We start from the raw sequence: 65,268 nt of genomic DNA on the forward strand, positions 1-65,268 counted from the left end.
CAAACACACTGCTAAAGCAACACTTGAGTGGTATAAGGGGAAACGTAAATGTGTTAGAATGGCCTTGTCAAAAGCCCAGACAATCCAATAGAAAATATGTGGTCAGACTTAAAGATTGCTGTTCACAAGCGCAAATAATGCAACTTGAAGGCGCTGGAGCAGTTTTGCAAGAAAGGATGGATAAAAATCCCAGTGGCAAGATGTGATAAGCTCATAGAAACTTATCCAAAGTGACTTGGAGCTGTGATAGCCGCAAACGGTGGTTCTACAAAGTATTGACTTTAGGGAGGTGAATAGTTATGCACATTGACTTTTTCTGTTATTTTGTCCTATTTGTTATTTGCTTCACAATGAAAAAAAAAAAATCTTCAAAGTTGTGGGCATGTTCTCTAAATTTAATGATGCAAATCCTCAAACAATCCATGTTAATTCCAGGTTGTGAGGCAACAAAACACAAAAAAATGCCATGGGGGTGAATACTTTTGCAAGACACTGTATGACCTTTGGATGAGGAGTTGTTCAAGCTCTAACAATGAGTCCTTCCACAACTTCCACTCCATTTCTTTCTCTCTAGGTAGAGAGGTGTCCCATTCACTGTGTTCATGTTCCATGGCAATTTCTCTCATAAGAGCCTTACCTTGCATGGCGATGGGGGCTATGAACTCTAGGGAGTCATAAAGGCTGTTGCCTTTGGACAAGACACCGTTTCTCGTGAACGGCTTCTCTTCTCTGGCTACCCTAAATGTAAAGCTGTCAGTTTTCAGATCCCAACTGAGCCAAGGGGTATTGAATCTGTTCCTAGATCATGGTCCTTGAGGTGTTTTGCATGGTCCTCTGAGGGGAAATGCTTCCATGACTTTGCTGCTGTTGGAAGTTATCTTAAGAAACCTTACATTTGATTCTGCTAACATCTCTCTTGTTCTTTTCAGAATGTCGATAGCCTCTTCGTTGCTGGAGAAAGAAGCAGGTCCATCATCTACATAAAAAATTCTCAAGTGGGTACCAAGAATTACCCATGCAGATGTCTCATTCAGTTATCTTACTTTACTGTCATTATCTGTATCTGCATTGTTGTCGATTTGATTGTGTATTTGTTGTGGCCTGGTCGGTCCTTTTTTCCAGTTATAAATAAAAAAAAAAAAACTCTCATAACGGGGGGCGTGTCCGGATGTGAGCGGCGGCGGACATCTTCTCTAAAAGTTCAGAAAATCCTGAGCTGAATCCATCACCATCCTGCCTATTCTGACCTCACAGGAGCTGGCCACTTCTCCCAGCTGCTCACACAGGGGCTCTGCAGTGCTCGGAGCTGTTATTTGTGCCACATTCTTCTCCTGCCAGCCCGAGGGAAGGTTTGCGCCAGAGGCTCGCGGCCACCATCTTGCCGATTCTGGGCCTGGAATCATCTGCCGCCATTGAGGCGCATAGAGAGGTAGGGGACCCTCATCCATCCTCCTATCCCTCTGGGCAGTCCCTCCTGAGTCCCCTGGTGGTTCGGCTGACCCTCGGAGAAGGAAATAAAGGCCGTGGTCCGTTCCGGCCTAGTGCGGCCTAGGGAGGCCTACACATCCCTGGACTTTCCTACGGCAGCCCCGCCCGCGGAGGACCATCGCGGCCGGCCCATTCCTCAAATGGAGGTGTGTGCCCTCCATCAACCTACCCACCGCATCCTGATCTGGCCTGGGGGCCCTGTAGGGTATTAGTGCCGGGTCTGGGGAGCCTGTGTACTGAGACTTCCTAGCTGACTCCATTTCTCCTCTGTGCCCTGATTTAGTTCCTGCCACGGCCTGGACGCTGCTGCCCTTACATTAATCACTACTGCACCTGTTACCCTCTCCATTTACTTTCACATACCCACTCTGCAGCTGCAATTATTGGAGGGGGGTAACTGCTTCTGCCACTGAGTATCTGCACGCCTGGCTACCCTGGTTGTATTGGTGCCCTCATAGCCCCTGTGAGTACGGGCCTGATATTCCTCCATATTGGATTTACCTGCATTGATCCTCATTCTCCATCCATGCCGGCAAAGAATAAATCCGCTACCCCACACTCCAGCAAGAAGCAACCGCTGGCGCAAGCTGAACGATCTGACACCTTACTAGCAGACAAGCTTCACGCTTTTCTGGCTGACATGAACGTGGAGGCGAAGCAGGGAGGCCCATCTGCCCCGGAGGCCTCAACCTCTGGAGACACGGCAGTGATCCTACTTGCCATTGAAAACAGTAGATCCTCACTACTGACCCGTATTGACAAGCTAACGGAGGAATGTAATTGCATATGGGCTGACCTGGACAAGTTCAGAGGCCGCCTCACAGAATCTGAATCACGCATTTCGGCTGCGGAGGACCTAACTGCCAACCACGACCATCGCATCGTGGCTTTGGAGAGCATGGTTAAAATGTTGGTGGCTAAGTCAGATGATGCTGAGAACCGCCTAAGGAGAAATAATGTGAGGGTGCTTGGTCTGCCGGAGGGGTCTGAGGGCGATCGGCCTGCAGAGTTTGCCGAAGCTTTCTTCAGGGGTATCCTGGATCTAGTACCTGTCTCGCCGACCTACGTGGTGGAACAGGCACATAGAGTACCAACTGGCCGCCGACCACCTGGAGCGCCACCTAGACCTTTTCTGGTACGGTTTCTTAATTATCGAGACCGAGACCGCATCCTGAGTGAAGCCAGAAAGCATCCCCATCTCAAGTATGAAAATGCCGAAATCCACCTCTATCCTGACTTTTCGGCAGATCTACAGAAGAAGAGGAAAACCTTTCAAGACATCCGATGGCGCCTCAGAGAAAAGGGCCTGCCCTACAGTATGTTATACCCAGCCGGCTACGAGTGGTACACGCTGGCACCACAAAGTTCTTTGACTCTCCGGAGCAGGCGGACTCCTGGTTCTCTACACTGCGGTAAACTGTTCCCCTTGGATGTGGCTCATAGTGCCCGCCTAGTGCAGCATTTTGTCCTGAGAGGTCTTTCCTTTTTACCATAGGTATAAATGTGCTCCTGCCTACTACTGTCATTATTTTTTACATCCTGGAGTAAACGGAGCAATGAAGATTAGAAGAAGGTTTACACCTGTGGAACATTGTCCCCCCTCCGCCTTTTTTTTGTTCTCTTTTTCTCCCCGAGTCTGTCCCCAGCTCAAATACTGTAAGTCGCACTTCCCAGGTAATTGGGAGGTTGAACTACCTAGTTCTTCTTGCCCTGCACTAAGTTTTGGGCATGGACTGTTCCGGTTTTTTGTTTAGGGATGAAGCTGACCCATTCCATTAGTTCTGGTGGGTTGGCAGGGGTTGTTTGCTTGCTGCTGAATTATCATACACTGATACTACTTACTTATATATATGAAGGTAATATTGTCTATGTGTGGGTGTTGGTTGTCATATCCTATAGGGGGAGTGGTGGGCTGGGGGGTAGAGCGGATTGCTCTCCCCCTTCCTCTGGTGGGCTACCCTGTTATGTATATATCTGCTAGATGGAGCTTAGATTGGTGTCATGGAATGTGCGCGGTCTTAATAGTCATTTTAAGAGAGCACTAATGTTTAAGTATCTGCAAGCGCACAAGCCGCACATTCTTTTCCTCCAGGAGACCCATCTGACGGGCAGCAGACACTTGGCCCTCCACAGGAGATGGGTGAGACAGTCCTTTCACGCCACATATTCTAATTATGCTAGGGGGGGTGTCCATTCTTTTGAACAGATCCCTTAATTGCCAGGTTGAACATGTTATCTCGGATCCGGGGGGACGATTTGTCATACTACTATTGACTGTGGAGGCCCAGATGTTTGCGTTTGTGAACGTATATGTTCCACCCCCTTTTTCAACATCTGTGCTTCATGCGGTGTGTGACAAGTTGGCGGGTGATTTCAATGGCATACTGGATCAGACTCTAGACACCTCAAACCCAAACAGACCGCCGGATCCAGATCTGGGACACTGGGCCACGGCCTTGCAGCTCACGGAGGTCGAAAAATCCACAGGTGCAGCGCTTCTCCCATCTGTCTGCAGTCCATCGCTCGGGCTCCAGAATTGACCTGGCCTTTTGCTCCCCGGCTATGCTTCCATATGTAGCCTCGGCAACGTACTTGCCTGCGGGGATATCAGACCATTCCCCTCTAGAGGTCATTCTGCAGCTTGGAGAGAGGGGGAGCGGAGGGGGTTGGAGACTTGCGACACTCTGAGAGGGTGGAGGAGAGTATGCGGGTAAGATTGATCAGTATTGGGTCTGTAATGACGATTTGTCCACTGCACAGGTGACGTGGGACGCCTTCAAGGCGACTATAAGAGGGGATTACATATCTGCAATAAAGGCTGCCAGGGTGGACTATGCCTCTGAGACTAGGAACCTAGAATCTCAGGTGCATACGGCTGAAGAGAAGTTTGCATCGGATCCTTCTCCTGGGGCATACTCCTCCCTGGCACAGGCTCAAAGGGCGCTCTCTATACACTTATCTAATGTGACAAACTCCTCGGAAAGGTCATTTAGAGCCAGAATATTTGAATTGGGGGACAAGAACGGGAGGCTTCTGGCCGGCCTGGTGTCTGACCCCAAATTTCAAATGGTTGTACCCATTATACACACTGAGACAGGGTGTGTGACTTCTGACCCATCTGCCATCCTTAACCACTTAACAACCGGCCCATAGCCGAATGACGGCTACAGGGCGGTTGTTTAACCCTGGGAGGCCGTCATATGACGTCCTCCCAGAATTCCGCTCTCGCGCGCCCCCTGGGGCACGCACTCGAGAGCATCCATGACCACTGGGTCCACAGGACCCGGCGCATCACGGATCACGGATCACGGTAAACGGCTGCTCATCGCGGTCGTTTACCAGGTGATCGCTCCGTCAAATGACGGAGTGAACACTTGTAAACAAACCGGCGTCATGTTATGATGCCAGTTCCTCCCTCCCCCTCTCTGTACCGATCGGTACAGCGGAGGGGGAAGAGATCGGTGTCAGCAGCGCTGTGGGCTGCATCTGCCGTGCCCACATCGCTGCTCACCGAAATTTAACCCCTCAATTCCCTGCCATTACTCTGCAGTACCAGCAAATACTCTGCAATACCCCCCAATACTCTGCAATACCCCCCAATACTCTGCAGTACCAGCAAATACTCTGCAATACCCCCCAATACTCTGAAGTACCAGCAAATACTCTGCAATATCCACAAATACTCTGCAATATCCACAAATACTCTGCAATAACCACAAATACTCTGCAACACCAGCCAATACACTGCAACACCAGCCAATACTCTGCAACACCAGCCAATACTCTGCAACACCAGCCAATACACTGCAACACCCGCAAATACTCTGCAACACCAACCAATACTCTGCAACACCCGCAAATACTCTGCAACACTAGCCAATACTCTGCAACACCCGCAAATACTCTGCAACACTAGCCAATACTCTGCAACACCCGCAAATACTCTGCAACACCCGCCAATACTCTGCAACACCCGCCAATACTCTGCAGTACCCACCAATACTCTGCGGTACAATTCCAGACAATACTCTGCAATACCCTGCCATAAATTGCCATACCCGGAGATACCCATCCATACTCTGAGATACCCAGCCATACTCGGAGATACCCAGCCATACTTGGAGATACCCTGCAATACCCAGCCATAGTCGGTGATACCCTGCAATACCCAGCCATAGACATCCCCCCCTCCCGCCACCCTCCGGTGCTTCTACCGACTCACCAATATGATCAAAGCCAGAATCTTTTTTTTTTTTATTTCAGGCTTCCCAGCTTAGAGGTGAGATGCGGGGTCTTATTGACCCCATATCTCACTGTAAAGAGGACCTGTCATGCCATATTCCTATTACAAGGGATGTTTACATTCCTTGTAATAGGAATAAAAGTGATAAAAAAAAATTTTTTGGGGGAAAAAAATGTCAAACTATAATAAATAAAGTAAAATGAACAATAAAAAAAAAAAATTATTTTTTAAAGCGCCCCTGTCCCCATGTGCTCGCATGCAGAAGCGAACACATACGTAAGTCCCGCCCACATATGAAAACGGTGTTCAAACCCCACCGAGGTATCGCTGCCAACGTTAGAGCGAGAGAAATAATTCTAGCCCTAGACCTCCTCTGTAACTCAAAACATATAACTAGTAAAAAAAAATTCAAGCGTCGCCTATGGGGATTTTTAAGTAGAGACGTTTGGCGCCATTCCACGAGCGTGTGCAATTTTGAAGAGTGACATGTTAGGTATCTATTTACTCAGCTTAACTTCATCTTTCACATTATGCAAAAATTGGGCTAACTTTACTGTGGTTTTTTTTTAAGCACAAAACTGTTTTTTTTTTCAAAAAAAAAAAGCATTCAAAAGATTACTGCGCAAATACCGTGTGAGATAAAAAGTTGCAACGACCACCATTGTATTCTCCAGGGTGTTTGCTAAAAAAAAAATATATATAATGTTTTGGGATTCTATGTAATTTTCTAGCAAATAAATGATGATTTTTACATGTAGGAGAGAAATGTCAGAATTGTCCTGGGTGCTCCAGAACGCCTGATGGTGCTCCCTGCATTTTGGGCCTCTGTATGTGGCCACACTGTGTAAAAGTCTCACACATGTGGTATCGCCATACTCGGGAGTAATAGCAGAATGTGTTTTGGGGTGTAATTTGTGGTATGCATATGCTTTGTGTGAGAAATAAACTGATAATATGACAATTTTGTGAAAAAAATCAATAAAAAAAAGTAAAAAAAATCTTGATTTTGCAAAGAATTGTGGGAAAAAATGACAACTTCAAAAAACTCATCATGCCTCTTACTAAATACCTTGGAATGTCTTCTTTCCAAAAAGGGGTCATTTGGGGGGTATTTGTACTTTTCTGGCATGTTAGGGTCTCAAGAATTGAAATAGGCCGTCAGTACTGCAGGTGTGATAAATTTTCAGATATTAGCACCATAGCTTGTGGACTCTATAACTTTCACAAAGACCAAATAATATCCACCAATTTGTACTTATTTTTACCAAAGATATGTAGTAGTATAAATTTTGGCCAAAATTTATGAAGAAAAAATTACTAATCTGCTAAATTTTATAACAGAAACAAAGAAAAATTCATTTTTTTACAGAATTTTCGGTATTTTTTCTTTTATAGCACAAAAAATTAAAAAACGAGCGGTGATTAAATACCACCAAAAGAAAGCTCCATTTGTGTGAAAAAAAGGACAAAAATTTCATATAGGTCCAGTGTTGCATGACTGAGTAATTGTCATTAAAAATGTGAGAGCACCGAAAGCTGAAAATTGATCTGGTTATTAAGGGTGTTTAAGTGCCCAGTGGTCAATGAATTTCTTAAATTTTACTCCTCTCTATATAAATCCACTGCTACGCAGCTATCCTCTGAGCACCTCTCCTTTCTCCGCGGACTGTCCCTGACTGGCCTGACGGGGGAGGATGTTGCCCTATTGGAAGCTGACATCTCGATTGCCGAAATAGAAACGGCAATTCGCTCATTACCACCTAATAAGACGCCGGGTCCTGACAGACTCCCAGGAGACTGGTACAAAATGTACATTGCCGACTTGGCCCCACGGATTCATAAGCTGTATGCCCTTAGTTTAGAGACAGGATCTCTACCCGATTCGATGTCGCAGGCCCACATAGTCCTTGTCCAAAAGTCGGGAAAAGATTCCTCCTATTGTTCAGCATACCACCCTATATCCCTCCTTAATTATGATTTAAAAATACTGACGAAAGTGCTAGCCACCAGGCTGATGGGGATCCTCCCGTTTCTGGTTGACATAGATCAAACTGGTTTTATGCTGGGGAAATCGACTGATATCAATATCCGTAGAGTCTTCACTCATCTGCAAATCCCTTCTACGGACCAGGACACCAGGGTTCTGGTGGCCCTGGATCTTGAAAAGGCATTTGACTCGGTGTCCTGGACCCACATGGAGGAAGTACTCAAGTTATATGGTTTTGGCCCCATTTTTAGAAAATGGATCCGACTATTATACCAGAAACCGACAGCACAGATTAAACTGGGAGGTAGGCTGTCTTCCTCATTCCCGGTGGAGCGGGGCACCCGACATGGTTGTCCTCTATCCCCAGCCCTTTTCTCCTTGATGGTTGAGCCCTTGGCGGTCACGCTGAGATCCTCGGGCGCCGTTCGGGGGGTGCGGGTGGGGTCCTTGGAGGAAAATATTGCACTCTATGCTGACGATATTATCCTCTTCCTCCGAGATCCTGAACCGTCCCTTCGGGCGGCGCTGGAGCTTCTATCGAGCTTTGCTGCTGTGTCGGGCCTTAAGGTCAACTGAGACAAGTCCCAGATCCTACCGGTGGACCCGGGGGCTAGGAGGCTGGCGGACTCCTCGCTCCCGCTACAGTGGGCAGAAAAAATTAAATACCTTGGTATTATCATTTCTCCCAGGATACAAGACTTCTGTAAATTAAATCTTCCTATCCTGCAAACTACGCACAATAGGCTGAAAGTATGGGCCAGTCTTCCCCTTACGCCGATAGGTCGAATTCATTTAATTAAAATGAAACTGCTCCCCCCTCTCCTGTATGTAATGCGCCATTCTCCAATGTGGACACCCAAGATCCATTTTCGAGGGGGGCCTGGCATGTCCTGATTTTTTCCTTTACTTTATCGCGGCGATGCTGGCACATGCCCACGGCTGGTTTGCCTCGGACGCCACCAATGCAGCAGTTGCCTTGGAGGCCTCCATTGTGGGATCATTTGAAGCACTGCAGAACGTTTTGTTCAGGGGTCCTAGAGCTCCGCACCCTCTCATTACCTCGATGAGGACAGTGCTGAGGGCGTGGTCTGTGGTGGTCGGCCTAGTCCCGGACTTACTCTCCTAATACTCCATTGTGGCTTAATCCCTCCCTACCTGAATTTTACTCTATACCAGACCCGATCGTGTGGGCGTCCGGTATATCCATCATATTTGTGAGAATGGTGCGTTATTGACATTCGACCAGCTGAAATCCAGATTTGACTTAACCAATACACATATTTTCCGGTTCCTGCAGCTTCGTCATGCATACAAGACTCAGTTCGGTGACTCTCCTATAACCCTATATCAGTCTAACATGGAACTGCTCCTGCATCAGGAGATATTGCCCAAACCTTTATTCACGATCTACAAGGCTCTGCAGCCCTCTGTTCATAGTGGATTCGAAAAACTCAGAGACTTTTGGGTGGCGGAGCTTCCGGAGCTGGATGGGGAGGATGTTTGGGACTCCCCCTTCAGATAATTGGTCTCCTCTAGAGACCGGCTGATCCAATTGAAAATATTGCATAAATTTTACTATACTCCATATAGGCTTCATAAAATATACCCTGACTCCACGCCACAGTTCTGGCGTTGTCGGGCGGACTCGGCGGGGTACATCCGAATGATCTGGTCCTGCCCCGAAGTGCAACACTACTGGTCACTAGTCGTCTCCTTTATTACTAAACTAACCACGATTCCTATACCTCAGACGATTGAGATCTGCCTGCATGGTTTGGTAGACGAGGTGGTCCCCTTGAGGGCAGTTCGCACATTACTGAGTTTGTTACTTTTTTTATGCCAGGAAACTGATTGTGCTCCGGTGGAGGGCCCCCTCTGCGGCCCTCATCCTGAGTGCGTGGAAGTCATTAGTTAACCTTGCAATAGCCTTGTATAGGGAAGTATATTCTAACTGGGGATGCCCTCAAAAGTTTCAAAGGGTTTGGAATGTTTGGTTGGAGTCTGAGACATCAACTGTGGAACAGGAGAACCCTGTGGGATTGTCAGCCCAATCTAGCTCATAGACGATTCCCTTAATGGTTCATCTGAGATGGCACCAGAGTCACCCAACTGCCAGTAGACACCCGCTGATGGACTTTTGTTTTGGTAGACTGCCTACAGTGAATTAATAAACTTATGTCGAACACTGTAAAAGGTATTTCTCCTGTCAACTTTAGCAGCAAGCTATATGGTTTGTTTTTCCCTCTGTTCTTAGGGTTATGCCTTACCTACTGTTTTATGTTAAGCGAGCCCGGGAATGCCCAAAGGGCTCTGTTTTGTAAACTTTTATTTTGAAAATAATAAAAAAAATTAAAAATTCTCATAACGAACTATTGGGCATCTGTGCCATGCTCTTCTTTACCTTCCTCAGCTGATCATCTGAGGTTGTAGATTGGGAACAACTCCTCTCCAGCTGTAGCCAACACATGTATCTTCATAAGGGTGTTTCATTTTCTAATGGAAAAAAATAAACTGTAAAATGTTTGCAGACTTTGCTTACGCCCCAAGTCTAAGTGATGTAAAAGATATATATGCTAAAATTTCAAGAAGACTGGATAATATTTAGAGGTTGCACACTTTGAGCTGTTTTGTAAAAGTAGGCAAAAAAAATATGATTTTCCAATGTTAATGACTTTTATTGGGAAAACTAGATATCATAAACTTAAAATACTATTAAAACTATACACTAAGATTAATAGGTAATATGATTGGCAAAAAATTTGTTATATTAACCACTTAACAACCAGCCCATAGCCGCTTAACGGCTAGAGGGAGGCTGTTTAACTCTGAGAGGCCGTTAATTAATGGCATCCCAGAATTCCACTCTCGCGCGCCCCTTGGGGCACGTACTCGAGAGCATCCGTGACCGCCGGGTCCACAAGACCTGGCGTTTTGCGGCCATTTACCACGTGATCGCTCCATCAAATGACGGAGCGATCAATTCTAAACAAACCGGCGTCATACTCCCTCCCCTCTCTGTACAGCGGAGGGGGAAGAGATTGGTGTCAGCAGCGCTGTGGGCTGCATCAGCAATGCCCACATAGCTGCTCACCGAAATGTAACCCCTCAATTCCCAGCCAACACTCTGCAATACCCTGCCATTCCCTGCCAATACTCTGCAATACCCTGCCAATATTCTGCAATACCCAATACCCTGCCAATACCCGATACCCTGCAATACACTGCCATTTTTTTTTTTTTATTTATTTGAGGCTTCCCAGTCTAGAGATGAGATGTGGGGTCTTATTGACCCCACATCTCGCTGTAAAGAGGATCTGTCATGCCATATTCCTATTACAAGGCATGTTTCCTTGTAATAGCAATAAAAGTGATCAAAAAATTTATTTTTGGGGAAAAAAATGTCAAACTAAAATAAAGTAAAGTAAAATGAACAATAAAAAAAAAAACATTTAAGCGCCCCTGGTCCCCATGTGCTCGCATGCAGAAGCGAACGCATACGCAAGTCCCGCCCACATATGAAACCGGTGTTCTAACCACACGTGAGGTATCGATGCGAACGTTAGAGCGAGAGCAATAATTTTGGCCCTAGACCTCCTCTGTAACTCAAAACATGTAACCAGTAAAAAAAATGAAAGTGTCGCCTATGGGGATTTTTAAGTAGCCACGTTTGGCGCCATTCCACGAGCGTGTGCAATTTTAAAGGGTGACATGTTAGGTATCTATTTACTCAGCGTAACTTCATCTTTCACATTATGCAAAAACATTGGGCTAACTTTACTGTTTTTTTTTTTTTTTTTACATATATAATGATTTTGGGTTCCATGTAATTTTCTAGCAAATAAATGATGATTTTTACATGTAGGGGAGAAATGTCAGAATTTACCTGGGTGCTCCAGAAAGCCTGATGGTTCTCCCTTCATGTTGGGCCTCTGTATGTGGCCACGCTGTTTAAAAGTCTCACACATGTGGTATCGCCATACTCGGGAGTAATAGCAGTATGTGTTTTGGGGTGTAATTTGTGGTATGCATATGCTTTGTGTGAGAAATAACCTGATAATATGACAATTTTGTGAAAAAATAAATAAATAAATAAATAAATAAAAAAGGAAAAAAAAAAATCTTGATTTTGCAAAGAATTGTAGGAAAAAAAATGACAACTTCAAAAACCTCACCATGCCTCTTACTAAATACCTTGGAATGTCTTCTTTCCAAAAATTGGTCATTTGGGGGGTATTTGTACTTTTCTGGCATGTTAGGGTCTCAAGAAATTAGATGGGCCGTCAGTCCTTCGGGTGTGATCAATTTTCAGATATTGGCACCATAGCTTGTGGACTCTATAACTTTCACAAAAACCAAATAATATCCTCCAATTTGTACTTATTTTTACCAAAGATATGTAGTAGTATAAATTTTGGCCAAAATTTATGAAGAAAAATTTCTAATCTGCTAAATTTTATAACAGAAACAAAGAAAAAATTTTTTTTTTTTTTACAGAATTTTCGGTCTTTTTTCTTTTATAGCGCAAAAAATAAAAAATAAACAGCAGTGATTAAATACAACTAAAAGGAAGCTCTATTTGTGTGAAAAAAGGACAAAAATTTCATATGGGTACAGTGTTGCATGACTGAGTAATTGTCATTCAAAATGTGAGAGCACCGAAAGCTGAAAATTGGTCTGGTTATTAAGGGAGTTTAAGTGCCCAGTGGTCAAGTGGTTAATCAAATTTAAAACAATGCAATCCCTTGTATTCTGTCACATCCTGGATCCCAAACAATTCAAAGAACGTCTTTGTTTTATTAGTAATGAAATGGCTCGGGTCTTTTCCTTTAAAAAAAAAAAAAAAAAAACGTTTTTACCCTCTAATCGTTTCACTTCCTTTTTCTTTTCAGGTTTGGTTTTTACATTTTTAGTCATATTTTCTTTAACAGCCCGAGTAATACCTTCGTCAAAAAAAGCCAATCCTACATTTGTTTCTGACAGATACCAAAGGGGTCTCTTAGCAACTGCGAGAGCACATTTTCTGACGTCTGCTCAAAAGCTGTAGCATATCCAAATCATTCTTTGGAGCCCATCGACTTATAATTGCCTCATGCCAAAAGCGAACATATATGAGGCTGACAAAATGTGCAACCCATTTTTCATTCCTTCCAATTGTTGTTGAGGAATATTCAACTGTTTAGCGAAGAGGACAATTTTAAGTGCATATATTGCCTTTGCCATCCACCTTGCTTGATTCAGTGCCCCTGGGATCCTGAAACTGTAGTTTTTAGACCAATCTCCTAGGTACAGGAGTGAGAGTTGTAATAACTCTTTGTAGTCTTCTCTTGGATGACTTCCATCTTTTAGGATATTTTGAATGTAGTTAACCATTTTCACACATTCTTCTAGAAAGCCTTGAACGGGACTTTCTTCATCCAGCATTGTTGTATATGACTTCTGATCACGTGAAGCCCACAGACTTTGCTTTGATAAAAGTGATCAATGTGTGCAACCCCTAAATTTTATCCAATCTTCTTGAAAATTGGCACATATATATATATATATATATATATATATATACACACACACACACACACACGTTTTACATCACTGAGACTTGGGAAGTAAGCAAAGTCATGAAAATCACATCGTTGGAAAAACGAAACGCCTTAACCTTCATCCTGTATTCTGTGACATCTGTTAAAGTCTCTATCTTCATACCTGTCAGGGCTGGGCTTAGCCCTTCTTTCTCTGAGCTGGCCTCACAGCTCATATAAGTCTGCATACATTCTGATTGCCCTCTCTCTGAGGCCTGCAGCATACACCTTGACTAAACATATCTTGAATTGTAATCTAGAGCTAAATGTCTCTGTACAGATCTCAGTGCACTTTGAGGTTATTGCTGGTGTTGCACTCTTTTTGCTCCCCACCATTAGCTTCTTGGGTAACTGGATTCTCAGTTTTCCACGGGGCTGGTCCTAGGTGCAACGCAGACAGATGCTTGTCAATATTGCATTCTTTGTACCGTATTGCTTTCACACAGTCTTTTGCAAGATGTTGAGTTGAACCATAGCGCACCATTCTCAAGATCACTGAAACCGCACGAGCTGAGATCTTGCATGGAGCCCCACACCGAGGGAGAATGACAGTTATTTTGTGTTTCTTCCATTTGCGAATAATTGCCCCAACTGTTGTCATCCTTTCACCAAACTGCTTGACGATGGTCTTGTAGCCCATCCCAGCCTTCTGTAGGTCTACAATCTTGTCCCTGACCTCCTTAGACAGCTCTTTGGTCTTGGCCAGGGTGGAGCGATTGGAATCTGATTGATTGCTTCTGTGGACAGGTGTATTTTTATACAGGTAACAAGCGGAGATTAGGAGCACTCTTTAAATGGGAGTGTTCCTAATCTCAGCTAGTTACCTACATAGGCGACGCCTGGGAGTTGGACATCCTGCTGAGATCAAATACTTATTTCACTCATTAAAATGCAAATCAATTTGTAACTTTCTTGAAATGCGTTTTTCTGGATATTTTTGTTGTTATTCTGTCTCACTGTTAAATTAAACCTACAATTAAAAGTATAGACTGATAATTTGTCAGTGGGAAAACACAAAATCAGCAGGGTATGAAATACTTTCCCCCCCTCACTGTAAAAACCTGACAGAGGCTCTAACCTTTCTCCCCTATCTCCAAGACTGAGGGAAACACGTTTTAACTAGAAATACACTTCAATATTAAAGCTGAAGTCAAGAGCATCTTGAACCTGAGAAATAGATTCCACCTGCAAGGAGACTGCTCCTTTAATATGTGCTCTGACATCAGATCACATGTTTTAACATCCTTTCTTTCCACTCCAAAAAGGAAGAGTTGCTACATAGTCGCACGACAATATGAGATGTGCTTTGACAGAATAGGAATGAGAAGTTAGGGCACCTCTAGTTTACTCTGAGCTGTGGTGGTAGAGGAAGTCATAGAATCACTGCTCTTTTACCTCCACTACATCCCATTAGGAACCAATACTCTGATTGGGCCCAAGAGTTTATCAAAAATCCTGCCTGCAGAGCACTGGATGTAAACAGAAGCCCTGGGGCCTTGAGGCATTATTCCTGCCACAGACACCAACAAGGTGGCAGTATACTTTTGACTGACACAAACTATGGGTCATAATCCCTTCTACTGACAACATAAATGGGGCATTATTCCTACGTGGACGCCAATTAAGTCTCCTTCTAATACCAAAGATCTTGATCGCCCTAGATGCTAACCCCATCCCAGCCAGTGTCAATGGTGATGCCAGTGTTAGATTGCCCGCTACAGGATAGCAGTCCCATTATAATTTGCTGATCACCATTAGTGTATATTTAAAAAAAAAAAAAGTCCAATATATACCATAGTTTGTAGACGCTATAAGCTTCAGGCAAACCAATCAATATACAATTAATGTTAACTTATTACAAAATATTTTCTGTTCACCAAACCACTGCAACACTACTCTAGTCATTTGAATATACAGCAGTGATGTTAAAAAAAAAAATTGTATTTAAAAAACAAAATAAAATAATAAAACCCACCTACAAACAACCCCAAGCCCCCCCCCGTTTTAATTTATTTTTTAATACGTGATCACATTCCCTCCACTTCATAAGAGCTGGAGAAAGCAGCATTACACAAAGCTTCCCAGTGAAGGGCTACACACCAGAGGTCAGGCAAGTCTGATCATTGGAGGAAAGTAGGCAGAGTTCCCAACATAGCTAGAGAACTGACCACCATAAGTTCTCCTCAGCTTAGGATGGTCCATTTTTAATTGGAAATCAAGGGGACTAGCAGGAACACCAGAGATTTCACATAAACTGAAGCAATACAAAGAACAGGATACTTTCTCATACTCATACATATTAATCGTTGGGATAACAAACGCTTGCCTTAAGTTTTGTACCTGTTGTACTGAGGATCCCCCTCTTATACTAACCAAGCGTGATCTCAATTCAGTGCTGTGCCTGAGAGCTGTGGCTTTCTCCACTCTGTCCCGTCTCACAGAGCAGGTTGGATAACTGAGGGAGCCTTTGGCTCCTGCTGCTGTTAATCAAATCCCAGGCCTGTCAATAAATGTAACCAGCAGGTTTCGAAAGTGAGTCAGCTGAATGGATACTTGGGGGGTGGGGGTGCAGAAGGGAGCCTAGGAGTGCAGGCAGGGGACTCCAGAAAAGGAGGATCGGGGCGCCCCTGTGCAAAGCCATTACACAAGTATAACATGTTTTTTTTTTCTTTAATATAACAAACACACACACACCCCAAAAAGCTCAAAGGATTAATATCACTTTAATGGTTTCCTCTTTGGGTGCATTTTTAAACTCATTCTCCTTGTTGCTGTACCAGACAACTGAACACTTTCCATATTAGCCTGATAGTTGTGCCTAATGTTTAGTGTTTTTTTATTTTAACACCTAAAAGATCTTAATCAACTAACTTCAGGTTTCCTATGCAAGTTGTTGAGAACAGTTGAAGACACGCGGGCCAATTTAGCAGAATAAAAATGATTTTACTGCACCACAGCAGCTAGAATAACTATTTAAAAAAAAGCTTGGATCCTATTATTGTGGGTCAAAGCAGATCGTTGATAAGCTATGCTGAAATAAAGTAGTTGTAACGTTAACCAATGATTTAAATATCTCTTGAAGCAGACTGGCACAATTTTACATACAATCTCCATTCATCAGAAGGCACTAAAAGATCCTCAGACAATGCCAGTGGTAAAAAGAAAGCCACCCAAGTGTCCCCTTTATCATCCACTTCATCAGAATACAAATTTTATTCATAGTTCCAAGCCGTTGACAGGGCCATCACAAAGATATACCAGCAAATCTGAGCAAACATTAAAATAGTATTTATAACCTCATCACATCATGACTGTTCCAAGCTAAGCTTTTACTTTAATTAATCGGAGTAGTAAAGCATTTGGTCTATTGAAATTAATTCAGCTGACATTCATTCACTGATGAAATAAGTCCTGAGGTCTGGGCCGAATCCGAGAGTAAAGAACATAGCGTTTTACTTTGTAACAAAGCATATAATTTGATTCGACACAAGGCAGAAGAGGTCTCTGGACAGTGTCAATGTTCATTTTGTGCTGAGAATCTGCTCAATTATAAATTAGAACCTGGGACCATGAAATCTGCTTCTGTGGTAGGGAGACCGATATAATCCATCTGGGGTAGTACTTCACTTTATAGGTATTTGGCAGATCTTTTTTCTTCTTTTTCTAAAAACTTTTTATTTTATTTTATTTTTAGCAGCGATGTGGGATCTTGAATTCTATTTAGTCGTCATCAACAGTTGGCTTTATAGTCACGCCTCTTCTTATTTGACCCCATCCAATCAAACTGAAAAGAGAACAATTGAACAGACTTGAGACAAAGGAAAAATAAAATGTAACCAGAATTGTAAGGCTTACCAACTTAGTAGCAGTAGTGGATGGTCTTGGAATGTGTTCACCAACCACATCTCAAAATATTACTACCATCCACTTCCCTCCTCCCAAATCCTCTTGCTCCCTCCATCTCTCTCACCAACTCCTCCCATAGTCCCCACCCCACCGGAGCCTCTCCAATCCTCTGGAACGCTCTACCCCATTTTCTCTGGCTATTTACAAAAACCTCTAGTAAATGTGCAGCGCCAGATAAAAATGATACAATATTAAAAGCAGGATAGTAGGCAGTAATCACAATTAAAAAAAAGCAAATAATATATTATATATATATATATATATATATATATATTCCATTCAGAGCATAGTTGACAATTATACCATCAGCTCACCAAAAAATATAGCTACTAGGCACAGTCCGACATCCACCAGATATCACCAAGGTGCACAAGGAAAGCCCCACAAGTGAGCCTTCACCCAAAGCACTCACTAGATGAAGGATTTATGCAAGCATCAATCAGCAATATTCAGTACATGTCATAGGTGACATGTGGAGCAATTTCCAGAACACAGCACTAAATATAAAAAAGCTCACCAGCCAGGAGATCAGAGAAAGCTTATACAGTGTAGTATTTATTGAAAGTCTTAAAAATTACATAAAAGTATTGCAGCATAGTAAAACATAAGCAAGTGCACTTACAATGGGAGTCACCGCTCCAAACACGTGGACGTGGCAGCGTAACACGTTTTGTGCGCACGTTATCAAGGGAATGCCTCCAGCTGGGAGGCAAGAAAAACACATCAGGGAGGGGTCTACATGCTGACTTCATGCCATCACGTCTACGTGTTTGGAGCAGCCTCCGCTATTTAAAGTGCACTTGCTTTTGTTTTACTATGCTGCAGGAATTTTGTGGATTTTAAAGACTTTCAATAAACACTACACTATATACGCTTTCTCTGGGCTCCTGGCTGGTGAGCTTTATTATATTTAGTGCTGTGTTCTGGAAACAACTCCCCATGTCACCTATGGCATGTACAGAAGTTGACCGAGTACTGATTACTGAATAATTCTTACATAAATTGTTCATCTGGTGAATGCATTGTTTAGGTGAAGGCTCACTTGCGGAGATTTCTTTATGCACCGTGGATGATACCAGGTGGATGTCAGATTGTGCCTAGCTGATAGTAGAAAACTGTTAACTATGCACTGAATGGACTATTTTATGATTGGTGCGCTCACTATATACATATTTGAGGTTTGATATGCTCTGTTAACCTTTAGCCAATCCTTGAAATCTCATCTCTTCAGTGAAGACTAACCCAGCTACCTGAAAACTGTATTTTACTTGCTCCAACAACTCATCCCCACACATGTATTACCTTTTGTATTATTTGTCCCTACCTTTTAGATTGTAAGCTCTCATGATTAGGGTCCTCCAAATCCCTGTATTGAGTGGTATTGCAACTGTACCATACCCCTTTATTTTGTAAAGTGTTGCAAAAACCATATAAAAATAATGTGATATGGCTGCCTTCCATGAGAAAAACCATTTCACAAACATAAAAATAAGACAAACATCTATAAAACACCCCATACACAGTCAAGAGTACATGTGATGTGGCCAAAGTGGTACCCTTGTAACCAAAAATGTAACAGTAATGGAAACAAGAACTAGTAAACTTTACTGTCTTAACCACTTGCTGCCCGCCCTATAGGTAAACGACGGCTGCAAAGTGGTTTCAAAATCCTGACATCCTCAGGATTTTGAGCCGCTGCGCACCCCCGGGGGTGCGCATCGCGGCGATCGTTGTTGCAGGGTGTTAGTCTGACACCCAGCAACTACGAGCTTGGTAAAGAGTCTCTAAGGGAGACTCTTTACCACGTGATCAGCCATGTCCAATCATGGCTGATCACAGTGTAAATAGGAAGAGCCGTTGATCGGCTTTTCCTCGCTCGCGTCCGTCAGACGCGAGTAGAGAGCCGATCGGCTGCTCCTCTGACAGGGGGGGGTCTGCGCTGATCGATTATCAGCGCAGCACCCCCGACGATGCCCACACTGGACCACCAGGGACGCCACCAGACCACCAGGGATGCCCAGCACCAGGGAGATGCCACCAGACCACCAGGGATGCCAGTGCCCACAATGGGCATCACTGATTGGCATGCATTATTGTTTGGCACTGATTAGCATCCATCAGTACAATGCAATGCCGCCTATCAGTGCCCATCCGTGCCGCCTATCCGTGCCGCCCATCAGTGCCCATAAATGCCACTTCATTGGTGCCACCTCAGTGCCGCCTTATCAGTGCCTGTCAGTGCAGCCCCATCAGTGGAGAAAACATACTTATTTACAAAGTTTTGAAACTGAAACCAAAAAAAAACTTTTTTTTCTCAAAATTGTAAATTGTATTTTTTTATTTGTTTAGCAAAAAAAAAAAAAAAAATAGAGGTGATCAAATACCACCAAACAGAAAGCTCTATTTGTGGGGAAAAAAAATGATAAAAATTTCATTTGGGTACAGTGTAGCACGACAGCGCTGAAAGATCAAAATTGGTCTGGGCAGGAAGGTGTTTAAGTGCCTGGTATTGAGGTGGTTAAACAACTGCACTTTGAAAGTTAAAAATGAGTTCCACTTTGACAGATTATTTCTATATGAAAGAATGAATGGCAAAATAACTTTACCGCCAATGTTTTTCCACTCTTCTGCTGAGAGCTATTTTCTCTCCTACTTCTGTGCACACAGGGTTTGTGAGCACAATCTTTCCTAAATCGGCTTTTACAGCACTAACACGGCCTCCGGTGGACAGGGAACCAATGTTGACCATCAGAACCTCGTTCTTGGACAGTTTTTGCACCTAAAAACACAACAAAACAAAATCCATTTTAGAGCATAATTTTATTTGTTCTATAATGCAGTAAAAATAACTGAAAAAATATAGAACATTTTTGTTAAGTGCTTAAATGGTAAACCCTGATATTTTGTCTGAATTTCTACCATGTTTAATAGAACAAAAATACTTAAAATCTTCACCTTTGCTGCCTTTTTGTCTCCTTCTGTGCGAACTCCAAGGAGGCGTCGCAAAAGAAAGTAGGAAATTTCCAGCTCTGTAAAAATTTCAGGCAGTGCACCAACTGCACCAAGAACCTGTCCGACCATACGATCAGCACGACACAAAGTTGGGTCAATCTTCGTGCCAACACCTTAAAGAAGAAGAGGAAGAATTAGATCTGTGTACATCTGCAAACTTCAACAAAATGGCGCCGGAAAGCTGGGCAGGCGGGGGGGCTCCAGCTGATGGGAGAGCTGAGGGGGAGATTTCCTGTCCAGGCCAGCCCTCCCACAGTGGCAGAGCCCAGTTGCGGGGGTAACTGTTGTGACCCTGATAGTTTTGCCACTGGCCTGATCAGTGCCCATTAAATGCAGCCTCACCACTGCCCATGAAATGCAGCCCGATCACACAGAGCTCTGAAACAGATTTAAATATTCCGGCAGCAACTGTAACAATTTCCCGCCTCCCATGATACACGTTACACTGATTCAATACATCATTGGATCAGTGTTCTGTCTGTAGGAGGCGGGACTTTGTTACAGTCCTCCACCTCGCACAGACGAGGACATCATCACATCCGCCTGTCACTCAGCCACAGACAGAGCAGCCGTACGCCATCTATCCTGTCTTCTGCCTGTGGCTGAGTGACAGGCCCACCTGGGAGAGAGCCCAGCGCTCGCGGGTGTCCGTGAGCCCGCAGCCAAATATGGGCAACTTGGGATGTCTGCAACATGATCTTATTCTATTGTAGTTTAGAGCTCCATGGAGGGCCAAGACCAAGTTTCAACATGTAATGAGTGCCAGATAGATGCAGTTCATGTCTTGACAAGTTTACATGTGTCAAGTGCGTCTGGCTGCTTACATTCATTTCTATAATAAAAGGGTAAAGTTACAGTGGATGAATGCTGCTGCATGCTGAAGCCTAATAAAGTATTAAGTGTCCGGATGCTTTTCTGTGTGCATGTTTTTTTTACACTTTTTTGGTGCATTTTTTCCACCTCTTATCTTCACCTTAAGGACATTTGTGTTCCAGTGCATTTTTCATGCGTTTTACCACATTGCAGTACAGTTCAGTGCAGAGAACAAAAAAAAAAAAAAGCAGGCTTTTTTTCCTGGAACCGTAATGCACTGGAACTGACCATACTGATGTGAACTATGCCACTGAAAACCATATAACCTACTATCCATGGGTTTTTGATGCAAAAAAAAACAAACACTGGACTGGATGCGGTGTGAACTGGCCCTTAAAAATATGTCCAGCTATATATATATATATATATATATATATTTTTTTTTTTTTTTTTTGAGTGGGCAAAGATTAGAACCAGTCAGCCGCAAAGAACCTTTATGGGGTTTTGTTAGAGAAATTTCCATGAAAATCTTAACCAGAAACAAAATTAAAAATGTGTTATCTTAGTAAAGTATCAAAGGGTTATCAGCTTTATATTGCTGTCTGTTACAGATTTTCCATGGCTTCCTGTCTGCCATCATTGTTGGAGATAGAGAGATTTCCCCTCATGCACTATCCTAAGAACCTTGGAGAACAGGGAAAACGTCCAGGTGTTCCAATCATTTCCACCTCTATCCAAAACTAGAGGAAAAAAAAAAAAAGACTGGACTTATACTTCAAGTCAGGAAGTAGGATTAAACAACTTACCAATAAGGCCCCCAGGAGCAGCATATTGTAAGTCATTGTGCTCAGCAAACAGAGACACAATTTTTGAAAAAATTGGCTTGCACATAAGTTTTCCTTCACTATCCTTGGACACAATTCCAGGCCGAACTTCAATTTCTTGTCCCACCTAGAATATTAAGAAAAACAAATGAATTCTCATTTCTAGGCAAGTGTTCAGTTACACTGCACGTTAAAGTATTCCACATACAGCCAAAAGCCAATACAAATGTATATACACCTGTGCTATGTCAACAATCTTTGTAATTAAGACCCATTTCACACTGGAGGAGCTTTTCAGGCATTATAGTGCTAAAAATGGTACACGTCATGCCTCCCCAGTGTGAAAGCCTGAGTGCTTTCACACTGGGGGGGCTGTTCGCCTGCGGGATGTAAAAAAAAAAAAAAAAAAAGTCCTGCAAGCAGCATCTTTGGGGTGGTTTGGGAGCGGTGTTATACACTGCCCCAAAACACCCTGCCCACTAAAATGAATGGAAAGCGCTTTGGCAGAGAAGCAACACAGGTGCTTTTAACCCTTTCTTGGGCTGCTAACTTGGTGCTTTACCGCTAACGCATCCCTGCCCCAGTGTGAAAGTAGCCTTAAAATGTTGGCATCAAACAGCCGCATATTTCCATGCAATATTGCAATACCAGCTGTGCCGAGTGTGCGCCCTGCATGCTCCCGACACAGTTACTAGTAGCCAACGATTCCTGTCCGAGTTTGCAGATCGCACTGCGATATGCGAACTGATCTGGGGGTGTCATTAACATTTCACTGACACTCCCAGCAGTTCGCATAGGGCAGTGTGATGCAGGAACACGCCGCAGATTTGTGGCGTTCCCGCATCGCTCCAGTGTGAACCCAGCCTAATAAGCGATCGTTTTTCTGATCGCTGTATTAGTGTCACAGGTGACGCTAGTTAGGCAGGTAGGTATTTAGGTTCGCCGCAGCTTTTTATAGCGCCAGGGACCCCCATATACTACCGCATAAAGCCCCCCGATTGCCCCCTAGTTAACCCTTTCACCAGTGATCACCATATAACTGTTACAGGTGACGCTGGTTGGTTAGTTATTTTTTTATAGTTTCAGGGCACCCGCCATTATTACCTAATAAAGGTTTAACCCCCTGATCACCCGGCGGGTGATATAAGTTTGAGGGTCAGATAAGGTCTGCGTCGCCCCAGGCAGCGTCAGGTTAGTGCCAGTACCGCTAACACCCACGCGCAAAGCATACACCTCCCTTAGTAATATAGTATCTGATCAGATCTATATTAGCGTCGCCAGCAGTTTAGGTTTCCCAAAACGCATTGTTAGCGGGATCAGCCAAGATACCTGCTAGCACCTGCGTTTAGCCCCTCCGCCAAGCCCAGCCCACCCAAGTGCAGTATCGATCGATCACTGTCACTTACAAAACACAACACACATAACTGCAGCGTTCGCAGAGTCAGGCCTGATCCCTGCAATCGCTAACAGTTTTTTTTGTAGCGTTTTGATACAGTCGCTGACAGCCTAGGTGCTTTTTTACCTGTGAGTCTCACTAGTGTACCCCTAAATTTAGGGGTGTCTACTTTCCAAAATGGGGTCATATGGGGGGGGGGGGGTTTGTGCCATCTTGCCATCTTGGCATTTTATGGCCTTCAAAACTGCGATAGGTAGTGAGGAGTAAAATCAAAAATTTACACCCTTAGAAATCCTGAAGGCAGTGCTTGGTTTTCGGGGCCCTGTACGCGGCTAGGCTCCCAAAAAATCCCACACATGTGGTATCCCCGTACTCAGGAGAAGCAGCAGAATTTTGGGGTGTCATTTCACATATGCCCATGGCATGTGTGAGCAATATATCATTTAGTGACAACTTTGTGAAAAAAAAAAAAAAAAAAAAAAAAAAAGTTTGTAATATTCCCGCAACTTGTGGCAAAATATAAAATATTCCATGGACTCAACATGCCTCTCAGCAAATAGCTTGGGGTGTCTACTTTCTAAAATTGGGTCATTTGTGGGGGTTTTGTGCCATCTTGGCATTTTATGGCCTTCAAAACTGTAATAGGTAGTGAGGAGTGAAGTCAAAAATTTACGCCCTTAGAAAGCCTGAAGGCGGTGCTTGGTTTTCGGGGCCCCGTACGCGGCTAGGCTCCCAAAAAGTCCCACATATGTGGTATCCCCGTACTCAGGAGAAGCAGCAGAATGTATTTTGGGGTACAATTCCACACATAACCATGGCATGTGTGAGCAATATATCATTTAGTGACAACTTTGTGTAAAAAAAAAAAAAAAAAAAAAAAAAAAAAATTTTTTTTTGTCATTATTCAATCGCTTGAGGCAAAAAAATAAAATATTCAATGGGCTCAACATGCCTCTTATCAATTTCCTTAGGGTGTCTACTTTCCAAAATGGGGTCATTTGGGGGGGTTTTGTACTGCCCTGCCATTTTAGCACCTCAAGAAATGAGATAGGCAGTCAAACTAAAAGCTGCGTAAATTCCAGAAAACGTACCTTAGTTTGTAGATGTGACAACTTTTGCGCAAACCAATAAATATACAGTTATTGACTTTTTTTATTACCAAAGACATGTGGCTGAATACATTTTGGCCTAAGTGTATGACTAAAATTGAGTTTATTGGATTTTTCTAATAACAAAAAGTAGAAAATATCATTTTTTCAAAATTTGCGGTCTTTTTACGTTTATATCGCAAAAAATAAAAATCGCAGAGTCAGTCAAATACCTTTAAAAGAAAGCTCTATTTGTGGGAAAAAAAGGACGCAAATTTTGTTTGGGTACAACATTGCATGACCGCGCAATTACCAGTTAAAGCAGCGCAGTGCCAAATTGTAAAAAGACCTCTGGTCATTGACCAGCAAAATGGTCCGGTCTGAAAGTAGTTAAATGAAAACCTGTTACCACTTTTGGTAGGAATTCAGGATGAGGACATAAAACCACCTCATCCTTATGTATGATCAAGTATGGCTCTTTACAAGACAGAACCGCTAGTTCCGATACTCTTCTAGCAGAAGAAATGGCAACCAGAAAGATTATCTGTCAAAAAGAGCCAAGGGAATATCTCATAAAAGGCTCAAACGGCTGATTCTGCAAAGTCGATAAAACCAAATTTTAAATCCCAAGGATTTAAAAAAGGTGCCTTGATTGAGGGATTAATCCGTGTTAACCCCTGAATAAGCTACGCACCAAGAGTGGGAAGCAAGAGGCCATTGAAAAAAAAAAAAAAGAAGGAAGACTGACCAGGCCGGGATCTGGCTTTTGATAGAAGTCAAGGCCAGCTTCATTTCAAATCCCATATGCAGGAAATCAAGGATCCTGCCTATGGCATACTTCCTGGAGTGCCAACCCCTGGATACACACCAAGAAACATATGTCTTCCAGACTCTATAGTAAGATTTTGGAAGCTGGCTCCCTGGCATTAATCAAAGTAGACACTACCAAAGGAGATTGCCCACAATCTTTTATAAAGTGGGATTCAACAGTCAAACCTGTTAAATTTTTCATCCGTAAGGTAGGATGAAATACCGGACCATGTGCGAGAAAGTCTGGCTATAATGGCAGAGTCCCAAAGACTCCAGAAACACCTCCTTTCGTTCCTGCTTAATCCTGCGGAGAAGGCGCGGAAGTAGCAGAACTGGTGGAAATGCATAGATCAGTGAAAACTGATCCCATGGGAAGACGAATGCGTCTGTTCCACCTGCTAGTGGATCCCTTGTTCTCTACACAAAGTTGTCGACTTTGTTGTTGAATCTGGACATGAATAGGTCCATGTCCGGAATACCCCATCTCTGACATATCGTTAGGAAGATGTCGGGGTGAAGAGATCATTCTCCCATAAATAATTGTTGGCAACTCAAGTAGTCCGCCTGTCAATTCTCTATTCCTGAAATTAAAAATTGCCGATAAGTAAGGAATGTTGTGTTCTGTCCAAGCTAGAATATTCTTCATCCCTCTTTGGGCTGCAGAACTTCTCGTGCCCCCCTGGTGATTGATATAAGCCACCGCCATGGCCTTGTCGGACGGAAACCTGACAGGACAGTCCCGTAGTCTGACCGTCCCAGATTCTAGGGACAGATGTACTGCCCCAAACTTCCAAAATGTTGATAGGCAAGGTTCTCTAACCTAGACAGAATCTTCTTGCAGGGCAGCTCCCCAGTCTAGATGGCTGGCATCTGTTAACACTTTCCAGGATACAGGTAGAAAAGATTTTTCCTTTTGCTGGATAACCACCAATTTCTGCTCTGACTTGCGTCGGGAGCCAAGCATATTGGAAACAACCAAGGCCTGAATCTTTTTATTCCAGACCAACAGGATGGTGTTTTGAAGCAGTTAGAGTGAAAACTGCGTGTAAGGGACGGCCTCGAAGGAGGCCACCATTTCCCCTAAAAAGCTCATGCACAGCCGAATAGAAGAAGGATTTGTCTTTGTTTTGATAAGTTGAATTAGTCCTACAATGGAACAGATTCTTGGCTGGGGTAGGAATACCTTCTTCTGTATGGTATCTATAACCAGCCCCCAGTACTGTAATCTCCTTGATGGTTTTAAGGAGGAACTTCCTAGGTTGAGTATCCAACCCAGAGATTCCAGGTAGTTACAGCTGTGATCAGACTCTGGTTTAGACCTGAGATGAATGATCTATTAAAAGTAGATCTTCTTACTAGGCTAGGACCATTATGCCTTGAGCCCTTAATCTGGCTAAAGGTGGTGCCAGAATCTTTCAGAACACCTGTGGTGCTGTGGCTAAACCGAATGGCAGGGCCACAACCGAAATGATGATTTTATACTTCAAAGCTCAGAAATTTCTGGTGAGCGGGCAAATTTGGCACATGGAGATATGCATTATTGATATTGATTAAAGCCCAAAACTCCCCTCCTTGCAGGATGGACACAACCGTTCTCATTGTGCGAAAGGATCGGATGTTTAAGTGCCAATTCAGATCTTTAAGATCTAGAATGGGTCTTACCTCTCCGTTTGGTTCTGGAATCTTAAATGGTTTGAACCAAACCCCGTGCCCTGTTCCACTAAGGGAACCTCCGATATCGCCAACTGGGATAAAAGGTGATCCAGAGTAGGGCTGCAACTAACGATTATTTTCATAATCGATTAGTTGGCCGATTATTGTTTCGATTAATCGGTTAAAAACCTTTTTTAAAAAAAGGGGAAAAAAGTAATTGTGCTGCGATTTGTATTTTTACATTTTTTTTGGCCAATTTGTTGTTGGGCAGATTCAATAACACAAATTGCTGCAAAAACGTATTATTACATGCTTTTCTGCAGCTTCTCCATTGAAGTATATTGAACCAAAAAAACAAAATAGCACTGTTTTGTGTTTAAAAAAAAAAAAAAAAAAGTACTTGTCTTTTCCAAGCAGCTGAAAAAAATCATGGATATGAACGTGTCCCATAGGAAACAATGTAAATGAACTGTAGTGTGTTTCTGCAAATAGCACCAAAAACACATAGACGTGACCCAGGCCTGAAATGTTTAGTAACATAATGGGGCTAAAAAAAAACTAAAAATTAGTACAAAAAGAGCATTTTTTAATATGAGACAGTGAAAGTAATATTTACAGTAGCAATTTGCTCTTTTTGTACTATAAAGGGCTAATTTTAGTTTTTTTAACCCCATTATGTTACTGGCCGATTAATCGATTATGAAAATAATAATCGATTAATTTCATAATCGATTAGTTGTTTCAGCCCTAATCCAGAGGCCAGAAAGAGACTTCTTTTTCTCTGGATCCTTGGGAACATTTTCCCTTAGAAAAAACTAGGAGATGGAAACTCTCAGAACTCTAGTCGTAGCCTAGAGGAAAAAAGAAAAAAGAAAAGAAAAGAAAAGAAAAACTGTAGAAGCCACCCATCTGTCTTGACAATGTTCCTGCCAGATCTTGAAAATTGCAGGAGCCTTCCTCCCCACCTGAACTAGTGGGGGTGCCCCTTTATGAGGAGGCTTTAGCATTCTGCTTTGTGGGCTTTCTGCTAAGATCTCTTCTGACCCTGGTGCTGCCCTTAGGGACTTCCCATTGAACCCAACGGTTGAGGCCGTCGAGACTGCCTAGAGGCTGATGCCCCTGGCACAGGAGAGGCAGCACGATTAAAAAGGGCAAATATTTGAACTTCTTTACTGGTAAAAGAGAGCTTTTGCCATTAGAGGTCCTTTGGATGTACTTATCCAGATCGTCTCTAAATAGCTGTACACCATGAGAAAGGGAAAGGGAAAACTGGCTAAGAACTTTTTACACAGTGCTTCGGCTGACCAATTTTTCAGCCATAGAACTCTGCGAGAATGCACTAGTCCAAGCATAAGCCATGAGGCTTAAATGATGGAGTCCATCATAGCATCTACTCTGAGACATAGTGCGGCTGATAGACCAGACCATTGCTGGGCCTGCTGATCAGGCAGAATTTCAGGCATCTCCACAAACTGTTCCTTAATGGACTGAGATACACCAATTGCAGCAAGAGACAGCTGTGCTACTGAACTTGCTAAAGACATAGTTTTTAGAAAAAAAGTTCCAACTTTTTATCTGTTGGATCCTTTAACATCAGTGCATTATCCACCAACGGACATGCAAGATTCTTGCTCACTGAGGCGATTGCAATTGCGATTACCCACAATCCTGGACCTGCGACAGCACCCTGCCAGTAAAAAAACGTTATGGCCTTACTACCAAAAAGTACTGGATCCCAGGGTCCAGCTCGCTAAAAAGAAGCGTTCGCAAGCAAAACCTTGTTTCTTCGGACACGAGGCCCGATACCATCCATTTAGCCCATGAAAGGACATCAGAACAGATCCGGTCAGCATGGCTAGCACCAGCAAGGAAGCTTCCAGTGGAGCTCAGCACATCTTTACTCGTGACCAACACCTTAGACACTGGTGAAAAAAAACTGAGGACTCCCAGTAGTGGGCGGGGTTATATAGGGAGTACACTTGCCTTAAGGCGTCAGTGGCCCTATAACCCACATAATACGTACTATGGCTCTGTGTCCCCTGATGTAAGAAAATAAATAGGGGATAGTTTTATGGCATTTTTATTAATTTTTTTTTTTTAAATGGCGTCGATCAGCGATTTTTTTTTTTTTTTTTTTTTAATTGTGACTGCGAAAATATGGCGGACACATCGGACATTTTTGGGACCATTGTCATTTATACAGCAATCCGTGCTATACAAATGCACCGATTCCTGTGTAAATGACACTGGCAGTGGAGGGGTTACACTAGGTGGCAGTGTAGTGGTTGTGTCCAAGGAGAGTGTTTCCAACTGTGGGGGGGGGGGGGGGGGGGGGGGGGGCGTGGCTGTGTGTGACATCACGGATCTCTGCTCCAATCACAGGGAGCAGAGATCAGTGACACTGTCACTAAGTAGAACAGGGAGATGCTTGTTTACATATTAGCATCTCCCCATTCTTCCTCCCCGTGAGGCGATAGACTGTGGGACCCAAGACCCAACTCACAGAGCTTGCTGCAGACGAACGCCTCTTAAAAGGGCAACGTACAGAATACGTGATTCTGCCTGTACGAGCCCTTCTGCCGGCGTATATCGATGTGAGGCAGTCGGCAAGCGGTTAAGTCATGATGATTTTGCATCAAATCCATGCATTCTCATTTATTTGATAATCTTGACACCAACTCAGATCATTCAGCAATGCCGCTTACCTTTAATACCCCTTTCAAAATACTGCCTCCTGCTACTCCTCCTTTTAGATCATCAACTTCACATCCGGGCTTGTTGACATCAAAAGATCTGATAACTGGACACCAGCAAAATTTTAGTCATAACTTGCAACTGAATTATTCTAAAGTACAAGCAAAATACATGGTTTATAATCACAAAAAAAATACATTTTGCAACAAAAATCTGTTTCGCCTCATAATTTAAGCCATTCCACATGATAAACATGGGTTTACTTTACTAGTACCTTGTGGAGGACAGCTGATGGGTCCTATACCATCACCCTTTCTCTATATAATATAGCGTAGCTTTGGGTACCTTGGTTGCTCTGGATGAATTAGCACAGTTAGCCCTGTACATGCTCTTATCCAGCCTACTCCCCTCCGAGGGAGTGGTTTGGTTAGGTAAAGCCTTTCCAGCTCTCAGTTGGTGACTCAGTCCAAGTAAAATATATTATGCTTCACAATGCTTGATGAAGTGGGCACAGCAACCCATAAAACAAGTTGGAATTTGCCCAGGCCTAACCACACGATCAGCTTGCAAGATTTCAGATATATAGGCTGCTTTCACACTGGGGCGGTATTCAGGCGTTACAGCGCTAAAAATAGCGCCTGTGTAGCGCCTGAAAAAAACCGGCCCCTTTCCCTCCAGTGTGAAAGCCGGAGGGCTTTCACACTGGAGCGATGCGCTGGCAGGACGGTGAAAAAAGTCCTGCTAGCCGCATCTTTGGAGCGGTGTATTCACCGCTCCTATCCATTGAAATCAATGGGACACCGCGGCAATACCGCCGGCAAAGCGCCGATGCAGCGGCGCTTTGCGGGCGGGTTTAACCCTTTTTCGGCCGCTAGCGGGGGTTAAAACCACCCCGCTAGCGCCCGCAGACCGCCGCTAAAACGACGGTAAAGCGCCGCTAAAAATAGCGGCGCTTTACCGCCGACGCCGCTCCCGCCCCAGTGTGAAAGCAGCCTAAGTCTTTTTAGAGATATACAGAATTACCTAGGGTGTAGGTAATGAGGGTGTTATGTTAAGGACTGTATATATTGTCTAAATAAAAGTGATATTTGTTGTAAAATATATGTTGGTCTAAATGCAAAGATTAAAAAAGGTGAGCCAAACACATAAAAAAGGTCCCAAAGCCCAAAAAATATATAAAATAATTTGTAGAGGCTATGAAATAGGGATAGCAGCAGTGTTCTGGTGCTTGAGTGCGATTTCAATTGTTACTGATGCCAGGACATTTTCTACTCGCAGCAGCAACAGTCCAGACCCTAAAGTCTTAAGGATAGAAAACTGGCCCTTTGTTTAGAAAGTTTGGAGACCTCTGATCTAAACATACAAACACAGCAAACCTTACCAATTAGTCTGGGCTCTGAGGTGAAGTCTCGTAGAGGCACTGGGATTTTCTTTACAATATATTCGCAAACTACTTCAATATTGTATTTTAGCTGAGCCGATATTGGAATGATAGGAGCCCCCTCTGCAACTGTACCTGTAAAAGCAGCAAACATTAATAATCAGCAGAGTAAAAGTTCACCACAATGCAATCAATACCTTGGTGCACCATGAAACAGTATAAACAAACTAAAAGTCAAATAGGGCAGGGAGACAAAACTATTCACTGTTGTGATCTGCATTAATAGTCCACAAATACCCCCAGCTGTTTTTAAAATAAGGGTGCTCATCTCCAGTGCACACCTGCTGCTGGAGAGGAGCACTGTCACTTAGAACTCATTTGAAAATATGGGAGGAACTTGTTCCAAAAGGTTAACTTAGCTGTTAAAGAAAACATTTTCCATTAGGGCAGTGATGGCGAACCTTGGCACCCCAGATGTTTTGGAACTAAATTTCCCATGATGCTCAACTACACTACAGAGTGCATGAGCATCATGGGAAATGTAGTTCCGAAACATCTGGGGTGCCAAGGTTCACGTCACTGCACTAGGGTTTCTTTACAAAACACTTCTGTGTAAAAACGTTACACTGTAGCTAACTGAAGTGTCAGCAAAAACGAGTTATAATGTATCTCTGATAGTTAGTTATGCACAGAGCAGCCTGGATCCTCCTATTCCCGGGTTCCTCTTCGCTGCTCCTGGTCCCTCCCTCCAGTCGAGTGCCCCCACAGCATGCAGCTTGCTATGGGGGCACCCAAGCAGAGTTAAAGCTTCCCGTGTTCATTCAGACACAAAGCTGCCGTTCAGCCCCACCCCCTCTCCCTTGATTGGCTAACCGATTTTGATTGACAGCTGAGTGAGCTATTGCACCGCTGCTGTGTCTCAGCCAATCAGGAGGGAGAGTCCTGGACAGCCAAGGGACATCGCTGGACAGAGAGGGCGCTCAAGTATTAGGGAGTGCTGGGAAGGCTGCCACACACAGAAGGCTTTTTATCTTAATACATAAAATGCATTAAACCTTGTGCCTTTATAACTCCTTTAACCAGTTGCCGACCGGCTCACGCCGATATATGTCGGCAAAGTGGCACGTTCTCACAAAACAACGTATGGGTAGGTCTTCCCCTTTTAACCACTTGCTTACTGGGCACTTAAACCCCCCCTCATGCCCAGACCAATTTTCAGCTTTCAGCGCTGTCGCACTTTGAATGACAATTACGCGGCCATACAACACTGTACCCAAAATGAAATTATCATCATTTTTTTCCCACAAATAGAGCTTTCTTTTGGTGGTATTTAATTACAGCTGGGAGTTTTATTTTTTGCTAAACAAAAAAAGATGCAAAAAAAAAAAAAAAAAAATATCATGTTTAATAGTTTGTTATAAAATTTTGCAAACAGGTAATTTTTCTCCTTCATTGAAGTGCGCTGATGAGGCGGCACTAATAGGCATAGTTAAGGCGGCACAGATGGGGGGGCACTGATGGGCACGGATATGTGGCACTGGGGTGCAGCACCTTTGTTGAGGCAGATTGTGGGCACTGCTGGGTGGCACTTATATTTTATTGAGGTGGCACTGGCAGGTGGGCACTGGCAGGGGGCAGGTGGGCACTGGCAGGGCTGGCCGTGATCGGGACTGATGTCCCGATCACGGCTGCCGGTGATCGGCTCTTTTTTTTCTCCTCGCGCTGTCAGCGCGAGGAGGAATAATAGCCGATTACCGGCTCCGTTGTATCACATGATCAGCTGTCATTGGCTGACAGCTGATCACGTGATAAGGGGTCGGGATCGACCCCTTGCTCGGATCGGTGATCAGGTGAGTCTCATAGACTCGCCGATCACAGAGCGCGCGCCCCTCAGGGGGCGCGCAGGCCGCTCGTGCACGGGACGTCAATAGACGTAGTCCCAGCAAAGGAGGTCCGCGCTGTAGCCGTCATTCAGCTATAGCGCGGGTCTCAAGTGGTTAAAGCTAGCAGAGGTGTGCGCGCGGCCGCTGCACAGTGGGGAACCTGATGCACATGGACGGCGGCGTGAACGTGGGCCCGAGAGCCAGAATGGGGATTTGTGTGTGTAAATGCACAAATCCCTGTTCTGTCAGGGGAGAGGAGACAGATTGGTTGTTCCTAGCAAGTAGGAACAGCGATATGTCTCTTCCCCCAAGTCAATCTCATCCCCCTACAGTAATGCATGCTCACTCCCAAGCCTGCTCTGTGTTTCCATGGAATGCATTCAGGTAGAAAACCTTGTACCTTTTAGAACCAATTTAGGATTACATTTTTCTAAAAAGAAGACCAGTTTATTCAAAGTCAAATCACAGTTACCTTCTTGAAGCTAAACCTTTATGGATGTTTGCAAAAATAACCTCTAATGATGAGTGCCCTATGTGTAAAAAGCGCTACAGTGGTAAAAGATTTATTACAGACACTACTGTAAGCGCCAAACTTTAAAGCGGTGGCCAGCTGAAAAATACATTTATTTTTAAAAAAGTCAGCAGCTACAAAAAAAAAAAAAATAATAAAATAAAAAAAATAAATAAAACAAAAACAAACCAACACTGTAGCTGCTGACTTTTAAGAAGCACACTTACCTGTCCAGGGTGCCCGTGATGTCGGCCGCCCGAGGCCAACCCGTCCCTCGGCACCACCATTCCAACTAAGGGAAACTGGCCTTGTGGCATCAATGCCCGTTTCCTACTGCGCATGTGCGAGTCGCACATCGCTTTGTGAATGGCCGGCTGTGTCCTGGGACACACACAGTTCTCAAAACACAGCGCGCCCCATTGCCCAGAAGACAAAGCAAGGAGGAGAAAACTGAAGATCACTGCAGTGTAGGAAGTGGCAGATTAGGATGATCTGCCTAGCAACAGCCATTTTTTTTCCCAGATTTTTAGGAACAATTGTATGTTTTATTTTTTTTAGGGTGGCCCTCCGCTTTAAGCATTGAAGCTTATAGTTTGTGAATAAAGTTTTAGCCAACACACAGCACATTAGAGGCAGCCTAGTTTTACACAGAAAATGTCCAAATGCCCCCCTCCCCACCCCTGGAGGAAAGATCTAGTGACCTTACCTTGTACAAATGCAAGGATCTGCTCATACTGTTCCTTGGCTTGACTCTCTTTTACCAGGTCGATCTTATTTTGTAAAATAAGAATGTGCTTTAGTTTCATAATTTCAATAGCTGCCAAATGCTCAGATGTCTGGGGTTGTGGACAGGATTCATTGCCAGCTGGAAATTCAAAAAATTTAAAAGAACAGTTAACATCTGTAATACATATACAGCTACACAAAAAGGAATGGTATATGAAAGGTTTATTGTAAAGGACTCCTGCACAAAAATCAATGGAATGCCATTGCTTAACCCCTTTTGAAAATGCTAGTTGCCTAGATGTTGTTTACGGCTTCAATAGCCGAGAACAAGAACATGGTCTGTAAAGTCACAACTGATCTCCATCCTTATTCTGGCTCATCAGTTTAAAGCATTTATCCCAGAGACTTGTAATACTGCCTGTAAACTAGCATTTTAAGACTAGGCCAGCAATGGACAGTCCAATGACCCAGGTAGGAGATTCTTGAGAAAGGGGGTTCTTGCATCCTCAAAACGATTTTTTTCCCCCTCTTTCACCAGGATCTAACTGTAGCTCACTGTACCTATATGCATTTGTTAGTGTAAGCCAACAGTGCAGTGAATATCTGTTGTATTATGCTTGATGTTATATGGCCCATTTGGATATTTGTATGTACAGTTGTGCTCATACGTTTACATACCCTGACAGAATTTATGATTTCTTGCCCATTTTTCAGAGAATATGAATGATAAACTTTCACTCATTGTTAGTGTCTGGCTGAAGCCATTATCAACTGTGTTTACCCTTTTCAAATCATAATCACAACAGAAACTACCCAAATAACCCTGATCAAAAGTTTACATACCCCAGTTCTTAATACTGTGTATTGCCCCCTTTAAAAACATTAATGACAAGTCTTTTGTGGTATTTGTGGATGAGGCTCTTTATCTTCTCAGGTGGTAAAGCTACCCATTCCTCTTGGCAAAAAGCCTCCAGTTCCTGGAAATTCTTGGGCTGTCTTGCATGAACTGCATGTTTGAGATCTCTCCAGAGTGGCTCAATGATATTGAGGTCAGGAGACTGAAATGGCCACTCCAGAACCTTTACTTTATTCTGCTGTAGCCAATGACAGGTCGATATGGCCTTGTGCTTGGATTATTGTCACGTTGGAATGACCACGTACGTCCCATGCGCAGCTTCCTGACTGATAAATGCACATGTTCCTCCAGTAGGATTTGATAACAAACATCTTGCCATCAAATTTCCTGTGCCTTTGTAGCTCATACATCCCCAAAACATCAGTGATCCACCTCTGTGTTTCACAGTAGGAATGGTGTAGCTTTCATCATAGGCCTTCACGATTCCTCTGTAGGGCTGTCCCGATACCAATACTAGTATCAGTACAGATATCGAGCAGTTGTGCGAGTACTTGTACTCGCACAAATGCTCCCGATGCCAGATCCGATACCTGAGAGAGATTAGGCGACCCAGCACAACCGGAAGTCAGTGGGCGGAACACCGGAAGTGACCCTCCGTGTTGACATCAGTGGTTGGACATCCCGACGCCCATTTCTGTACACCCTGAACTCAGCCACAGTAAGGCAGCAGCAGACATCTTGTTACACCCAGCCCATGTAGTTCGGCCGCTGCTGCTTTCATGCGGCCAAGTGCAAGGAGCACCAAGATGCAGGCAGTCTTTCCTCATGGCATTTCAGTGCCTACCCATCAGTGCCACCTATCCGTGCCCAATGCCCATAAGTGCCGCTTATCAGTGCCACCTAATCCTATCAATGCTGCTTAATCAGTGCCAATTCATCTGTATTGTGCTTTGAAAATGGTCACACGACAAAAAAAATATAGCATCAGTAAATCGGTATTGGCGAGTACTTGAAAAGTATCGTAATTGTACTCGGTCTTAAAAAAGTGGTTGTCTCTGTGCTGTTTGGGGTATTGTAAGAGGGATACTTTGTGGCATTTGTGTAGTAATGGCTTTCTTCTGGCGACTCGACCATGCAGCCCATCTTTCGTCAAGTGCCTCCTTATGCATCTTGGAACAGCCACACCACATGTTTTCAGAGAGTGCTGTATTTCCACTGAAGTTATTTGGGGGAGTTTTCTTTGCATTCCAAACTATTTTCCTGGTCTACCTGACCATGGTTTGGTTTCAACAGAACCCCTCATTTTCCACTTCTTGATTAGAGTTTGAACACTGCTGTTTGGCATTCTCGATTCCTTAGATATCTTTTTATATCCCTTTCCTGTTTTATACGGTTCAACTACCTTTTCCCTCAGATCCTTTGACAATTCTTTTGCTTTCCCCAAGATTTACAATCCAGAAACCTCAGTACAGCACTGGATGAAAGATGCAAGGGTCTGTCAGGAGTCTAGACACCCTCCCAAGCAAACAGATCACAGGTGAGGATTGGTTGCCTTTAAAGAGGAAGTAAACCCTAATGGGTTTACTTCCTCTTTCATTCCCTGAAAAGGCAAAGCATAATGGACTACTAGGCATCGCATAGTAGCCCATTAAGTGTCACTTACCTGACACAGGAGCCAGCGATGTCACCGCTGTCCCCTGTAGTCCGGCGCATCCATCTTTTCAGTGGGGTCTCGCAGCTCTGCCGCTGTCATTCGGTTCAGTTGTTGGAAATGCCGCGCACAGTGTGCCGCTGTCTTCGGCGCATGCGCCGTAGACAGCGGTGCCTGTCTTCGGGCAAATATCTCCTAAACCGTATAGGTTTAGGAGATATTTCTTGGACCTACAGGTAAGCCTTAATCTAGGCTTACCTGTAGGTCAAGGTGGTTTGTAAGGGTTTACAACCACTAATAGCCATTGAAAACCCTTTGTGTTAACTTGTGTGCATGTTATCAGGCCAAAATCACCAGGGAATGTAAACTTTTGATCAGGGTCATTTGGATAGTTTCTGTTGCGATTATGATTTAAAAAGGGTAAACACAGTTGATTCATAAATGGCTTCAGCCAAGCACTAACCGTAAGTGAAAAAAAGTTTGTTATCATGCATATTCTCTGAATCAAATTCTGCCAGGGTATGTAAACTTATGAGCACAACTGTACATTTAAATTTTCTTCTCCCCAATACCTGAAACTGCAGTATTTGGGACTCCAGCAGCCAACAGAGTAGCACAAGCACCAGTGATGCCCGATTTCCTGTGAACTTGTGCTTTTGCAAACCATACATACTCAAAGTAACAGCAATTACATTTTCTGTTTAGGACATTGCCTAGCTAGAAAACACACATACAGAGCAGTGGTTACTAGTCACAGAGCACAAAAATGACAACTCTAAAAGAATGCACACTCACCTATTAACAACAATGCTGCATCCATTACAGCTGCACCGTTCAGCATAGTGGCCATCAAAATGTCGTGGCCTGGGCAATCTACAAAGGATACATGTCTGCCAAACAAAGTCATACAATGTTAACTTGCAACAAAAACCAAACCATCCACTTCAAAACATTTTCTCTTTTTGACTCATATTTAGTACACCACCCACAGCTTGCTTAACCATGCATAATTAAAAACCACCCATTACCTGACTAATTTAAAATGTCCCTTTGTGTTGGGTAGATCTGTTGGAAATTCATCAGGGGTGCTGCTGCCACAGGAGCGATAGCACTCAGGCCTAGGACAGCTTGGGTCATCAAGTTTGAAAATCTGCAAAGACAAAATTAATTAGCTGCAAAACACTAGGGAAATACAATACTGACTTTCATCATCAAAAAGTCTCCCTTAAAGAGGAAGTAAACCCTGATGAGTTTACTTCCTCTTTCATTCTGCAAAGGTAAAGCATAATGGACTACTATGCATTGCATAGTAGTCCATTATGTGTCACTTACCTGACACAGGAGCCAGCGATGTCACCGATGTCCCCTGTAGTCCGGTGCATCCATCTTCTCTGTGGGTCTCACCGCTCCGCCGCTGTAATTCGGCGAAGCCGTGATGACGTCAAACCGCGCATGCGCACGGGAGCCGCCACATGCGGCATATTGCTGCTGACGGCGGCACGCTCAGTGCGCCTGCGCCCTTCATCAATTTAGCCCAAGATGTATTCTGATACATATTTTTAGTGGAAAAAAAATCCCAATAAGCATACATTGATTGGTTTGTGCAAAAGTTATAGCGTCTACAAACTATGGGATATTTTTATGGAATTTTTATTTATTTACTAGCAATGGTGGCCATCAGTGACTTATAGTGGGACTGCAATATTGCAGCAGTTAGGGCACTGACACTTTTAATGGACCAGTGACAAAAATAAACTGCACTGTCACTGTACTAACAACACTGGCTGGGAAGGGGTTAACATCAGGGGTGATCAAAGAGTTTAATGTGTATCTGCGCCGTAGACAGCTGTGCCTGTCTTTCGGTAAATATCTCCTAAACCGTGTAGGTTTAGGAGATATTTCTTGGACCTACAGGTAAGCCTTAATCTAGGCTTACCTGTAGGTCAAACTGTGTTGTAAGGGTTTACAACCACTTTAAAGCAACAATATGTACTCGGCAACAATTGTCCTTATGTCACAAAAATCAAAACTCTAATGGAGGTCATCAGATCCAGCCGATTGTCTTGAAAATGATCAAATGAATCAGATCTGGGAAGTTAGGTATGGACATCCTAAGGACACTGAAAGCAGTTAGATGAAAACCCCATATACTATCAAGGGTAGTAATTGTATGCCTTGCACTTTATATTAAGGTTAAAACAATCAGTATGGACAGCCACTTTAGGTACAAGTGGCTCAAGTAGGTCAAACATTGCTAATAACCAGCACATACAGGAACACCTAAAGGGAGCCTCACAGGAAAGTTGTAAGTAGAGCTGCACGATTCTAGCTAAAATGAGAATCAATTTTTTTTGCTTAGAATAAAGATCACAATTCGCTCACGATTTTCACACCGTAACATCTTTTGTATTATATTTTTTTTAAATTCATTAAAAGTGTTTTTCACAAAAAAAATTGCATTTGAAAGACCACTGTGCAAATACAGTGTTACATACAATATTGAGCCACAATAGTAGTGAAACTAATATTAATAAGAAGCAAATGAATATCAAATCCAAAATGCATAACATTAAAAATTATAAAAACATCTGCAGTTCATAAAAAATAAAAATAAAAAAATAAAAAACGCAGAGAATGGGAAAATGCTATATGCACATAAAAAAAAAAAAAAAAAAAAAAAATCATGAGAGGTCAAGGCACTACAACATCAATGAATCAGTCCTTTATGTAACCCCATCCAATTGTTATACGGGGGACTTCTAATATATACAGTAGTGTGGAAATGTGATATTTGATGTTCAAGTTCCACCAATAGCAAACTTCTAAGAAGATGGCAGGTGCACTTATCATAGAACAATAATGGGTACTCTTACCCTAAGGTGTGGACCCACACACCGTAATGGTGGGTCAATCATGCATCAAAGTGAATCCACCACAAATGGTCCTCCAAAAGGAACAATCGAACTCCCGGCTCTCGATCATGATATCCAATGCAGGTTGTCTGCACTTTTGGGGAGTTCGAGAAACAGACAACCTGCATTGGATATCACGATCGAGAGCCGGGAGTTCGATTGTTCCTTTTGGAGGACCATTTGCAGTGGATTCACTTTGATGCACGATTGACCCACCATTACGGTGTGTGGGTCCACACCTTAGGGTAAGAGTACCCATTATTGTTCTATGATAAGTGCACCTGCCATCTTCTTAGAAGTTTGCTATTGGTGGAATTTGGACGCCTGACCTCTCCAGGATTTTTTTTTTATGTGCATAGCATTTTCCCCATTCTCTGCGATTTTCTATGAACTGCACAGATTATTTGTTATAATTTAATGTTATGCATTTTGGATTTGATATTCATTTGCTTTTTATTAATATTTATTAGTTTCACTACCATTATTGTGGCTCACTGTTTTCAGCGAGTTAACTCTCACAGATTTTATCACAATTTTTTTTTTTGATATTTGTCTGGTGTGCATTGTCACTAGTATCTCACATTATTTAGCGCTGCAATTTCTGTTTTTTATGTTTTCACAATTCATCATCGTTGTTGCTGGCAGCGCAATTATATTTAAATTTTTTGACATAAAATATTGCAACAACCGCCATTTTGTTCTCGAGAGATAGAGGAGATAGAGAGATAATTTGTTTGGGGGTTCCAAATAATTTTCTAGCAAAAAAAATACAGATTTTAACTTGTAAGCAACAAGCGTCAGAAAAAGATTTGGTCTTTAAGTGGTTAAAGTGGTTGTAAACCCTTACAAACCACTTTGACCTACAGGTAAGCCTCCATGAAATATCTCCTAAACCTACACAGTTTAGGAGATATTTGCCAAAACACAGGCACAGCTGTCTACGGTGCATGCGCCATAGACAGCGGTGCGCAGGCGCACTGAGCGCGCCGCTGTCAACAGTGATATGCCGCGAGTGGCGGCTCACATGCGCGGGAGTGACGTCATCGCGGCTCCGACGAATGACAGCGGCGGAGCAGCGAGACCCACCGAGAAGACGGATGCTGCAGACTACAGGGGACAGCGGTGACTTCGCTGGCTTCTGTGTTAGGTAAGTGACACATAATGGACTATTATGCGATAGTAGTCCATTATGCTTTACCTTTGCAGGGAATTAAAGAGGAAGTAAACCCATCAGGGTTTACTTCCTCTTTAAACTAACTTCATTTAAAGACCGAAGTTCATTTCTTTGATCTAAAAGAAGAAAAAGATACTTTGTTTATAGTTATCTCCCAGCGCTGACAATTTTTATTTTTTTTTGACAACTGTGAGTAGAGAGCAGAATTGAGGAAATGCTGGGTTAACATTGCTAAGGGTGTTGAATCAAGATGATGGATTTTTTTTTTTTTGACTACCAGGCAGTCATCTTCATCCTTGGAGTGGAGGGTCAGGACACACACAAAAAACAAAAACAAAAAAAACACTGTTCTTAATCAGACCCTCATCGAGCAGTAAAGAGGAAAGGGACAGTCTTGGAGCTTGTATGTTCTAGCCAGCAATACATGTCCCGATGCTAATATCCTTCCGATACCAAGTACTTGCAAAAATGCTCCCGATACCTAGTCTGATACCTGGAAACTCAGGAACAAGATCGGTGTGGCGGCAGGGGAAGTTATAATCATGACAGCCGATTCTCCTCCTCTCCCCTCCATGGCTTTCAGCTGCTATACAAATTTTTATATATATATATATATATATATATATATATATATATATATATATATATATATATATATATATATATATATATATATATATATATATATATATATATATATATCTCATACATACATACACAGTTGTGCTCATAAGTTTACATACCCTGGCAGAATTAGATTTTTTTTGGACATTTTTTCACTCATGGTTAGTGTTTGGCTGAACCCATTATCAACGTTTTATTTTTTTTAATCATAATGAGAACAGAAACTACACAAATGACTCTGATCAAAAGTTTACATAACCCAGTTCTTAATACCGTGTATTGCCCCCTTTAACATAAATGACAGCTTGAAGTTATTTGTGGTATTTGTGGATGAGGCTCTATATCTTCTCAGATGATAAAGCTGCCCATTCCTCTGGGCAAAAGCATCCAGTTCCTGTAAATTCTTCGGCTGTCTTGCATGAACGGCACGACTGAGATCTCCTCAGAGTGTCTCAATAATATTGAGGTCAGGAGACTGAGATGGCCACTCCAGAACCTTCACTTTATTCTGCTGTAGCTAATGACAGGGCAACTTGGCCTTGCGTTTTGGACCATTGTCATTTTGGAATGTTCAAGTACGTTCCATGGTCAGCTTTCTGCCTGACGAATGCAAATGTTCCTCCAGTATTTTTTGATAACATACTGCATTCATTCTTCGCCATTAGCAATTGCGATAAGAACAGCAAGGGGGATACAGGGATTTAAGAGAGATGGGGGAAGAAAGGATTGCATTATGGTGACATTTTGTTCTTCCTCGGAGATAGACTCATCCTTAGCGGTGGATATGAACATTGTGGAGGATTTTGGGAAGATATCAGGCCTGGTAATTAACTGGGAGAAATCGGCTTTGATGCCAGTAGACCCAATGAATCCCCTCCCATCCTCAGTGGGGCAATTAAGGGTGGTAGATAGGACGAGGTATCTAGGAGCATGGTTAACAAGGAACCCAGATCAGTACATTAAGGATAATCTTGCCCCCCTTTTGCTTAAATTCAAGCGGAAATGCGACATATGGAGCCATCTCCCCCTGTCAGCTTCCGGAAGAATCAGCCTCATAAAAATGATCTGGATGCCCCAGCTTCTGTACCAGCTACATAATTCCCCAGTTTGGATCGGAATGGGATGGTTCAAGAAAATTGAAACACTGTTCCGGGAACTAATCTGGAAAAAGGGGCAGGCTCTTTTTAGTTTACAGATATTGCAGCTACCAATAGAAGACGGAGGAGCAGCAGTGCCACATCCGCGCAGCTATTTATTGGCTGCCCAACTGCAGCATCTTAGGGGATGTAACATACAAGGAGAGAGAAATAATAATGTTTGAATGATGTTGCAAGGAGCCCCGCACAGTAGCATTCTGGAAGCAGATTCCCTATCCTCCAGTCTCCCCACATTAAAATTAGTAACAAAAGTATGGCGGGCGGTTAGGGTAGTAATGGGCTATATGGGGTTAACAGAATATACTCCAATCTGGGACAATAAATATTTTCCAGATTTGATCTCCATGGGTAAAATAAATGAATGGAAGGCTTGCGGTATTGGAAAACTCGTGCAACTATATGAACGGAGTACCCTGAAGTCATTTGAAGAACTGAGGGGAAGTATGGTATCCCAAGCCAATCAATCATTCTACCGATATCTTCAAATTAGACACTCCCTCAGCACCCATTTCAAAACCCAAGGGGTGGAATGGTGTGAAGTACCTCTTTTTTTTTTTTATATATAAAACGCCACGACAGGATCTTCCAAGGGTTCCAGTGGAAAAGGATATTAAATCCGAGTTCTTCCCAGGTGTCAGTTTCTCCCTCACAGAAAATGTTGCAACTATTCTTGTTACACAGAGCTTACTATACCCCAAAGAAACTTTTTCGGTATGGATATAGACCCGATGACAAATGCCCAAGGTGTCAAGGAACATGTGACTTGATCCACATGATGTGGAGATGTCCAAAATTATTTAGATATTGGACAGAGATACTTGAGGACATTAATCGTACCTTTGGGCTCAAATTGGCCCTGAACGGTACTATACGTTTGTCGGGGAAGATAGAGGACAACAGTCTGTCAGTAAATAGTAAAACCGCAGCAATTAGACGCCTATTCCAAGCACAAAAGATAATAGCCCAAAATTGGCAGTCAGTGAGACCTCCGACTTTAGAGGAATGGAATAAAGTGATGGATGCTACAGTATGGAGGGAAAAAGGTGACATATATTAGACGGAGGAACCTGGGGGGGAGGGATGGATCATAAAAAGGTTAGTGGGGGGGGGGCTAGAGAAGTAGAGGAGAGGGAGTCGAGGCACTGGTAGTATTTGAGTGAACCTTTTAACTTTTTTTTTTGGTGCCCGCTTTTTGGTTTCTGCTTTTATTTCTGCCGTTTTTCTTTTTTTTTTTTCTGTTGTCCCCTCTTTAAGGAAATAAGTACGTAGGATGCAGAACAATGTAATTATGGTTATTTAAAAAAAAAAAAAATTATAATCTCATTACATTACATTATCGTGTATAACACTATGTATATGGCTTGAGGTGCTTCTCAAATGGTTGTATGGACTTTTGTAAAAATCATTAAAAAAATTAAAGGGGGGGGGGGGGGGGGAACCACACACCATACTGCATTAATTTTGCCATCAATTTTGACCCAATTTCCTGTGCCTTAGTAGATCACACACTCCCAAAAAAATCAATGATCCACCTCAGTGAATCACAGTAGGAATGGTGTACCTTTCATCGCAGGCCTTATAACTCCTCTCCAACTGTAACGTTTACGGTTGTGGCCAAAAAAAAAGCTAAATTTTGGTCTCATCACTCCAAATGACTTTGTGTCAAGTTTGATGCTTGTCTGTGTTTAGGGTATTGCAAGTGGGATACTTTGTGGCATTTGCATAGTAATGGCTGTCATCTGGCGACTCGACCATGCAGCCCATCTTTCTTCAAGTGCCTCCTTATTGTGCATCTTGAAACAGACACACCACATGTTTTCAGAGAGTCCTACATTTCATCGGAAGGTATTTTTGGGTTTTTCTTTTAGACATTGGATATCTTTTTATATCCTTTTCCTGTTTTACACAGTTCAACTACCCTTTCCTACAGATCCTTTTACTTTCCCCATGACTCAGAATCCAGAAACGTCAGTGCAGCACTGGATGAAAGATGCAAGGGTTTGTCAGGAGTCCACATTACAATAAAACTGATCACAGGTGAGGATGGTTACCTTTAATAGCAATTCAAACCCGTGTGTCAACTTACGTGCATGTTATCAGGCCAAAACCACCAGTCTATATAAACTTTTGATCAGGGTAGTTTCTGTTGTGATGATTAAAAAAAAAAAAAGAGTAAACACAGTTGATTGATAATAAATGGTTTCAGCCAAACACTAACCAGGAGTGAAAAATGTTTTTGTGTTATTCATAGTCTCTGTAAAATGGGCAAGAAATCAAAGTCTTCCAGGGTATGTAAAACTTATGAGCACAACTGTGTATTATGTATGTATGTATGCATGTATGTATAGAAAAAGAATAGTATCGGTACTTGTACCCGGTTTTAAAAAAGTGGCATCGGGACCAACCCCACTTCCCATATTAGTAATCTGACAAATTAGACATACTTGACCATGGCACTGCAGGCTTTTGACCTTACTGAGAAGACAGTCTTACCACAACACATTTTTAAAATGAAGTTACCTTAGCATTGGCATAACCCAGTTTGATGGTGATATTCCTTTCCAGCTCATTCTTAAACCGGACAGTGTGTACACCAGAGATGGCTTTAACTACTGTGGATTTACCATGGGCTACGTGACCAATGGTGCCTGCAACAGAAAGAAAATATTTACTAAAAACATCAGTACATCCCTAAAGGCAAAAAAGAGCCAAAATACCATTTAATTCAGCAATATAATACAACTATTTATTAACCTTACCCTTTAGGGCCTCATGCCCTAAAGAGTCTGGGACATTTTACAGCTGCTGTTTTTGGCTTCAGAGTTTTTTTTTCTGCAGCCAGTAAACTCCCCAGCATGTTATCCTATATGTGTCCATGCACACATAAGCTGTTATCAGCATTTTAGTGGGTTTTAAAGAGGCGTTTCTCAGCTGCAAAAACGCTGTAACGCTGATAAAAGCTGAAAAACGCAGCTTTTCGCCGTTTATGAGCCAAAAGCTTTCATGGGAGTATAGTGTTTTTTTATTTATTTTTTTAGCAAAACAATTTATGCTAAAAACAATGAAAAACAAATTCTACAGCTTACGCTACTGGCGTTTTTATAAGTGTGCATGAGGCCTTAGGCTTACTTCTAACAATCCTTGTAATTTTCTTTTCACTGTACCCAGGAGAGATGGCAATAACTTAAAGAAATCTTCACAGTAAGTTAAATCCCACCTAAGACAGTTGATTCCAGAATAGGCATCATAGGTATAATAGGTATAATCTACATGAAGGGGGCCAGACACATGGATTTCATTTTTATTATTGAACTTGACCTGTTCATTGCCTTTTTTTTTTTTTGGTTGGAGTTGTACCTCGATAATAAGCCCCTGTACACACGGTCGGAGATTTCCACAACCAAATGCGTCGGATTTTGCCCGTCGGATCTTGTCCGAAACTGTTGCATACACACGGCCAGACAAAGTTGGCGAAAAATCCGATCTTTCAGAACGTGATGACGTAATTTCGTTACGATGGGACTACATTCAGGCTAGTAGTCAATAGCTTTGATGTAGGAATTTGATCTGAGCATGCGTGGCACTTGGTCCGATCAAAATTCACTACACATGATCGGAGTATGTCCGACCGGCCCAGTTGGTCGGGAAATATTTCCAACATGTTGGAAAACTGGGTCCGACGGATATTCGGACGGAATCAGTCCGATGCATACCACACACAGTCGGATTATCTGACGACACGGTCCGATAGGACACATTCCGATGGATTCTCCGACCGTGTGTACAAGGGCTAACAGTAATTAAAGTGCTACTAAACCCAGGACCCTGCATTCACTATATCTGGTCTCCCACAGTACACAGAAATTGAATTATTTTAGTAAATATCAACTACTAAATAACGTCTCATCACCAATATATAGCAGTCTTGTGGCTTCTATCAGTGTCCGGCTGAGCACTGGTTAAAGCTTGTAGGAGTTTTCATTCTCCTCTGATTGTCCTATGAGGCCGCAGCACCCCTGAACCTCTGTCTGGACAGTGCTGATCAGATGCACTCTCCGAAGAAAAAACAAAACAAAAAAAAAAACCCTATGGGGTTGTAAAGGTTTGTGTTTTAGCACCTTAATGCATCCTATGCCTGTCTGGTTGACTGGATAGATAGAATACATTGATAGCAGCGCAGCCATTGGCTTCTGCTGCCATCAATCATGTCCAATAACATTCTGTGTCTAAGGACGCAGCGTGTATGACAGGGAGCTTCCCGGAGGAGGGTTAGCTATTGTGGGGAGGAACTGAGGCAGCCGCTGAGGGACCCGAGAACAGGAGGATCGGGACCACTCTGTGCAAAACTAACTGCACAGTGGAGGTATGACATGTTTGTTATTTAAAAAACAAAAACAAAAAAATAGTTAAAAAAAAAAAACCAAACAACCCTGTCAGCATGACTGGAACACAGTAAAAAGAGTGATACAATACTTCAAAGGAACAATTCAGGTGAAGTTATGGTTACCAGCAACATCAAATCCAAAACTGGTCGAATATATTTGCTTCTCAGCCTTTTGGCTTAGATCAAGTGTAGTATCTGTTCTTATCAGTTACCAGGAGGTGGCGCTTGCTTCCGCCCCTGTTCTACAGCGAGGTGGAGCAGGGGTGGTGGTTGCTATGCAAAACCTGCTGGTGTGAAGGTAACCCGGAGCGGTTCGTAGCCGAAAGGGAAGCCTAGGATGTTTAGTGTGCAAAGAGCAGCGCACTCAACCACAACTAACATGCAATGCTAATTCTAAATAAACTGAAGTGGGGGAGGGAGAGTGGTTCAGGAGCTCATGGAGGATGTTACAAGGATGCAGAAGAGAAAGCAAGAAACAATTTCCATGAAAAATAGATTACAGGGCCATTACATACTAGATGTGTAGAGATTATTTTTGAAGAATAAGGATATCGTTTAGTGTCACGTTAAGTAGATGAGCTAGATTAGGTGACTAACACCAGGGCAACTAAAGAACAGTAGCTTTAATAGAAAAACACTGGTATAAATGGAGAACTGTATTTTGCTGAATTGGCTGCAAACAGATATACAAATATACACACAAAGAAATATATTACCTATGTTGATTGTTGCTTGTCTGCTGATGATTTCTGGTGAGAGGGGTGTCAACTTAGTAACATCCTGTGAAAAAATTAGGTGGCATTACTATACTGCTTATTGAGATATATATAATACATACACACTTTAAATACACATCAGATCTCAATGGGGGGGAAATATATCATGCTGGATATTGATATGGACTGGGAATGAAAGGATGCCACATTGTTTGATGGAAATTAAAATTATCAACCTACAGAGAGCTGAATTCAAAGACCCCCCCCCCCCCCTAAAGTTTGGGGCCCTATCAAACCTTGCATACCACATGTACATTATTTGCCCCTAGAACCAATGGAGGGCTTGGTCTCCCCAATTTTGCCAGCTACTACAAAGTGGCCCACCTGGCCAGTATCACCAAGTACCATACAATAAAGGAAATCCCATTATGGGTACTAATAGAAGCCTCGGAATGTGATCCGCTTGCAATCTCTAATTTATGGCTTCAAACTAAAGACCGTCGTATACTCAGTAACCCTATAACTAAATATTTTCTCTCTCTCTGGGACAGCCTGAAAACTAAAAATCAACTACAATCAAAACATAACACCCCTATTATCCTCCTTTTTCAAAAATCCTGCCTTCTACCCGGCATGGATATATCCAAAATCATTTAAAGCATGGTCAAATGCCAACCTCTTAATGCACCATGAATTCATCACTCCTAATTCCTTTCGATCATTCCCAGAACTTAGGGAAAGCTATGGTTTACCGCAGTCTGAACTATTCAGGTATCTACAAATCAAAAAAATAATAATAATTCGCACCCCTCACAAATGCTGAATCACCCTTACCTCACCTTTCCACTTTTGAATCAACGTGCAAAAAGGACCCACTTGCTAAAAGAATCTCTCTTTACACACAACTTTTGACTAAATCAAAATCTGATAAATTAACCTATGTCCAAAAATGGGAGAAAGATTTGGAAAGAAAACTGGACCATGCAGAATGGTTTGAAATATGGTTAACTACTAAATCTTCCTCATCCAATGTTACTGCGATGGAAGCAAATTATAAAGTTCTAACCCGCTGGTACCTAGTACCTGCCAGACTGGCTAAATACACTCCCAATCATTCAGCCCTCTGTCTCAGGGGTTGTACAGATCTAGGTACACACCTAAATATATGGTGGATATGTCCAACAGTGAAATTTTATTGGGGGAAAATATTTGAACTACCCCCTAAAGTGTTCCAAACACCTCTTTTTGTTCAACTTTCAACCGCTGCTAAACAAACAATGGCAAAAGCATGCAAATCACCAAAATTGTCATTGGCTGAAACCTAGAACAGAATGAATTCTGCAATGTCTCACGCTAAAATGTTTACTATTGAAGGCAACCAATTTCCAAAATTCAAGAAGATATGGAATCCATGTATAAAGACTCATTAACCCCCAAGTTTAAATAACGATTCAGTCCTTCAGCCATGGTAACGGATTACTTAACAAAACCGTGTAACCACATTTTTATTCATACCTGGAATAAACATGCAGAACCATGCTCTGGTACCTGGACCGACCTTGTGAACTTGCTCTCTTTATCTATTCTTTCTTCTCCTTCCTTTTTTGTTATCTCATTTTATGTTATGGTTAACATAAAATGAGATTTAAAAAAAAAAAAAAAAAAAAAAAAAGAAGAGGAAAGGGTGAACCTGCTCTCATCTGTGAAAAGCACAGATTGCCAATGGCGGACCTGACAATTCTGGTGTTCAACGGCAAATGCCAACGGAGCTCCACGGTGCCAGGCTGTGAGCATAGAGCCCACAGGCCACTGTCATGAAGCCTGTTTCTAATGGTTTGGTCAGAGACATTAACACTAGTGGCCTGCTAGAGGTCACTTTGTAAGCCTCTGGCAGTGCTCATCCTTTTCCTCCTTGCACAAAGGAGCAGATATCAGTCCTGCTGATGGGTTAAGGACCTTCTATGGCCCTGTCCAGCTCTCCTAGAATAACTGCCTGTCTCCTGGAATCTCCTCCATGCTCTTGAGACTGTGCTGGAAGACATAGCAAACCATCTGTCAATGGCACGTATTTATGTGGCATCCTGGAGGAGTTGGACTGTCTGTGCAACTTCTATAGGGTCCAGGTATTGCCTCATGCAACCAGTAGAGACACTGACCCTAGCCAAATGCAAAACTAGTGAAAAACAGTCAGAAAAGATGAGTAGGGGGAAAGGAAAACAAAAAAAAAAAAAAAAAAGTCAGTGGCCTTCACCTGTAAACCATTCCCGTTTTGGAGGCAGTCTCATTGTTGCCCATCTAGTGCACCGTGAATCGCCGTTATCTTACGTCACTTCCTTTTTTTGGCCACTAGGGGCACACTCGCACCCAGGAGCCGATGCGAGTGCCCAGCGGGCTCCCCTAATACAGCGAGATCCTGGTTCTGTGAGGGGAGAAGAGACTGATCGTGTGTTCATACAAAGTATGAACACCCATCTCTTCCCCTAGCAAGTCCCATCCCCCTTCACACACCTTGATCACCTCCTAGTGTTAACCCCGTCCCTGCCAGTGACATTTTTACAGTAATCAATGCATTGTTATAGCACTGATTGCCGTATAGATGCCAATGGTCCCAAAAATGTGTCAAAATTGTCTGATGTGTGCGCCATAATGTCGCAGTCACGATTAAAAAAGTACAAGTATATAAATTACCTTCTATTGTATTAAAGTACCAAAACATGCATGTACTTAAAACACTCATTTTGCTGACGAATGTACATGCTCAAGAATTTAGTTTCATACATATTCCTGCTTTCCAGAGGAAACAGACAGGTTGGAATATCTCGCCTGATCACAATGGTTTCCTCCGAGTTATATAGGAGGTGTCTGCAAAAGCTTCAGCACCCCTCCTCAAAGGCCCAAACACAATATCTGGCCTAGCTAAACAATTGCTTGTAAAGCATAACTAAACTATATATGAGTACCACTAACTGAAAAGGGTTTTTAATTCATTTATTTTTAAATTAAAGCAAAATGTTCCCATCCATTTACGGCTTCATGCTTTCGTTTATTAAAGCGGGATTCCCCCCTAAAGTGGAACCTCCGCTGATCGGAACCCCCTCCCCTCCGGTGTCACAATTGACACCTTTCAGGGGGGAGGGGGGTGGAGATACCTGTCAAAGACAGGTATTTTCACCCACTTCCGGGCATAGACTCCCACGGGAGTCTACGCCATTTCCAGCCCTGCCGCGCTGTCTGCTGGGACACACACGGGTCCCAGTGACAGCGCGGAGATTTTCGATTGCGCGGCTCGCGCATGCGCAGTAGGGAACCGGGAAGTGAAGCCGATTCGCTTTACTTCCTGATTCCCTCACCTCGAATAGCGGCGGCAGCAGCCGAGGCCCGAGCGGTCGATCGGCATCGCTGGAACCCGGGACAGGTGAGTGTCCATTTATTAAAAGTCAGCAGCTGTAGTATTTATAGCTGCTGGCTTTTAATATATTTTTTTTGGGCGGAATCCCTCTTTAAGAAATCACTTTGAAAAAACACCCCTAGCATTTCTAGCCACGGCCATCTTGAGTAAGGGCAGATAATTCATGTAGCAATTTCCTGGAATCCATCTGCCCTTAGCTCAGGCATGCAGACAGGAGGGCGAGTGTGTGCTTAGAGATTGAAAAAACCCTTCTCCAGATGAAAAAAAGAGAAAAGAACCCACGAAGCCGCCTGGGAAGCAACCTGAAATAAACAAGAAATAAAGAAAGAAAATGTGCAGTTATTTTTTGTAGTAGGAGCCTGTAAAGTATTGCACTAGCAATCAGCAGATCGCTGATGCCATGCAGGTCTTCTGCACATGGTCAGTGTACCTACCATATTTATTGGTGTATAACACGCACGTTTACCCCCTTAAAATAGGAGGTAGTGTGTGCGCATTATACACCGATATATGCTGCCACTGTGGCGGCGAGCACTGACAAAATAGAGCCGGATCTCCTGTGTACTCAGCTCGACTCGCAGTCATGCTCAGTCCCGCCCCCTGGACGGCTCCTAGCATTGACGTCCTGGTATTGGACCGGTGTTATGTCCATCATAGGATCCGGGCCAAGGGGTGGGACTGGGCGTGAGACCAAGCAGAGTACACAGGAGTTCCGGCTCTATTTCGGCGGAGCTCGTCTCCTTCCCCTCAGTTGCAACCTATATTTCTGCAAGGCTTCAGATGAGCACAGATCAGGCTGTATTTATGCTCACTGACCATTATTTAGCTTCAAAGTGGTTTGTTTTAAAATATTTTTTTTTCCTGAAACTTCCCTCTTAAATTGGGGTGTGTGTTATACCCCGATAAATACGGTACTTGCCCGTATACCCTGTACAAGTAAGGCGATACTCCCTAACATGTAGACTCGAACTACCACAGAGCCATGGTAGTTCTTTAAAGAACTAAAAGCCAACAGCCACTAGGGATATTGGGGCTTGTAGTTCATTCAGCCACACAGAGCTGTGTGGCTGAATGACGTCGCTGTATAGGTGGAGCCCCGCACTGCTGCACCGGTTTCAAACAGTGACAACTAGTACGTGGAATGTCTCCCTGTACTGCCACTGGGGGGGGGGGGGGGGCAGCAGCACTGGAAATATGTTGCATGTTCCCAAAGGTGAACCTAAACAAGGAAACAATGTACCTTTTCATCTATTTTACTAAAACTAGCAACATAACTATTAAAATAGGTAATGTTGTTTGAGGGAATTTAGTTCCACTCCAGAAGATGGTGACAATCAGAATGCACCCATGTCCATGTTATTGTACTTAACTGTATTTATTACTAAGCAAAATGCTTGTGTGAGAACTGATATAGAGCTGCCATTCTCTTTTGGGCTTCATACTAGCTCCAAACAATGGCACTTACAGTAAAGCAGCACAGAAATATGCCAACGGGAGAATACTGGATACCCAAAAGGGATCATGTACTCATCACAAAACACTCTTAATGACATGTCTAAAACAGACGTTCTAAGTTATATACACCATTGTTGAGCTATAAAACGTTGTTGTCCATTGCAACCACATGCTTTCTTCTCTCCCAATGTAGCACTACAAAAATGACAGCTGGCCCTCTTTTGTAGGCCACTTAAAATGACACTAAACTCACAAAAAAAATTTGAATGTGTGAAAAAAAGTTTATCAATATTATTCAGAGCAGAGATAGATACAAAGATACATTATTACTTTTGTATCTGTGGCAGATGCAAGGATGAGCTTTGATCTGCACATATGTCAGAGTAAAAGTATATGTAAATCCTCACCCTGTGTAAAACAATCCAGTTTAAAATGGAAATGAAAGACAAAACATTTGTGTATATATACAGTGCATCCAGAAAAATATTCATAGCGCTTCACTTTTTCCACATTTTATGTTACAGCCTTATTCCAAAATGGATTAAATCCATTATTTTTCTCAAAATTCTACAAACATAATGACAACGTGGAAGTTTAAAAAAAAAAAATTTTTTTTGATAGAGATATATATATCATGTACATAAGTATTCACAGCCTTTGAACCTGAGCTCAATTTTGAGTGTAATGGCATTCTGTTTCAACTGATCATCATTGAGATGTTTCTGCAACTTGATTGGAATCCACCTGTGGTAAATTCAGTTGATTTATTTGCCAAGGCACACACTTGTCTATATAAAAAGGTCCCAGTTAACAGTGCATGTCAGAGCACAAACCAAGCCATGGAGTCCAAGGAATTGTCTGCAGACCTCTGAGAAAGGATTGTATTAATTCAGAAAAACTTCTGCTGCATTGAAGGTCTCAATGAACACAGTGGCCTTCATCATCCGTATCCGGAAGAGGTTAGGAACCACCAGGACTCTTTCTAGAGCGGGCCGCCTGGCCAAACTGAGCAAAAAATCGGGGACAGGGCCTTAGTCAGGGAGGTGACCAAGAGCCAGATGGTCACTGACAGAGCTCCAGTGTTTCTCTGGAGAGGAGAGAACCTTCAAGAAGAACAACCATCTCTGCAGCACTCCACCAATCAGGCCTGTATAGTAGAGTGGCTAGACGGAAGCCACTCCTCAGTAAAAAAGGCACATGACAGCCTGCCTGGAGTTTGCCAAAACACACCTGAAAAACTTGCAGACCATTAGAAACAAAATTCTCTGGTCAGATGAAACAAAGATTGAACTCTTTGGTCCGAATAGAAAGTGTCAAATCTAGAGGAAACCAGGCACCGTTTATCACCTGGTCAATACCATCCCTACAGTGAAGCTTGGTGGTGGCAGCATCAAGCTGTGGGGATGTTTTTCAGCAGCAAAAACTTGGAGATTAGTCGGGATCGAGGGAAAGATGAATGCGACAATGTACAGAGACGTCCTTAATGAAAACTCACTCCAGAGCACTCTGGACCTCAGACGGGGGGGGTCCATCATCCAAAAGGGCAATGACCCTAAACACAAAGCCAAGCTAAAGAAGTGGCCATGGGACAACTCTGCGAAAGTACTTAAGTGGTCCAGCCAGAGCTCAGACTTGAACATCTCTGGGGAGATCCAACCTGATGGACCTCGAGAGGTCCTGCAAATAAAAATGGGAAAAACTGCCCAAAAATAGGTGTGCCAAGCTTGTAACATCATACTCAAAAAGACTGGGAGGCTGTAATTGGGGCCAAAGGGTACCTCCACAAAGTATTGAGCAAAGGCTGTAAATTAGAGCTGCGTGATTCTGGATAAAACTGAGAATGTAAGGGCACACGGAGCCCGCTGTGATCACTGAGACTCGGGTGATCACCGATCCGAGTAAGGGGCCGCTCCTGGCCCCTTACCATGTGATCAGTTGTCAGCCAATGACAGCTGATCACATGATGTAAACAAAAACTTGGTGATCGGGTTTTTTTTCCCTCCTCATCACCGGCTTATCTTAAAAGGGGCATGGGTCGCGAAAAGGAAGAGACAATTATGCCTCATTTATAGAGTAACAGTGCCCACAAGTGCCACCTATCAATGCCCACCACTGCTGCCTATCAGTGTAACCGATTAGGGTCCATCACTGCCACCCATCTTTACCCATCAGTGCCGCCTCATCAGCGTACATAAAAAAAAAAAAAAAAAAAAAAAAAAAAAACACACACACAGGTGATCAAATACCACCAAAAAAAAAAGCTCTATTTGGGGGAAAAAAATGATCAAAATTTAATTTGGGTAGACCACGCAATTTTCATTCAAAGTGCGACAGAGCTGAAAGTTGAAAATTGGTCTGGAAAAGTGCCCAGTAAGCAAGTGGTTAAAAGACAATATAGCAAATAAAAAGTCCATTGTTCAGGTTTACATAACGTTTAATAGACTGAGCTGAACCCGCAGGAGTCCAGGCACACCATTGCACCTTGGTTTGTAGGGTTCCTATGAAATGGAGAAAGTGATTGCTCAGGTGGAGATGAGCTGAGCTGTAGTAATAGAAGTCACACAACCTCTGCTTGTATCATGCCATCAGCTGTGTATATGACCCCAGTTCAGTGCTTCAGATATTCCCAGCTGGGCATAGCGCCCCGGGTCCCACAGGCGGGTCCCAGATGGGCATAGCTCCCCGGATCCTACAGGCGGGTCCCAGATGGGCATAGAGTCCCGGGTCCCACAGGCGGGTCCCAGATGGGCATAGCGCCCCGGGTCCTACAGGCGGGTCCCAGATGGGCATAGCGCCCCGGGTCCTACAGGCGGGTCCCAGATGGGCATAGCGCCCCGGGTCCTACAGGCGGGTCCCAGATGGGCATAGCGCCCCGGGTCCTACAGGCGGGTCCCAGATGGGCATAGTGCCCCGGGTCCTACAGGCGGGTCCCAGATGGGCATAGCGCCTCGGGTTCTACAGGCGGGTCCCAGCTGTGCATAGCACCTCGGGTCCTACAGGCGGGTCCCAGCTGTGCATAGCACCTCGGGTCCTACAGGCGGGTCCCAGCTGTGCATAGCACCTCGGGTCCTACAGGCGGGTCCCAGCTGTGCATAGCACCTCGGGTCCTACAGGCGGGTCCCAGCTGTGCATAGCAACCCAGACCAGCCCTACACATTGTCACAGGTAAACAAACTCCAGATCAGACCTACAAGTTGTCCCAGAGGGACACACAACCCCAATCCAGTCGTACAGGCAGTCCAAGCAGTACATAGAACCTCAGTCCAGCCGTAGACAGATATGTGATGAGGTCTTTGAGGAATGGATGTCTCCATGAGAAGCAGTAGTGAGGTCATTATAGCCGGGGAGACGGTCTCCACCCAACCAGAGGCCGGCACATGAGGCAGAAGATAAGCCTCGGCCAACACAAGCTCCAGCCATGTCTGATATGACCCCCTCCTTCACATACATCCTCAGCCACCATACAGCTCTCTATCCAGTCCACAGAGCGGGCAGAACATACTCACCAGAGTCGCCAAATCCTGCCTGGATAAATGAGGCTGCCCCAGAGTCACTCCCGGCTCGTCGCCCGCCATCTTGGTGAAGAGGAAGTCGCTAGCAGAATGCAACCAGTCCCAGGATGCTCACTAAACCCACTTCCGGGACATGCTGCGTTCCATGCCTCGTCTCGCTTCAAAAACACGCCCCTAACAACTCAGCGCTGTAGATAATTGGCTCGCAGACGATACTCTTCTGGTAGGAGGTGTGGCGGAACAGACGGTGTTCTGCCTAATAGAGTCCGGCCATCCATATGTGTCCGCTCCGTACTGCGCATGCGCAGTACGGAGCAGACGAAGCTTCGGAAAATCTCCGAAGCTGAACGGCGCCTGCGCCGTGAGTGGAGGAGGTAGCCCCACTATCCAAGCGGACATAGGGTTTAGAATTTTAGAGGGCCCCTCGCGGGCGAGCTTCGCTCGCCACGCTTCGGGCTCGGCCTCGCTGCGCTCGGCTCTTTTTTATTCTAACTCTATGTCCACTTGGATAGTGGGGATAGAACCTGGACTCACGGCGCAGGCGCCGTTCGTCCTCGGCAATTTTCGGAATCTGTGCTCCTGTGTACTGCGCATGCGCAGTACGCAGAGGACAGCATCCGATGGAGGACCCTATTTGACAAGACAACGGCACCCTTTCACCCCAGACAGAATCTAGTGAGATGTAAACCAATGCTAGACTCCAGGGGTTGTTCATTCATTCCGAGCGGAGTGTGGTGAACCGGAAGTGTTCTTATCTGGGGTCATCGGAGCCCCCTCCTCTCTGCGTGCACACAGTACAGGAGCTGATGCAATACTGACACAAGACTAGATACATCACTTTGCATGGAAGGCAGAAGATAGGCGTCTGTAAATTGTATTAATGAGGGTTGTGTTGGCCGGTCATCTAATACAACATGATTTCACTCAATGCACATGTTTATCTGTGGGAGAAAATAGTCAATAATTAGATTTTATTGCAAATATTTTTTGCATGCAGGTATAAAGTGTGTTGGTAATAAAAGCCCAAAAGAGGAGAAGCCAAACTCAATTTTTTAGTGACCATTAAAGTTAACTTCAACAGGGAGTGTCAGGATTAAGGATGAGCTCAGGCGTGTTCGCATGGAACACGTGTAGAGCCCGCCAGGAAGTCGGTGCAGCGCTGTGCTAATCACAGGCAGTGAGACATTGCCCCGATGTGCGGCTGCAGAGATCGGGCAATGTCTCAATTCCTGTAATTAGCGCAGCGCTGCGCCCACTTCCTGGCGGGCTCTGCACGTGTTCCATGCGAACACGCCTGAGCTCATCCCTAGTCAGGATACACAGAATACAGTCCTATTTGGGCTAACGACAAATACCCAGAACTGGCTAAATTGCAACATGGTACACTATGGAAAAGACATGGGGTGGTTTACCTTAGCCAGATATTTCATGATGGGAAATTGCTCCCGTTTGAAACTCTGCAGGGTCTATTTGGTTTACCTCAATCTATGAGATTTTTACTATGTACAATTAAAACACGCTATAACGGCGCAAATGCAGGTCGGAGGAGTGGGTTTCAAGCCCCACGCCATTGTTCAATCTCATTGCAAAAGCCACCAACACTAAGGGGTTTATATCATCGTGCTACAACATGTTACTACAGACCTTTTTGAATAAACACCCTCTTCGGATGTTGGCCAAGTGGGAGGGGGAGGTGGGCTCACTGGGCGAAGATCAATGGGAAGAGGCCCTGCAGGCGGTACCTATATGCTCCCTGAACGCATCACATAGGGTGACTCAACTGTATTTATTGTTAAGTGTATTTTTTGTTTGTCATGGGCCTGCGACCTAACCCACTGTACTAGATGTAAGAGAGACCATAGAGACTTGATCCACCTTCTATGGAGGTGCCTGAAACGACACCCCTACTGGATGGGGGTGGTGGTGGTATTTCAAGTCTCGCTCCCTGCTGACCCAAAACACTGCTTACTTAATGTATTGGGGGAACTGGAATGGGACAAATGTACAAGGGTGGCTGTCATTAGATCTCTTTTTCTGGCACGCAAGCTAATAATGACACACTGGATCTCAGAGGATCCCCCAGCTCTTAAAGAGTGGGGGAGATGATCCGGAAGGAAAGAATAATCTTCCAACATAGCGGTTGCGCCCGGAAGCTCGAAAAGTTGTGGGGTCCTTGATTGGATGTACTGGGGCTCGCCCGTTGGATCTGGTCCTGGGCAGGCTACCATCTTGATTGCAAGGTGGGGGAGGCCCTGTCCTTCAAGAGGAAGTAAACCCTGATAGGTTTACTTCCTCTTTGATTCCCTGCAAAGGTAAAGCATAATGGACTACTATGCATCGCATAGTAGTCCATTATGTGTCACTTACCTGACACAGGAGCCAGCGAAGTCACCGCTGTCCCCTTGTGTACGGAGCCTCCATCTTCTTGGTGGGTCTTGCTGCTTTGGTGCTGTCATTTGATGGAGCCGCGATGATGTCACTCCCGCGTATGGGAGCCACCACTTGGGGCATATCGCCGTTAACTGCGGTGCGCTCAGTACGCCTACGCGCCGATGACAGCGGTGCCTGTCTTTTGGCAAATATCTCCTTCACCGGGTAGGTTTAGGAGATATTTTTTGGACCTACAGGTAAGCCTTAATCTAGGCTTATCTGTAGGTCAAAATGGTTTGTAAGGGTTTACAACCACTTTCAGGACTCAGGCAGAGGTACCTCAGGCAGATTGCAAGGTTGAAAATAAGACTATGTAGACAAGAATTGTTCGTCTTGATATGCTGACTGTGTATAACGACTGTTTTTGATGGTTGTAAAGTTGTAAAAGTGGCTATGTAACCTCGGTGTATGTTTACCTTGCATTTTCTCAATAAACCTTTTTTATGGATAAAAAAAAAAAAAGTTAAGTTCACCTTTACCAGAATCTGCCTATGTAGATAAGGGGGTGTCTAGATAAAATCAAACTGTGCAGCTCTGACCATAGTTGAATAAAGCCCGTGCTATAGGTGAAGGCCATTTATATACCTCCTGAAACCTGACTGAAAAACTCCCGGAGATCATATCCCCTCCTGCTTTATTGCTAGGCCATTGCTAAGACACTCCCAGCACTTACTGTTCACATTCACCATCACATGAGTGAGCTTTCCAATGCTGAGCTAAAGCTGCGTACACACGATCAGATTTTCTGATGGAAAATGTGTGATGACAGGTTGTTGACAGAAAATCCGATCATGTGTATGCTCCATTGGACAATTGTCGGATTTTCCCCAGACAAATGTTGGATGACAGGTTTTAAAATTTTCCGTGGACAAATGTCTGTTTTTCTGAGCGTGTGTACACAAGTCCGTCAGACAAAAGTCCAAAGTACAAACATGCATGCTCGGAAGGACGAGCCAGAAACGGTCGGTCTTGTAAACTTGCATTCATAATGCAGAATTAACATACGTGACGTGTCAAATTATGAAATCTCAAAATGCAGCGCACATTCTCTTCTTCTTTAATGGGATAATAATGAAGCTGCTTTGCTGGCGATACTGATGGAGTTATTGCAAAAAATTTTCAAAGGCTATATTTTTTCTAGTGATATCAAGAATAATATTAATATGGTTTTTATTTTTTATTTTTTTTAGCAAGTTACCACGACACCATTGTTCCGTAGTTTTTAAGATCAAAGATAAAACTATGGTGTCCCTTGTCAATTTCTACATTGTATTTTTTTAAATGTAACTGCCTACTCCCAAACTGTCATTTGAAGTAAAACACATAGCCAAGTATTATTCTACACAATTTTTTTATTGTGCATTAAAAAAATAAAACAAATACAATTAGACATGCTATCTGCCAATAGAACTTAACCAAAAAGTGCATTGTATGCATCCAAAAATATAGAAAATATACCAAATCAAATTATTATTCAACCAAAAAATTAAATAAAAGCCTCATGCATGTGTCCTGCTTCTTAATATAGGGGATCAACAATGCCAAGAGTTGGTGAAAGCAGGGGTCCGTCATCCGGAGATAATTCTGAAAATCATCCGGATTATTCTCCTGGAGCTCCCACAGCAAAAGCACATGACATAATTGGTCATGATTAATAAAGTAACCAATATTTGGTCCAGGAAATCCTCCTCCTCCTGTTCCTGGACTGGACTTGGGTCAAAGCAATAACTCCAAGGCCAATAATAAATAACACGTTATCTCCTCTGAACCTGCAACATGTCTGGTTTACGAACGGCTGTTCAGAAACGAACTGAAAAGCACGAATCAACACCCACCAAACTTCTACTAGCACGAAATTAGCAGAAAGAGCCCAAAAGGGTGGCACTAAAGAGCTGAAAAACCATGTAGTACTTCACTACATTTGTGTTTGTTGGCCGACAATTTCCTTTCCGTTTGTATGGAAGACAAAATCCAGGCACACGCCTTCGGACAAAAGTCAGAGGTTTTGTCTGCGGAAAGTCAGATCGTGTGTATGAGGCTTAAGGGAGAGAAAGCACGTGAGGGGGTTTGAATCAGATACAGAGACTATTGTGATGGTGGAGTTGAACAGCTGGGGGTGTCTTAGGAAGGTCCTAGCAACAAGGTAGGATGGGATGATGCCATGTCTGGGAGTTTTTCAGTCAGGTTTTAGGAGGTACATAAATGGTCGACACCTATGGTAAGAGCATTATTCAACTTTAGTCAGAGCTGCACAGTTTGTTTTCATCTACCGGTGCCTCTTTTCTGCATAGGCTTTTATTTTGGAAAAGGAAAACCAACCTTTTAACCACTTGCTTACTGGGCACTTTCACACATTTACTCCAGACGGTAATCAGCTTTTTTTCTCCTCACGCTGACAGCAAAGAAAAAGCCGATTACCGGCTTCTATTTACATCACATGATCAGCTGTCAGTGGCTGACAGCTGATCACATGGTAAGGGGCCAGGATCAGCCCCATACTCTGATCTGTGACCAGCCGAGTTTCATTGACTCGCTGATCAGCGAGCGAGCTGCGCGTGCCCTGCAGGCTTTATATGCACAGGAGGACGTACATGGATGCCCTCCTGGCAATTTAAGCCCACGCTGTAGCCATCTGTCGGCTATAGCGTGGGCATGAAGAGGTTAAATAGTGGCTGTGGTGCGCACTACTTAGCAGCAGTGGATTTGGAGTGTGCGGGACCAATAAACTTGGTCAAGTTTATCTTGACCAAGCTGGTCCAAAGAAAACTTTTCCTCAACTAACATGCGGCTCAGCTACTGTACATACAGTATACGGCACTCTGACAGAGACTTCCCATCCTACTCCCAGAACAATTTCGAGTCCAGCTTAGTGCTTCTCAGCCTTTCACAGCAAACGTATTCTACAAATAAATATAAGGCTTCCTATGATTGGCTGAGGCAGAGATTGTGACATCATCTGACCACCTCAGACATCAGTTTTTCTGCACACATTCTGCAAGGGGTCAAAAAAAATAAGTGATTATTGATTGGTTTGCGCAAAAGTTATGGCATTTACAAAATAGGGGATAGTTTTATGGCATTTTTATTAATAATTGTTTTTACTAGTAATGACAGCGATCAGCGATTTTTTTGTGACTACGACATTATGGCGGACACGTCGGACATTTTTGGGACCGTTGTCATTTATACAGAAATCAGTGCTATACAAATGCACTGATTCCTGTGTAAATGACACTGGCAGTGAAGGGGTTAACCACTAGGTGGCAGTGTAGGAGTTAAGTGTGTCCTAGGGGCGAGGCTGTGTTTTACACATCACTGATCTCTGCTCCAATCACAGGGAGCAGAGATCAGTGTCACTGTTGCTAGGCAGAACAGGGAGATGCTGGTTTACTTTATCTCCCCATTCTTCCTCCCCGTGAGACGTTCGCGGTTATCCCCGCGGCGATAGAGTCCGTGGGACCCGCGATCGGACTCACGGAGGTCCCGGCCAGCGCGTGCACGCAATTGCATGGCGGCAAATTTAAAGGGACTTACCTGTACGCCCATTTGCCTGTCTGTGCCATTCTGCCGACGTGCACCAGTCGGGAGGTGGTTAAAAAAACAAAACAAAAAAAAAAAAGTTTTTCTTGGTTTCTGTTATAAATTTTTCAATACATACAGTAATCTTTTCTCATACATTTAAGTTAAAATGTATTATGCAAACTTCTTTGGTAAAAATAATATTAATAATATAATAATAATCTACAAAATATGATTTTTTTAAATAAAATATATATATATATATATATATATATATATATATAAAGAAAAAAGGGGAACAATTCTGATGTACTGAATTGCTGTCTCATTTAGTAAGGCCCTAACATGCCAGCACAGTACAACTACACCCCCCCCCCCTCCACCAAATGACCCCTTTTTGGAAAGTAGACAGTCCAAAATCATTTAGTAACAGTCATGACACGTTTTTAGAATTTATTATTTTTTTGACACAATTTTTTGGAGAATTAAATTAACCACGTCTTATAACATCCTAGAATTTGAATGGAGATATTTGAATGAGGCCTGCAGAAACATCTTTTCCCCCCTTCATCTTCCAGGACAGCTACTTGAGAAATGATTGGCTCCGCCTTCTACAGGAAAAACAAACCAGACACAATTTAAAAGTCCCCTCCCTCTCCTCTGACCCTCAGTGTTTTGTGTTTCCAGACTTCCAGCAGTAAGCACCGTTATGTTATTTTCTTTAGGTCTGGTTACTGTGGTCAGCAGACCCCCCCTTTTTTCAGTAATACTCAGACCGGTTATTGTCATGTCTGCAGTATTTGCTGCTTTTGCAGTCTGAAAAGGGCCCCCTCTTTTGTGGTTACTTGCCTTTGTGAAGACATTTGCAACTGCCACCGCCCAGCGTGGTTGTCCAGCATCTGAGTACCTGGGGGAGTAGAGGAATGCTCCCTTGTGTATTTCTCCTTTGGGGTATACCAAGATGGCTTCGGATGACGCATTTCTGGTGACACGGCAAGATGGCGCCAGAACCGATAGTTGCATGACGCACTTCCGGTCCCCAAGTATTTTTCATTTAAAGGACCGACTCGGTATGTCACGCTGCTGGGGATGTGCTGCTAAGATTGCAGTACTACAAGCAGACAGCGTTCAGCAGCTACAGATCGCTCTCCTGCCTGGCTCAAGTGCTCCTCGTTATGGAGACTGATGACACCCCTGAGGATGGAGCACCCGCTCAAACTGACTCAGAGGCTGCATCAGGGTCCAGTACTACACCCAAGGTTACTACCGCTCCTACAGTTAATTGAAAGCTATTAGGTCCAGGGGTGGATTTATAGAGAAAGTGTTAGGCCGCGTACACACGCGCGGACTGTTTGCCCAACCTTGTTCGTCAAACAGTTTCGGTAAACAGTCCGCTCAAAATTTGCATGAGCGGACTTGCCCACACACGAGCGGACTGTTTGACGAACAAGGTTGGGCAAACAGTTCGCTCAACTTTTGAAATGAACGGACTCGCCCACGTAAGGAGGAGGCAAATCCGCCCATTTCGAGCGCGTGTACAGGTAGGCGGGGCCCGCGAAGGAGACTTCGCGGGCTCCGCCGCCTGGAATGGGCTTAAAGGGGAACCCCAACGCCGAAAAAAATCGGCCGCGCGGCCCCCCCACCCCAAAGCACCTTGTCCCCATGTTGATGAGGACAAGGGCCTCTTCCCGACAACCCTGGCCGTTGGTTCTCGGGGTCTGCGGGCGGGGGGCTTATCGGAATCCGGGAGCCCCCTTTAAGAAGGGGGCCCCCGGATACCGGCCCCCCACCCTATGTGAATGAGTATGGGGTACAATGTACCCCTACCCATTCACCTGTGAAATAAAGTACAAAAAAAAACACAACACAGGGGAAAAAATATTTTATTGCACAGCTCCGGGGGTCTTCCGTCTTCGGGGGTCTTCTCGCCGGACTCCTCCGCTATGTGTGTGTAGCTCTTTTACTAGCGGAGGAGTCCGGCTTTCTTCCTCCCCGCCGCCGGCCTCTTCTCCCGACTTCGGGGGTCTTGTCCCCCTCTTCGGTTCTTCTGCCGGGCCACCGCGCCTTCTTGTAGCTCTTTTACAGGCGGTGGCCCGGTCTTCTGTCGCCGCTGCCTTCCGTTCTTCTGTCGCCGCCTTCGGTTCTTCTGCCGGGCCACCGCGCCTTCTTGTAGCTCTTTTACAGGCGGTGGCCCGGTCTTCTGTCGCCGCTGTCGCTGTCGCCGCCTTCCGTTCTTGTTCTTCTTCTTCTTCTCCAGGCGATGTTGACACGTCGCTCCCTCCAGCCGGAATGCCAGGGACACGCTCCGCTGCCACTTATATAGTGACAATGGGGCGGTGTCACATGGTATATGTCACATGGGTTGGTCACATGGTGACCCCGCCCCCTTACGATGTCATAGTCCCCATGTGACATCAACCCATGTGACCAACCCATGTGACATATACCATGTGACCCCGCCCCATTGTCACTATATAAGTGACCGCACAGCGCGGCTCTGGCATTCCGGCCGGAGGGAGCGACGTGTCAACATCGCCTGGAGAAGAAGAAGAAGAACAAGAACGGAAGGCGGCGACAGCGACAGCGGCGACAGAAGACCGGGCCACCGCCTGTAAAAGAGCTACAAGAAGGCGCGGTGGCCCGGCAGAAGAACCGAAGGCGGCGACAGAAGAACGGAAGGCAGCGGCGACAGAAGACCGGGCCACCGCCTGTAAAAGAGCTACAAGAAGGCGCGGTGGCCCGGCAGAAGAACCGAAGAGGGGGACAAGACCCCCGAAGTCGGGAGAAGAGGCCGGCGGCGGGGAGGAAGAAAGCCGGACTCCTCCGCTAGTAAAAGAGCTACACACACATAGCGGAGGAGTCCGGCGAGAAGACCCCCGAAGACGGAAGACCCCCGGAGCTGTGCAATAAAATATTTTTTCCCCTGTGTTGTGTTTTTTTTTGTACTTTATTTCACAGGTGAATGGGTAGGGGTACATTGTACCCCATACTCATTCACATAGGGTGGGGGGCCGGTATCCGGGGGCCCCCTTCTTAAAGGGGGCTCCCGGATTCCGATAAGCCCCCCGCCCGCAGACCCCGACAACCAACGGCCAGGGTTGTCGGGAAGAGGCCCTTGTCCTCATCAACATGGGGACAAGGTGCTTTGGGGTGGGGGGGCCGCGCGGCCCCCCCTTCCCCAAGGCACCCCCCATGTTGAGGGCACGCGGCCTGGTACGGCTCAGGAGGGGGGGCGCGCTCGCTCGCCCCCCTTTCCTGGCCGGCCGGGTAGCGTGCTCGGACAAGGGTCTGGTGTGGACTTTGGGGGAACCCCCACGCCGATTTTTTTCGGCGTTGGGGTTCCCCTTTAAGCCCATTCCAGGCGGCGGAGCCCGCGACGTCTCCTTCGCGGGCCCCGCCTACCTGTACACGCGCTCGAAATGGGCGGACTTTCCGAGAGGGAACAGTCCGCTCATTTCGAAAGTACAGCGGACAGGCC

General features: G+C 44.0%; 1 protein-coding gene and 1 pseudogene across 1 annotated transcript; one reads left to right on the top strand and one right to left on the bottom strand.

The window, feature by feature from the left end:
• Positions 1 to 16,476: 16,476 nt before the first annotated feature.
• On the bottom strand, positions 16,477 to 55,986 carry EIF2S3 (eukaryotic translation initiation factor 2 subunit gamma). The gene is made up of 12 exons (XM_077480692.1): positions 55,836 to 55,986; positions 47,466 to 47,529; positions 44,886 to 45,013; positions 37,527 to 37,648; positions 37,294 to 37,388; positions 33,972 to 34,130; positions 30,872 to 31,006; positions 29,502 to 29,596; positions 21,832 to 21,976; positions 20,156 to 20,325; positions 19,807 to 19,979; positions 16,477 to 17,078 (listed from the first exon to the last, which is right to left on the bottom strand). The coding sequence occupies exons 1-12, from the start codon at positions 55,902 to 55,904 to the stop codon at positions 17,015 to 17,017; spliced, it is 1,419 nt and encodes a 472-aa protein (XP_077336818.1). The 5' UTR covers positions 55,905 to 55,986; the 3' UTR covers positions 16,477 to 17,014.
• LOC143986370 (U2 spliceosomal RNA) lies at positions 46,906 to 47,038 on the top strand (annotated as a pseudogene).
• Positions 55,987 to 65,268: the final 9,282 nt, after the last annotated feature.

The sequence above is a fragment of the Lithobates pipiens genome, unplaced genomic scaffold (assembly GCF_037356315.1).
Source record: "Lithobates pipiens isolate NorthernLeopardFrog02 unplaced genomic scaffold, aLitPip1_a1.2 Scaffold_16, whole genome shotgun sequence".
Taxonomy (NCBI): Eukaryota; Metazoa; Chordata; class Amphibia; order Anura; family Ranidae; genus Lithobates; species Lithobates pipiens.

Excerpts from the sequence above, each read along its gene's own strand:
- EIF2S3 (XM_077480692.1), bottom strand. The coding sequence starts at position 55,904 with ATGGCGGGCGACGAGCCGGGAGTGACTCTGGGGCAGCCTCATTTATCC. Across the intron at positions 45,014-47,465 it reads ACAAGCAACAATCAACATAG|GCACCATTGGTCACGTAGCC; the intron begins GTAATATATTTC and ends TTTCTGTTGCAG. Across the intron at positions 29,597-30,871 it reads CTCAGAGCCCAGACTAATTG|TTATCAGATCTTTTGATGTC; the intron begins GTAAGGTTTGCT and ends GCTGGTGTCCAG.